Here is a 72,089-nt window from a genome sequence, read left to right as displayed (position 1 = left end):
AGAAGTTTTCTAGTATTTAAATGTCTCTTGAAAGGTTGCCTAGGTTACCTGTATTTCCCTGTGATAGTGATACAACTATTAGTAACTGGAAAAACTAAATTAAAATTTAAATCTGTCAAATACTGTCCTGATTTTTTAAATTTATATTGTTAGCTTAGCTTCAAGTCTGACAACTATTTCGACAACGTTGACGATGTAGATATGTTTTCTGTTGATAACATAATGAGGAAACTCAGAGATCCCGTAGATAAAACAATGTAAGTTAATTTAGATTTTAGGTAGACTAACATTGAACTTAAATTTTAATTTATTAAAAAAAAAACAAAAAAAACGAAAAAAAAAAAAACGACGTGATCCTTCACTTTGAATCAACTTTATTTTGTTTAATATCGGTTTCAGTTGGCCTATAGGAGCTTCCATAGTTAACGCCTTCTACGACCCAACACAAAATTCCATAAGTAAGTTATTACAATATGACTTATTGTTGTTTGATTTATAGAATAACACGCCCGTCGGGGTGGGGTTGCCAGCGTAGCGAGCAAAATTGGAGTCCCGGGAGTTTGTCTTCGGGTCATTTATAAAATAACTAGCAGGATACCCGGCTTCGCTCGGGGGTCATAACTCCGAAACCGGAAGTGGTAGACTAACGCCACCTGGCCTATGTTACTTCCCGGTCCGAGCTACCCCTATACTCCAAATTTCAGACTCGGGGCAGATGTAGCCGCCAACCCCGAACAGACAGACTTCGCTTGGGGGCCATAACTCCGAAACTGGAAGTGGTAGACTAATGCCACCTGGTCTATGTTACTCCCCGGTCCGAGCTACCTCTATACCCCAAATTTCAGACTCGGGGCAGACCTAGTGTAGCCGCCAACCCCGAACAGACCGGCTTCGCTCGGGGGTCATAACTCCGAAACCGGAAGTGGTAGACTAACGCCACCTGGCCTAAGTTACTCCCCGGTCCGAGCTACCCCTATACCCCAAATTTCAGACTCGGGGCAGACCTAGTGTAGCCGCCAACCCCGAACAGACAGACAGACAGACAGACAGACAGACAGTCACAAATATATATATAGATAGATGAACACATACATGTATTTGGATATTATGGGATAGAGAGTCTATTGTAGGCTATTTACAGAATCTCTGCGTGTAGAACTCTCTTATTTTTATAGTTTTAATTTTTAAATTTATTCAATTACTTTTAGCGTTTCCAGCTGGCATTCTCCAGCCACCATTTTATGATAAAGATTATCCAAAGTAAGTTAAATACCTGATAATTTATGTATTTTTTTATTTATAATAAAGCGGGGGTTCCTCGTGCATCCAAACATTAACTATTAAATATTCCAGATGGCGCGTAATAATAGTATATTAGTCCAAATTATATCAATAAAATCAACCAATCCTAAGACAATGTAAGTTATTGCCATCTAAAGTTCTATTTATTTTCTGTTGATATCATGGCGTCATCTTATTTTGTCTTAGAACGTCAACCACATACTGAAGAATAGAAAGTTTATATCTATTAACATCGAGGTCACCATGTTATTCAACTAGTATTTTTCTATTCAATTGCCTGGATTATTAAAAAAAAGTTACCTTTTGGAATTGTGTGGCTTAAAGGGGGAGAACTCGAACTACATATTAGGACGCAGACCACAAATCCCTTCCCATATCTCGGTAATTCTTTCTATTTATAGTTTCTCTCTCCCATTTTTGTTAACTTTTTTGATTTATAAGAGTTAATATTCGTGGCCGAGAGGTTGGTTACGGCGATATATACGGCGGATAGTTACATGTTTTAGTATGTTACTTCAAATTTGTACATCTGAAAGTTTCAACCTCATACAAGCTTTGGAACAGAACATTGTCACTAATTTCCAGATGGAACACATCCATCCCAATGAAAATGTGGGAAAATGCTGGATCCGGGCAAAAAGACAAGAATTATCATTAAATTAAAGTCAATGTGAGAATCTTTGGGGGTCTGCCCCAAGAAGCTTCATGGCCTGGCTCATCAAACCTCACCTGTGTCTTGTCATCAAAGCAGAATCTATGGCCTAGAAAATGTATTTGTTTTTGTATTTAAACAACACTTTATTCTCAAAGAGCATAAATATATCTGCATGGGGAAGCTAATGTATGTATACTTTTTTCAGATCACTTATCTATGGCGGTATTGGTTTGGTTATTGGTCATGAAATAACACATGGTTTTGACGACCAAGGTACGCATTTGTTCGCATGTGAAGAAGTAACCGGTTTGCCTTGTTCGAAAATTTCAGCTGGAAATACTTTGGCGTTGGATATTCATACTTAAACAAAAACAAATTATTTGGAGAACCGGTGGATTAAAAGGATAAATTAATCATGTTTTACTCCAGAATATTTGTTGCAACTCTTCAAAAAGAACGAAAGCTCACCGTATGTATACTGTCCAATAGTAGGGTTATCGGGTCATCTGATAAATGGGTCGTTCAATGAACTCTTTCTATTTTTGAAGGTCGACAGTATGATAAAGATGGAAATTTATATTCATGGTGGACAAATACATCATCCATTAAATTTGATGAATTGGCACAGTGTATAATAGATCAGTATTCCAGCTATAAATTTGGCCCCGATTACGTAAGGTTTATTATTACCATTGATATTCAAATAATTGAAATGTTATGCCATATCTACAATTAGATTGGATTTATGACAGAGTACATTAATGTAAAATGCCTCTTACTAACCTTGTGATATATTGTCAAATAATTGTGTCATCTCTGTGGAATGGCATGTTGGTCCGTTTGTCGGATTATATTTTGTATCTTCATCTAGTTTCAATACTTATCCATTTCAACGAGATGCAAACGTCTAATATTTCCCCCTCCTTAAACAATAACAACTGGCATTTTTAAAAATATTTTATAGATAAAAGGTACAAATACACAAGGCGAGAATATAGCTGATAATGGTGGAATAAAGGCAGCATTTAAAGTAAGTATCAAATATACTGTAGACTAATATATAAATGAGGGTGCGGCAATAGTAGTCCTCCTTATGGTTGCTGATACGTCATTATCTTACACATTGGGTAAGCAAGCATTGTCATTGAATGTGCGGTTTTAACATTGTGTGAAGTGGTGTCTCCCTTATTGCATTTTGTTATTATTAATAAAAGAGGATTGTGGTTTCGTTTAGCACTATGTCAATAACTTGTTAATGCTATATGTACAGTTTTTTCTACAGTGTTAACACCCATGAGCCAATTCCAAATAACTATTATTTTCAAGTCACTTTTATTCTTTGTGTTTGTATTTGTAACATGAGAAATGTTGCAACGGTCTTGCCTTCTTCGGTGTAGATCCGGCTTCTAAAATTCAATTCTAGATTATAGCATCAATTATCTACAAATTGTGGTGAACACTTTCTTCATTTATCCACAAAATGTGGAAGCAAGACACATTCTTATTAAAATATACGTTTATTCACAAACCATAAACATTCCTTTCTAATGAATAGTTTATTTTTATTTCAGGCTTATAATACATGGTTAAAAAGTAATAATGAAGAATATGATAAATTGCCAGGTTTAAATTTGACACACAATCAACTCTTCTTTATCAATTTTGCGCAGGTAACCATGTGAATGACAGACACGCAAAATAAAAAACTATTTATGGATAAAAAATTACAAGATTTCCCAAGTCGTTATCTGGTATACTTAATAACGATTTGTGAAATCTTGCTGAAACGTCGCATTTTAATAAACCGTATTAATTGTTATCCATAAGTAGTGTTTTATTTGATTACTAAATGCCATTAAAAATATACAGATAAGCCATATAGAAGTGCCATTAAAGGGCCCGTAAACTGGTGATAAATGTCATTAAGGAAAGTTACCTTACGGTGATAGATGTCACTATAAAGAAAGTAAACTTTACCGTACGGTGATAGATGTCACCATACAGAAAGTAAACTTTACCTTACCGTGATAGATGTCACTGAAAAGAAAGTAAACCTTACCTTACGGTGATAGATGTCTCCATACAGAAAGTAAACTTTACCTTACCGTGATAGACGTCATTAAAAAGAAAGTAAACCTCACCTTACGGTGATAGATGCCACTATAAAGAAAGTAAATATTACCTTACGGTGATAGACATCATTTATAAAGAAGAGAAAGTAAAGCTATATTACGGTGATAAATGTCTTTAAAGAGAAAATGAGCTTGACCACACTGTGATGGATATGTTAACGAACATCAGATAAAGTAAACTTTACCCTACAGTTATATACACCGGGCATTAAAGTTACGGTGATCAGATAAAGTAAACTTTACCTTAAGGTTATAAAATTAATTTTTTCCTTTAAATTAAATTCTTGTATTGTCCAGGGTTGGTGTGGTAAGAGAACCCCAGAAGCTTTACATAATCAGATATTGACAGATCCACACAGTCCAGGCAGATACAGGTAGCACTATATATTTCTACTAAGTGATAAATGATTAAGAACATTTCTTGCGTATTTGGTTCTAATGTTTCATGTTTTAATTTAATATCTTATAGAATAAAGATATATCTGCAGAGCTCGATTTCAATTGATGTAATTTATCTCTACTTGAAATTTAGTTAGTGAATCATAAATCCATATAATATTATTAAACAGTTGCCCGACAAAAGAATTATCTTGAAATTTATCAAGGATGAACTGCAAATATAATGGCAAATGGTCACTGAATCCATATAGAAGCACACGTGGCATGACCAACTCGTCACCTCTAAAATTACCCCCCCCCCCTCCGGCCTACCCACCCCTCCTAGATTATTATTTCATCACTGGACGAGGTAACTGGCTGAACAAATTTTACCAAAAATGAGCAGGAATTGAGATAACTTATCTTAGTATGGTGAATATTTATAAATTTATATATTTTCAGAATAATCGGAACTCTATCGAACAGTGAAGATTTTTCAAAGGTGTTTCAGTGTAAACCAAATTCCACAATGAATCCAAATAAAAAATGTTCTGTTTGGTAATTTATGAACTGCTGTATATAATGTTAATTTCTTAAATATTATTTTAGATATTTACTTATATAACTTTTAATCAACTTTGATTTTATTTCGAAGCTTGAAATCCTTTCGGTTTTAAAACTTCCATATAACATCATTGGTATACTGCGCGGTCGCAAATAAACTTATAACAAAAATAAAATGAAATGGGGTTTAACGTTCTACTGGTCTGAACTTAGAACAGTTTCATTTATACAAGACTCGCCTTTTTATACGCCCACATTTTCATGTGGACGTATATTGTCGTCGCCCCTGTCCGTCCGGATGTCCACAATTTGTTTGTGGACACTCTTCAGGTCACAATTATTATCCGATATATATTGTCGTCGCTCCTGTCCGTCCGGACGTCCACAATTTGTTTGTGGACACTCTACAGGTCACAATTGACGAAACTTTAAATATAGGTATATCTCCAAAAGATCTCGATTCTTTTCGATATTGGCATGTATCGGATCGAAACTTCATAGATTATGGCCCCTGATTGTCCGAAAAATCACGTTGTTAGCTTGTGGACACTCCAGAGGTCACAATATTCATCTGATTTTGATGAAACTTGCAATGCATGTTTATGACCCAAAAATCTTGGCTCCTGTCGATATTCACGCATATCGGAGAGTAAGTTCCTGGTTTATGACCCCTGATTATACGAAAAATCACGTTTTTAGTCCGTGGTCCCTCTAGAGGTCACAATTATTATCCGATTTAAAAAAGCATTCTAGTATATCACCGTTACAACCCTAATTTTGGTTGAGTACGAATTTCGTGAAAATCGGACCCAAACAGTGTAAAAATATGGTATATCAAGGTTGTTGACCCTCTAGAGGTCACACTTTTGATCCGATTTTAATGGGACTTGAATACATTTTTATAACCCAAAGATCTGGGTTCCTTTTTATATTCGCGCATATCGGATCACAACTTCTTGAATTATGGCCCTTGATTGTACGAAAATTATCGCGTTATTAGCTTGTGATCCATCTAGAGGTCACAATTATTTTCCGATTAAAAAAAAAAACCGCTTTAATATTTCACCGTTACACCGTAATGTCGGTTGAGTTCGAATTTTGTTATAATCGGACCAAAACTGCGGGACAAAATGGCCGCCCCTTGTACGCAAATAGTGTAAAAAAAATATGGTATATCAAGGTTGTGGGCCCTCTAGAGGGTTTATAACCCAAAGATCTCGGTTTCTTTCCATATTTGCGCATATTGGTCTGTAAGTTCCTGGATTATGGCTCCTGATTGTACAAAAAGTCATATTATTTTTTTTAGCCCTATCTCTGTCCATCTCTTGCAAAATGTGGGCGTATCTTGCATGGCAACCGCTTGTTAAAGTAAGGTGCTTAGATACGTCAAAGTATTTCATTGCTCGCAAAATATTTCTTTTTCAACCAAGATGATTTTTAGTGAACAGTATAAGAAGTATAAATTATATTTATCTTGTTTAAGTACCCAATATTTATCTGTTTAATTGTGTACAAGGAAAAATTGTTGATGTTTATATATATATATATATATATATATACATGTATATATATATTGATCATGCTTATTGTAATATTATCTGGGTATTTTATGTAAATAATTATTTCTATTAATTAATCCAGAGAGATAGAACCATTGATTTCAATAAAACGTTTCTATGCCGTCCGTAGTTTTTATTATTATGTTAGCGTATAATATCAGGAGTCTTTGCAGAATGAAGAATCAAATATGGTTGAAAATTTACCAAGTTGAGGGTCATATGGAAGAATGCCGAAGTTATCGATTAAAGTATTATTGCGGATTAAAATGTGATATGTAAAGAGATACTCATTGTTAATTCTCTCTTATGTCTCACGGTAATTTTTCTTACATTTTTTTCTGGTTTTTTTTCGTCTCTGGTTACGTCTTCCTAATAAATGATTAAAAAGACAATTACTAAATAAGGCACAGAAACCTCGCCTTGAATTATATCCTGCACTGTTAATTTTGATGATAAAGTGGACTTTGGTATATTTATTATTTCCTTACGTAATACGTATGCTATGTCACGAATCTTTGCTTTTATCGATGATTTTCTGAGAACACCCCTTTAATGGTCTCTTCAGCATTCATTCTATTGTTATAAATGTTATTTTCTTTAGTATTTGGTGATAATAATAATGTCAATTTCTCTGTTCTAAAGTAATTCACTATCTTCCTTTCAAAATGGAAAATATTAAAATCACCAAATATATTATTATCTTGGCTGCCATCCTCCGAAAAACTGGTATATACTCCCAACAGAATGGCAAAGTACTGATTATACAGTTTTTTTGTTGTGTAGACATTGTCTTCTTCAATAATAGATTCTTGTATAAAAGATAATGCCATGAAATAGTGTAATACTATATTTAAAGGAGATAAATAGCTAATATTTGGCACACAAATGGGTTGTAACGCTTATAGTAATGTAATATGAATGTCTTTAAACTGTAAACTGATTTACATTCAATCATCTCTGTTCTTACTGTGAAGAATTTCTAATCAGTTATGTTTGGCGAAATGCGCGAAGAGTCCGAATTAAATGGCAGTCATTGGCATCTGGTTATTCCAGTCTACACTGGTAGTATTCTCCTACATGGGATATGTTTAGCCTCGTTTGTTGAGTCGCTACATACAAATGGCACTCGAAGGCATTCTGGCAATTTTAACATTTTCATTTTGTCTTAAATATTGGATAACAGAAGCCCAACTTTTCAGGGTAAGATAACAACATCAATGTTGATTTAAATATGTTTAGCCTCGTTCGTCGAGTCGCTTCATACAGATGGCATCTGAAAGCATTCTGGCACACGATTCGCGTGCCGATTTTAACATTTTCATTTTGTCTTAAATATTGGATATCAGAAGCCCAACTTTTCACGGTAAGATAACAATGTTGATTTAAATTGACCATTAAGTCGTGTTTGCAATGTCGGAAACTGGATGATATTGAGTTCAAGACTTGGCTACTTTAATAGAGAAATGAAATGAAATGTTGTTTAACGTCCTACGCTTCTGCACCTAACCTGGGCTAATTGAAGACGGGACTTTAATAGAGAATCATATCACTTGGAGGTCAGTCGTGCTGTATTGAATCTCTACTATGAAAACTGCCAATTAATAGTGGGGTGTCAAACTAGTCAGTTTGTAGATTTAACTTTGAAGTGATATCAAGCATGAGTATTCAACCTTTGGGGTGGGGGGGGGGGACAATTAAGTGGTCAGATTCGGAGTTTGCCCCACGGAAACACATCAGATTTTATATTTTTATAACCGACTAATACATAGTTAACATTTGGCACCAGTTTCAATCATTTTACTTATGAGGCAAATTTTGACCCTATTTGTGGGCGTGGCAGATTAGGCACATCTAAGTGGTCAGATTAGGGGTTTGCCCCAATGAAACCAGTCAGATTTGATATTTGTAGAACCGTCTCGTAATTAGCTAACATTTGGCACCAATTTCAATCTTATTACTTATGAGGCATTTTCGGACACCCGTCCACACTTTTTAGGGCAGTCAGAAAGGGGTGTGGCCCCATTTTTTCCGGTCAGATTTTTCATTTTAAGATTCAGATATAGCACCACAACATTTCAAAATTATTTCTGACCATATTACTCATGATGTAAATTTTGACCTTTTTTGTGGGCATGGCAGATCGGGCAGATTTTAAGTGGTCAGATTAGCGTGCCCCACTGAAACCAGTCAGATTTGATGTTTGTAGAATCGGCTCATACATAGCTAACATTTGGCACCAATTTCAACTATATTACTTATGATGCGAATTTTGGCCCCGCCCACACTTTTTAAGTCAGTCAGAAAAGGACATGGCCCCATTTTATCCGGTCAGATTTATATTTTTTATATTAATACATTGTATGGCAATATTTTAGAAATAATTCTGATCCTATTACATATGAGGCAAATTTGAGCTCCACTGAAACCTCGTAAGACTGGGGTTTTTGAATTTGTCCTATCAAACCTTCTATTACTTATGCAGTTTTTTCGTCAATGGCTCTTGGACTACCACTGTTAGCTGGTCTAAATTATGTTCTGAAGTTTGGACGGCAACAAAATATCAATTTAATGAGACTACAACTCAATCACTAACCTTAGACTATTAACGCAACACATGGGTTCTAAAGTGGCGAGATTTTTTAATTATAGGAGCTCTATATGCTATCAAGTAATTATCTGACATTTGTCTAAACTCAACTGTAAATATACAAGCACTATATAGAAAACAGAAGCTTGGGATCTGTAAACTTAATACCCAGCAGCCATCGCCAGTATATAACCCCACAGCTTCTATTGCTACTGAATCGGCAAAGAACGCGAGGAGTTAGAAATGTGGGCCACTGTTGTTGAAAGGCCGGTATCAAATTTAAACCTAAAACCTGGCAGAATGATTTTGTAAAGCCGACGTTGATATGTGCAAGCAGCAGGCATGGCGTTTATCAGAAGAGAATCCCGGTGCCATGAACAAAGTTAAAGAATTCCTTGATGTCTGTGTGAAGTTTCTTCATTAGGAATTATATCAGGAATAACATTTGGTGCATGTATTTTTGAACTCGGTGAACCGCGTGTATAGAATTATGTGATACTACACTGAATGTACATACATACACCAATGCATTTTACATTTAATATATTAACTATAGTGTGCTCTCATAAGGTCGTGTAGTGATATATAAGTAAAGAAAATATTTCTTAACACTGGATAAAGACGGGAATTAGTGCCGTTTTTATGGTTAATATCAGAAATAGATTACCGCGTGGTTGAAACATCCCCAGTCCAAAAGCAAGGAATTTGGTTAATATAGGATTGGTTTATCTTCTACAATGACTGGTATGTTTAATCAGAATTTTCTATAATAATTCATTAATTGTTTGTTATCAAATACTAATGGCTTTAACGGTCATATACCTAGGATGGTACGGAGCATTTTATTATTTTAATTAACTAATGCACGTACAAGTAATATAATTTGATTTGGTTTGAGTAAGGACTTAGTGCTATGGACTTGTAAGTCGACATGACACGTTTTTTAAAGTGATGTACATGAATCTAAATGAAAATAAAATGCAATTCCTTTAATTCTCCCCCTTTGAAAAAAAGAAAAACAAAAGAAGATAAACAGGGCTATATAATACCTCTTGTACGAGCTTTAATAGTATCTATTTCCTTGTTAAAATAAGTAGAACTAAATCATTTTTCTAAAACAATTAAAATGTACCGAACCAAGTAAGTATATGACAGCCTTTCACTTTAAAGCATTAAGACGAACTTAATAGGTTGGACAGATGTGAGGAATGCTCTCTCTATATTTTGATAAAAATAAGTCATATTTAGGCTAGCTATGTGTGGAACTGTAAAAATACATTTTAGGAATGTATGTTAGGTGTATTGTATTATCAGCTGTTATCGTGGCTGTTGGAAAATATAGTAAATGCCCTGAATAGAAAATAGTAAATGCTCTGAATAGAAAATAGTAAATGCCCTGAATAGAAGATCGGACATGCTCTGAATAGAAAATATTATTGTTCCACTATAGCCAACGTAACACAGGAAATATAAATAATATTTCTCTATTTTGTTATTGATTTTAGAAAATTTGTTCTTCTGTTTGTGATGTTGGCTAAATTCCACGAAGATGACCATACTAAACGAACGACTATTAATTACTGACACTAAATTAATGCTCCTAGAATACTGGTACTGAAAACAGTTTATCTTGTAAGTGGTGGGCCGGATAGATACTTGTGTACTTGACCTCTGAGTATCGTACATGATCTATCTTGTGTCTAATTGACCGGATAGTATCTAGATACGTCTTGTAGGGGATATTGATATCCTTCGTGCATACTAATTGGCCGGACAGATACTAATATTATTATCTGGTCGGTAATTGACCAAATGGGTACAGTGACCCATGGGTAATAGGTGAATACGTACCGTGATCTATCTTGTGTCGAAAACGTGATGTAATCTACCTTGTGTTCAATTGGTATAAGACCTGAGATCTATCATGTTGATAATTGAACAGTTGGGTATGGGGAGCCATCTTGCTTCTTACGGTCAAATATTAATTGAGATTGACCTCTTAGGTTCCGTGTTGTACATGTATATAGTTTGGTACTATGATAGCTGCCTTGTGTCTAACTGACCGTCTAGGTTCTGAGATCCATATTGTGGCTAATTAATGGGTTGGGTACTAAGATCATCTTGTGTCAGATTGACCGGTTGGGTACCGTGATCTATATTGTGTGTAGTTTGTGTGGTACTGTGATATGTCTTGTGTCTAATTGACCGGCGAGGTACGGAGATCATCTTGTGTCTAGTCGTTCGGTTAGGTTCTGATATCGGTTATACCTAGCTCTGATATTTTGTACCCAAAGATTGCATGTCTAATGTCCAACTTAGATAATATAACTTATGAATATAATTAAGCTTTTCAAAATGTCTGTCAAACTGGCTATGTTATTACGTCTTTATTTGCACGATTAGAAACTGCACCCCTATGAAATCAAAATCCATTCACATCATTGCACACTGCATTTATGTAGTAATGAAGGCGATATGAAGTCATAGCTCTCATCATTAATTAGACAATTGCTGCATGCAAAATGTCACCCATGATAAATGACATGACCTTTTAGTATAATATATACGGTAATTATCGTGGTGAATAATAGGTTTATTAACCAGGATAATTGTCAGCTTGATCTTTTATCAAAACAACAGTTTCTATATTTTAAAAAATACTTTATAAAGTTTATCATGTTCGCTTCCTGTAGCTAAATCCTTTCTGTTTCGAGTATTTGCTAACTCAATGACTCCATTATAAATGGTGCAAGGTTCACTACTAGTGACTATCAGAATAAATATAACGATAATATTGCTCCTAGAATCTTTGTGTTATATCAAAATGATTTATTTGGAACGATTATGAAACTTGCATACTTGAATAATATACAGAGCTGTTATGGCTTTTTTTTTATAGCTGTATGAATTTTTTTCTATTATGGTTTATCTGTAAATATTTATTCCTATGCCACCTTCATTTGGGGGGAAAGTGTGGGCTGATTGTGTTATACACTCCATCTTCTCATTAGGATAATAGCGTGCTAAAGTTCATAAACCTTATACGGATTAAACATATCTCCCTGGTCAGTTTGTTTCCTTACCTATCAGTTTCAATTAAACTAATTATCTTTAACAGCTTATAAATATAACATGGTTGCCCGTCCCTGTCATTCAGGTAACCACTTCTTCGGGTAATCACCTCTTTGATCTAAAGTTTTCTTTTAAGAGCAAATGCCATATGATTGAAAACGTATGTTCTATCTACAGCTTTAATATTTTGAGTGTTACGTTCTGCTGACTTTGCGTATGATAACTGGTCTAATTTCCGTTACATCATCAGAAACTGCGACCGCAAACATATTGCGAAATTTGATGATTAATGTAGATAGACAAACACACAAATATCTACCATATGTTTATACTTTAGATAATGAAAATACTATGAGGCACCATACCCCTATATCAAGTAGTAATATAATATAGCACCTGTTTACATATACCAACATTAGATCATAGTATATTGTATATAGATGTTCTATATAGATGAAGACCGTTGAAATCATTTTCCGTTGCTTCTTCGGGTTTGTTTTGGCATGGATGGGGTGGGAGACGTAACATTTTATGGAGCCCCTAAATACAAATTGCCACTGAACTAATTATCGAGTTTGACATTTTGGATCTTGGTGTTTACACTTTGTGTCTGTTTCTCGTTGTGTTAAAGATGCATTATGTAAGAGCTAAATCTGAATATTGCTTCTTTAAGCACCATGACCACATTGCATACAAGACACACAGTGGAACCAGGATTTGTCAGGGCAATTCATTTACACGAATTAAATCTGACCTGCGATATCTTGAAAGACCATATTTAGGATGTAAATGAATGAGTCTGCTGATTTTTCCGGGTACAACAAATACCACTTTGAAATTCACCTCTGAAAGATATGGGTAATAATACTTTTTATTTTAAACATCATTCAATTACTAATAAAGGTCTGTGTACGCCACGCGAAAATTACTCATAAAACCCTCTTTATACTTATCAATATACACATGGTCTAATCACCTTGGCTTAATATATTAAGAGTAAATGTAAGTAATGAAGTATGTTGATGTCTGGTATATGTCAGTTTTATATACGATGATAAGTATATATATATAACTTTATCTATATAATCTAGTAAACTGTTGATGGTTTATATAATATACATCATGTTTGTAGAGATAGTGTTAAATCTGCTGACTATACTATATCAATGAATAAAGGCCAATCTGAGAAATAGTCCACAACTTTTCTTTTTATAATCTTTTACCCCGGATTCTGAAAGCCACTGAAACCTATTTCTTTCGGGATGTTTGCTTGTACACACATATATATATATATATTTATTTAATCGCACTGGGACATTCCACAGTTTTCGATATTGCAAACACGACTTATTGGTCAGTTTAAATCAACATTGGTGATGTTATATTACTGTGATAAGATAGGCTATTGATATCGAATATTTAAGACAAAATGTAAATTTTAAAATTGGCACACGAATCACGTGCCAGAATGTTGTCGTGTGCCATTTGTAATGAAGTACCCGACGAACGAGGCTAAACATGTCCCACAGGTGATTACTATCTGTGTACACTGGAATAACCAGAAGTCAAGCCCAAAGACTGCCATTCAATTTAATAACTCCTTTAATTCTAATGCTTTATCAGCTATCATGCCACTGTTGTTGATCAGAATGTCTTACAACAAAGTCTGGTTTTAGAAATTGCAGAGTGTGCAAAATTATAATGAAATATCACTATTTAGTAGATCAATTAATTTTCCTGTTATTATAGTTTTAGGTCAAATTAATTGTTATCTGACATTTTGTGAAATTGTTTGATTCTCCTACATACCTATCTCTCCGCAGATCATTCGTTAAATGGGCCTATGATGCTTTTAAGAATGGTATAAAATAATTTTGATATCACGTGATTTAACTTTTCATTTATATTCGGAATATTCACATTAGGTTTTTTTGTGAACATAAATCTACCTCGTCACCAATGAGTTGTTTTGAAGGAGCTAAGTCTTTAACTCAATATTTTCCATAATATTCGAAATTAAAAACACGAATTAGAATTCAATAGTGATCAATTTCAATGAATATTAATGTTGTTATCTTGTCGTGAAACTATAGGATCCTAATATCTTCTTCGATTGGCATTTAAGCGACGTTTCGACGAGGATATTCTCGTTTTTATCAAGCAAATGATATCAAACTCAGTAATTGTGTATCCATTAATTTGTATCTTGTGTTAATATTACTACATGCCAATCACCAATATGGAAATGTGGCCACCAGACTAATCATCATTTGCTTGATAAAGACGAGAGTATCCTCGTCGAAACGTCGCTTAGTATCAAACTCAGTGATTGAGTATCCATAAAATTGTATCTTGTGATCCTAATATCCAATATTTAAGACACATTAACATTTTATAATCAGTACACGAGTCGTGTACCCTATGGTTTCGGATGCCATTTTGTAATAAACAAATAACAACATATCTTACAACACAATGTGGAAGTAATTATAGTAAAGGTTGATTCACAAACTACAAAATAATAATTTTAAAAACGTATAGAATGTACTAAGCAGGCGTAAATGACTGCTGTTCAATTTGAACTGTTCACGTATTTCACCGAACATAATTGATTAGAAATTACAATATCATACGCCCTTTAACTTTCAATTTACGAGTTATTTTAAATATATTTAATAAAATGCATTAATTTCTTTTGAAAGTTGTCAGGGCACTTTATTTATGCCACCAAGTACTAAGTCAGCTATGATAACGAGTGGAAAATACACATCGGTGAACCATGTAACAATATTAAACAAATATTATATTTATAAGACACAACTGGCATCTAATCAACCAACTAAAGAAGGGTACGTCGCTTTTCTACATTCAAACACAAATATAGACTCACAAGTAAATAAAGACATTTTGAAAAGTGGAAATTCCTTTGAGTGACTGACCCCCCACCCCCAACCCCTTGAATTGTTAAGACTGTTAAATTTATGAACATTGTGAACAGATTGTAATGTTGACTGTGTCTATAATCGCTTTCATTTGTATGTTAATTACAAAGTTCAGTCAATAAACTAGCTTTTAAATAAAACAAAAATACACACCATTTGTCAATGTGTGTTGAATTAAGATTGTCAATCGTGTTTGCATTATCTTTTTTTATATACTTTTCAAAGAAATGGGGTGTCTTTACCGTAGATATCGTGTTAATGAAGGCCTATTAACTTTGAAGAATGTTATGGCATTGTGTCATTTCCTATTTATATGTGCAATGAGTGCGGATGAAATTGTTTTTTTTTTTTTTAATTCATGCTATTTAAATTGACATTTTGTTTTTTTAAATCTTGCTATTTAAATTGACATTTTTTACTCGAAGTAATATTTTGATGTGCCTTTAGTGGGTATGTTATCTTTGTTTATAAGATTGCACGCCATTCGTAGATACCATAGTGGGTTCAAAAAACAAACATACCACAACTACTGCTGAAATATAGGATCTATAAGACAAACAATATATCATAATATAGTATTTTGTGGCACCATCAGATATTACCAATATTCCACCTTCAAATTGTAATCCCAATTCTTGTAACTGTTGAAGATGACCGATATAAATGCATGTGGTATTAATGTGTTGACGGTGTCCTGTCATTGCTATAGTTATTATACACTATTACATAATATTATATACATGCTCAGCTGTTAGTCAAGATTCGTTCTATGTGTTCCAAGATAATGTAATAGGCCATGTCGGTGTTTATTTACATTGGCCAAACCTCTGGTCTCCAGAAGAATCTTTTATTTACGTAAGGGGTCGAATTTTGCTGATTTAGGTTCCATGTTGCGGAGAGAACCGCAATTTCCCGAAACAGTGGCCCGACAAAATCCTCTTGCTAGCCATGACTGCACTTGGAACCAAAATCTGGGTTTTTGATTGAGTGAAACACAACACAGCGAGGAGTATGGAAAAACCGATGTCATTTCTTGAATAGAACTTCACAATAAATCCAAACCCCATTGTTGTAAAAATCAAACGGATTTTGAAATATTATACAGTAATACACAAAAATACCAAGGACTGAAAATTAGGCATATCATGATGAACTGCTTTAAATTATAGCCCAATCAGGGAATTCATTTGAGCGAGAAATATTTTGTCAATGTTATCCAATCAACTGCTGTAAAAGATATCCCGGACGTGTGAAAAAAACTTCAAAGTGATATTATTAAGTTTTCAAAAGCCCTAAATAGTAATTGAAGAGGCATTCCACTAAAGAGCGTTCTTTTTAATTTTGATCTTGTTTTGTGTTTTTCAGAAGTAAAACCAAATAATATTCCCCTAGACGACTCCTTTGTAGAGGTCAAACTTAAACTAGACGCCGACCATTCTCCAGCTGACCAGAGTACAGTGGTGTTAACTCAACCAAGTAGACCAAAGAAAATTACCCGTGTTACGCTCAATATGCCATTTGATGACGCTCATTGTGAAAAAGAATGGTCGTCTGGTTTATTTGATTGTCGAAAAGATGAAAGACGAAGTTGTAAGTCATAAATTTTCCGATTTTTTTCAGGGAACAATAAAACGATAGTAGGAACACATATAGGTAACAGGACAATTTACTTATCAGTGGATAACCCGGGTACCAGAGTATGCAAATGGTACCATGTCCTTTTCTGGGGTATACATGTATACCCATGCCCTAATGATGCAAGTTTTCAACCTTTTGCTCATGATACGAAAATTGTGAATAATCAGGCTTTTGTCACTTTCATTATCATGTATTTTAAAGGTTTTTTGGTTGGAATTTGGAATGCTAGAGGCGCTCTAAACAGCGTTCTCGGAATTGACAAATTTCAAAATTTTCTAGAAGCCGGGGGGAGAGAACACCCTGCCCCCCCCCCTATCTTTTGGTACCCTGGCCCTCGTTCCGTTCCGGCGCCCCTGACTGTATAGAGTACCCTAAAGTACAATTAAACGTCATTGTTACCGTAGAGTACACTAAAACAACATTGTCCTGAAAATAATACTAAAATGGCATAGTGGTAAGAATATACAAACAACCGTGTCCTGAAAGAATACTAAAATGACATTGTCCTGATAGAGAATAATAAAACAACCGTGTCCCGGCAGAGAATATTAAAATGACATTGTCCAGGTAGCGAAAGCTAGAAGAAACATAAGTATGCAATGGAAAAATCCACAACCTAAACTAGAACGACATTCTCCCTTCTGTGTAAAATGGAAAGTCGTAGTCCATCGTCTAAATTAGAGTGTACCGTGTAGGTTTCCAGAATATAATGCATTAATTAAATACATGTTTGTATTGAATTCTTTTCAGGTTGTTTTCAGTGTTGTTGCTGGTCTTATCTTCGATATACTCTAGCAACCAGATTAGGGGAAACGCCGTTTATGGCAATGATACCATGTACAGCATTTGGTCTACGGGTTAAAGTTCGATCTTTGTTTAGTTTAAAGGTATTTCGCTTATAATCATTATTCAGAGTTTGATAATTAGGCTCAGATGCAGAACACAAAGGGACAAGACAATTGGACACTTCACACTGGGTAGGATCAAGTTCAAGTCGGACCTGGTCTATTTTGAAAACAACACCTTAAAAGTCCACGTCTGTGTTCGCAGTTTTAAAAACGAATATCTATGGGTAAAATTGATTGCATATATACTACTATGTGTTTAATGGGATAACTGGAGATATTTCGGTATTTATTTCCTTATCGTGTAAATGTGATTCTAAAATAATTCCTCTTTCAAAAGTTATCTGAAAATAAATTAATATAGACTGTATGCTAATCACACCAACAACGCATGGAAAGAAACATTGCCCGGATAATCGGGGCCATATTTGTATCCGTTATATAGCCAGAAAAGTGAATATAGCTAATTGTGAGTCGTCGCAAAGATTTACCATGAACCTGAAATGGGGTTGGGCGGTCTTTTTTAGCCACTGAAGGAACATATATTTATGATATTTTGTTTTATGATATTTTTCAGGGCACATTAGTGAAAGATTTTTTCTCGACCTTATGTTGTGAACCATGTGCTATTTGTCAAATGAGTCGAGAGTTAGATGATATTGGACTTTGAATATGAAATTTGCATCAAACAATTTTTTATATCATAACGAAAGAACAAAGTGGAAATATTCTAATGTACCAACAGCATGAAGTAGAAGAATAAAGACTTAATGTTTCCGTTTAATGAGATAAATTTCCCACATAAAACCAATCCTATAGACAAGACATGAATATTAACAAATCGGGAAGTATCTAAATATCAAGTAATTCATTATACTCATAGACAATATGAACAACGTGTTTTATATATAATGTATATAGCTTTTTGTAAATAAATCACCTACTTTCATGATGCTGTTATTGCTCATTGTTTTTCTTTATTTATACGGATTCAGGCCACAAATAAATTTTACAATTTTATTTTTACGATTTGTAGTTCGTATATTTATAGCTATGCTCTCTCCCTCCCTTTTCTCCCCTTCTGGATGGCCGTTTTTTGTATCCAGAATTGAAGAAGAGGTTTTGAATTAATATTTTCTGTCAGGTTTAAATGCGGAAATAAAACAGAGTGAAGAGGCTGGTTACGGTAATATGTACGGCGGAGCAAAGACTTGACCAGATGTTGCTCTGTCTGTAATAAAAAGCATTCAGCCCAGCGAAATTTGGGGAATAGTTGGAGAAGGGCAAAGAGACCAAAATTAACATTAAGGTCAGCAGAGCCATAGCGGAAAATGTGATTAAAACACAGATCATATTTCGTTTCGTTTTTTTTATAGTACAACACTTCGTTTTACTTGTCTATACTACACTAGGATCTGAAAGAGTTATTATAGAACCCGCGTGACAGATTGGCCATTACAACGGTCTGTTGCGGTGAGTTATTGGCGTACGGTGCACGGAACTGTGGGTATCCCGCTAAAAATATCAGCGCTGATTGGTAAATCAAATGTCGGACGTCATAGGGTCAAAGGTCAGCTCTTCATGTAGCGGAGGCCACCCAAAGTATATAATAAAAACGGAACGAAATATAGATCTGTATTTTAATCAGATTGCATAGGGGACAATGTTAAGAGGACTAAAGATTAACTATCTTAAATTTTTAAGATAAAATCGATATTCATTGCTTAGTGATTGGCCAGTAAGCAGAAGTCTTGAATCTTAATGAGAAATAACCCCTCCTACTTTCTGATCAATGTCATGATTTAAACTCAATTGCCGATTGACCCTTTATCCGAACATAATCTAGAAATAATATTTATAATCCGGCAAGCACCATCAACCCCAAACATAAACTCACCCCCCCCCCCCCACACACACACACATACACAAACAGACACAGACACAGGCACAAAACAAAATTTCATCAACACAATAATAAACTCTGCAAATAGTTTGAAATAAAAAACGTACGAAAAAGTAAGAAAAATGGACTCTTATTTATAATATCACGAAGTTCTCTCGACAACGATGTTTGTGTTATTTCTGGATACAGCATCGTGAACGAATGGCCGGTTAATAGATGATATGGCAGCTTGGAATTTCTCAGCTAGTTTGGTATTATTCTCAAAATAGTTCTTCATTTTGTCCAAAATCCAGCTTGTTGGTAAAAATATGACATCACGATTAAACTTCCCGAGTTGTTGGCAGAGAAAGCACCCGGTCTAAAGTTACTCCTCAAAAATGGACTCATATTTATACTGCCACGAAGTTTCTCTACAACGATGTTTGTGTTATTTCTGGATACAGCATCTTGAACGAATGACCGGTTAATAGATGATATGGCAACTTGGAGTTTCTCAGCTAATTAGGTATTAATTTTCAAAATCGTTCTCCATTTTGTTCAGATCTAATCCAGCTTGTTGGTAAATGTAAAACATCGACGTGAAGATGGCCTGTATCCTTAAGACATTTACTGCGCCTATAGTTCTTTTTGTGCCATCAGATCGATCAGCCGCTGCCAGGCAGATACAAATTTTGCAAGAAACGGATAGAGAACAAGCTAAACAAAAAGCGATTTTTCGTACAATCAAGGGCCATAATTCAGGAAGTTACGAATATCGAAAGGAACCAATAACTTTGGCTTATAAACATGTACTTCAAGTTTCATCAAAATCGGATCAAAATTGTGAGCTCTAGAGGGTCCACAACCTTATTATACCATATATATACACAATTTGAGTACGAGGGGCGGCCATTTTGTCCGGCAGTTTTGGTCCGATTTTCACGAAATTCGAACTCAGCTATAATTAGGGTGTAACGGTGATATATTTGAACGTTTTTTTTTAATCGGATAATAATTGTAACCTCTAGACGGACCACAAGCTAAAAGCGCGATTTGTCGTACAATCAGGGGCCATAATATCGAAAGGAACCAAGATCTTTTGGTTATATAAACATGCATTTCAAGTTTCATAAAAATCAGATAAAAATTTTGACCTGTAGAGTGCCCACAAGCTAAAAACGTGATATTTCGTACTATCAGGGGCCATAATCCATAAAGTTATGGTCTGATTTATACAAATACCGAATGGAAGCGATATCATTGGGAGATAGACCTATATTTTAAGTTTCGTCAAAATCTAATAAAAATTGTGACCTGTAGAGTGCCCACAAACAAATTTTGGACGGACAGACAGGGGCGTCGACAATATACGTCCACATGAAAATGTGGGCGTATAAAAATTGAATTATGAATTTTGCAAAAGGTATAGGTGTAAATCGCTTCCCTTAAAACTCTTTCAGTATCTTTCAAAAAAAAATCCTGTAAAATATAATCATCTCGTTTTTTATTAGTTTTCTCGTTGCTTTTTATAAACACCATTTTATTACATTTTAAGAGAACAGGCAAAGCCCTCTCCCCAAAAATTTACATGGACACTGTAATACAAGGTAATACAAAATTACAACAACTACATTCAATTTCTGGTGCATACACAGTGGGCTAAGATTAATATTATTAAATTCATACGCAAAGTTGATATGGATTCGCAATACGGACTAGGAATTTACGCTTGCCAAAAGTCTCTATTAAATAACAGGAATTTCCATGCCTAGTACCCAATTTTACACATAAGTGCTTTCTGGCCATCAGAATTCTACAAAATCTTCCCCCAAAGTCGAGTAAAAGACATTTCGGGGACTCTAGATTAAAAAATTTCTCAGGGGGAGAACGGCCCCGGACCCCCACCCCCTAGAAAGCTTGAATCTGTCGTGCCCGGCTCGTGGCTGCGTCACTCGTATTAGGGGCCTGTGAATCAGTAATGCAGTACAGTATACAGTGAAGAAGACTTTTATCAGCTCTAAACAAACATCTCCACTCACGCACTCTCAATCGATGACCAATATTGCACATCATGTACCCTCGCCCATCCAGTCTACACCTGTAGATTTGAATAAACGAAACGAGAAAAGTAACACCAAATGGACGAAAAGCCAAATAAAAGAACATGAGAGTTATAATGCAGACTCCTGTAGTAAGAATGAAAATTCTGCTAAAAAACACATATTATCAGCTTACTAAATTATCACACCCCGGACACCAGCTACGTAAATGACTCCTATGTACATTTAGGGTAAGTACCAGTATATCCACTGACGAAGATACATGTATGTACTCAGATTTAGATGAAACTGACCTTCCAGTTACCAGTGGTACCAGCAAGTAGTTACCACATAGACATTTAACCTGATCAAAGCGCAAACTAACCCCAGATTACCAGCCAATAAAATAAAAACAAGGAACAAGCCAACTAGGGCAGGGATCCCAAATGACTCAAACCATCGATTCAAACACACCAGTCTGGTCTAATTAATGCTTTCACTTTCAAACGAATTCTTGTTGTTTAGCTGACGGTGCCCTAATCCTATAGAGTGACTATAGACAGACATCTTGTCGAATCGGCGGCGTATACACTCATGCCCATCACCGACACACATGAGTGAAACTTGAATAGCATTGTTTCATGTGTGGACAGTACAAAGTACAAGTTACAAGGCTTAAATAGTGAAGTGGCTAGGGAATAGATTCGTCTTTTTCCCATCATAATGCCTCGCTCGCCTTGACAATTTTCGAGTCGCATGTTTAACTGGCTTTTTTTCTCGATTTTAAGGCTATGTTTCAATGATTTCCAAACGTTTACTTAGACGAATATATCAGCCAAATAGCTCTTGGAATGGCTACAGATGCAAGGAAATGACGGATAACTTTCTTGGGGGTAACCCCCCCCCCCAAGAAAAAAAAATCCCCTCTCAGCGGCGTGCCCCGTTTCCGCGGTCAGTGCCCCCATTTTGCGGCGCCCCCCCCTTTTCAAAATTCCTAGATCCGCCCCTGGTCAGTACTAGCGAGCATAGGCCTACTGTAGATGAGGCTATGGTATCACAGAGAAACTCACAGAAGAAAGGGGAAAGTGGTAAGCCTTATCAAGTGTAAACCAGGATCTCTCCAGTAAAGTTCAATGAATAGAGGAAGATAAAGTAAGTCTTCAAAACATACAAATTTAGTTGCAGCTGAGTATTAAAAAAAAATAATCAGAACTGTAACAAGGCAACCCAGACTGACAAGTGTAAACCAGGATCTCTCCAGTAAAGTTCAATGAATAGAGGAAGATAAAGTAAGTCTTCAAAACATACAAATTTAGCACCAGCTGAGTATTAAAAAAATAATCAGAACTGTAACAAGGCAACCCAGACTGACAATTTGAAGCATAAAGTTTCATCTTCCTAAACAGAAAATACAACTAAAAACTCAACCACCCAAACCAAGGCAGTATCAAAGAACATGGACACGCAGACGAAACCGGCCCTGGCAAATGCTAATCAAGCAGACAACGCAACCACTCAAACTGAGACCGACAGAATAAGAGTGGGTGCAAGCACAACTGCACCTAGTACATGTATGCCCACTCAGACGACAGCCGCGGCACCAACCAAGTTTGAATCCAAACTGTTGCCGGGCGGCCTACCAAATCTTATTGTAGGCTCATCAATTTTAAAACATTTGAATGGAAAGAGACTAGATTACAGAAATAATACAGAGATACGGACATAAACCGATGCCGGGTGTCACACGATGTCAAAAACCTATTACCGAAAAGTACCCAAATGCCTACATCAGATTCATAGAACTGCTGCCAAGAAAACGTTCAACTGAAAACACTGGCATAAAAATGATTAATAAGATACTACAAAAAGTGTGCAAAGATAACAATATCAGTGTAATTAACTCTCAGACATTCTTTGGTGATTCAAAAGGGGAAATTAAAAGTTATCTTTTTTCTAAGAAAGATGGAACACACCTTAATTTTAAAGGAACATCAAACCTTGCAATTCTGCTAAAAAAAAGGGCCTTAAACTTACCAAGACCCAGTCCCTCAAGACTAAGACACGTAAGATCGGATGACAATTGGCTTTCACATACTGTGTGTCCTCTAGCCCCAATTGTTGGGTATTATTCACCACCGCCATATAGACACTTATTTCGTCAGAATCCAAGTAGAAATGGCCCTTCTTCTAGCAAGAATTTTAGCAAGTGGAAGATCTGTAATACCGAACTGGCACGAAAGAAAGGTGATATGTGTCAAACCAATTGATTCAAAAAAGCAAAAATGTGAATACACTTCAAACAGTGTCTAGTTTATTGTGCTTTGTTTCTGTGATCCAATCAGCAGTGCTTGTGTAAATTCATGTTTTGTAGTGCTAATAATTTTTGCTCGCATCTCAGGAGCCATGTAGACATTACAGGAAGAAGAAACAAAAAGTTCTGGGAAATACAACACTCAATTACATCCTTTTCTTAATCATTGCATTATTTCTTGAAAGTACATGTAGTAAGCTTATACAGCAAACTACAGTCCCAGTACATCCTACTAGTCATTGCATTATTTCAAAGATTTTTATTTAGCCTTGAAGCAGCATGAATTATACAGCATTAAAAAATACTAGATAACTCCCAGTGTGGGTCTAAATTAATTTCCATTGTATCTGGACACAGATCACCAAATATTCATGGGCCAAAGTTATTTTTAGTCTCTCTCTCCGTTTCCCTTTTCCCCCTTTTGCATGGCGATTTTTTGTTGACTTTTTGGTGTAGAATCGAAAAAAAGGGTTTGAAAATGCATTTACTGCCAGGTTTTTGTGAATATTCATGATTTTGAGACGGAAGGATACAAGAGTTGTGGGGTTGGTTACGTTGAAATGTAGGGCCGGAAATTGCATGTTTTTTTGTCTCTACTTTCAGCTTGTGTATCTCAAGTTTTTTATGGTGAACCTCATAGATGCTTTTGGGCAAGAGTTTGCCACATGTTGCCATCTGTGGCAGAAAGCGTTCTACCCAACGAAAATTTGGGAAAAGGTTAGAGCCGGTCTAAGAGACGAAAATTAACATTAAAGTCAATGGGGAAATAATTAGTCTGTGGTCATCTACATGTGGAGGCAGACCACCATTAAATTTCACCATCTCGGTAGTTCGTCTATTTATAGCTATTCTCTCTCTGTGTCTCTTTTCTTCTTCCTGTTTGCATGCCCATTTTGTTGATTTTTTGGTCTAGAATGGACGAAGAGGGTTTGAATTAACCTTTTCTGCCAGGTTTTGGTAAATTTTCATGATTTTGAGGCGGAAGGATAACGGAGTTATCAGGTTGGCTACGGTGATATGTACGGCAACTATATACATGTTTTAGTATGCTTCTTCAAGTTTGTGTATCTCAAAATTTTGGTGGTCAACCTCATACAAATTTTAGTGCAAAGACATGACCATTTGTTCCTCTGTCTGTAGTGAAAAGCATTCAGCCAAACGAAAATTTTGGGAAAAGTTGGAGGTGGGCAAAGAGGCCAGAATTAACATTGAAGTCAATGGGGAATTAATGGTGGTCTGCCTCCATGTATTATGAATTTGAATCGCTTAGGAATGGAGTTATCTCACATGTATTGTACAAACACAGAATTGGGCGCTTAAATTTAACGCAATAGTTTTATCTAATTATATGTATTTAGAAGCTTACTGTCTGCTCAACAATTGCTGCATGGCCCACAACCATGGTTACAGTGTACAATATTTTTAATTAGGTTTTACGATGAACATGTATTTATTTACTGTGATATTATCACCCTAACATTTATGCTACAGCCTGTAAATGATCTGGGCATTTCTATGCACATAATATAAACTTGTAATTTTTTTTTCTCTGCGGCTTTGAAACACTTCCCTTCCCTCACTCCTTTGCTTGGCCCATTCACTCCCCCATATAGTTAGTTATCTATAGGCATTATTGTTCCCATTGTTTGTTTATTATAACAATTATATTACCACATAAGCTTATAGATACCTCTAACATGAGCCAAATGCCAATAGATTTAGATTTATTGAACACATTTCTTCCCTTACTCATATACTTAGCCTTTTATTCCCCATTCCTCTCCCATTGTGTGTCCGGGTAGATTTAGATTTGTTTCCGCACCATATCACTCACTATAAGATATATACACGTCCTTGTTTATATGTGAATTGGGTTTTTTTTATCTTTATTTTAAAGTGTTGTGTGTGTAAGTTAGTTGTATTTTACGCCCGCTTCCACCGAGGTGATATCGCAAGTTATTGGTCTTATAGTTATAGGCACTCTAATCTATACTGAGCATTGCTTGTATAAATTATTATAGCCCATTTTGTTAATTGTCTCGTCACATGGCATAGCCTCTGCTGTATTAGATATAGAAGTTTTGAGATTTACATTCTGTTACTAAGTGCATGCCAGTTTATCATTAGTATTAAAAATTTGTCTTTATCCTTATTGTTGAATGAACTAGTCATGGTGTTAAGTGTAGGGTTCTGGAACATCAATGGCCTCGTGTCGAAGATAAATAATGGCAAAACGCACAATGATCTATTTCAAATGATAAAATTTTAGACATAGTATGTTTTGTAGAAACATGGACCAACTTTGAACAAACTGATGTTGGAGTTTTCGATAGTGCTTTTAAAGGATATTCAGGTCTAACCTTTAGTAGGAAAACGGCAGGTATAGGGTCAACAGTTTCAAAGGGGTGGGGGGGGCTGTTCTATTTTTGTTAAAACCTATCTTAAAAACAAAATCCAATTACTAGACCAAAAAGATGGGGACATTATCTGAATTAATACCAAAAGATATTGCAAATTTACCAAAGGATCTTTACATAGCAACTGTGTACATTTCTCCCCCAAATTCCAAAATATGGCTGAGTGAAAATTATAGCCCATTTGACATTCTTGAGCAAGATATCTCAAAAGTTCTTGGTGATACCCTTCTTGGGGAGGATTTCAATGCCTGTAGATATAATCTTGAAGACACTGTGTTTTCTGACAGTAATTAATCTAACCTGAATCTACCATACCCAAACATAATCAACAAAAACTCCAACGTCAATTTTCTCAAAATTAGAAATAACAATGACAAAAAACTAATCTATGGGTAGACATATAATTTATGCAGTAGTACTAACACGTGTATTTTAAATGGTAGGTGCGTAGGAGATTTACTTGGAACATATACTTGCATAATCTACAACAGGTGTAGTGCGGTTGATTACATTCTAACTGGCGTATCGAACTTCGACCAAATTTCACGTATGCAGGTATCACCACTGACATATTTGTCTGACCACTGTTTTGTATCGTGCAAAATTAAAACTAGTAAATCTTTCTTAATATATTGTCAGTTGGGTTATCATTTAGTTTAATTTGTGCCGTCGCCATATCATGTCTTAATCGTTCGCAATCACGGTCAAACCATTTATTTTTCTTTCGTCATTTCTTTATGGTTACTAATTTAACACAGGCCCCATTAATGAGAATATTATTGATATTGGAGGTTGCCAGCTGTATGTCATCTTGATTTGGTTTTAGATCGGTCACTATGAATTGGTTAATAGATGTATAGGAGTTTGGTTAATGTAGCTCAATCAAAAAATCTTGATCCGAGTTTTTCTGCCAAACAAACTTTTTAACCAACTTCTTTTTCCCTATTATATAATCTTGCTTTTTGGGAGAAATAGGTTTATTCACTTTCGGGTTAACCTCGGTTGGACGAATATTATTATAGTAGGAAAAAACTGTACAAGAGGATTACCAAATTTAAAAGTCGCCAAGCCAAAAATAGTATTTTTAAAAAAAATTGATAAAATTCCGAGTCAAAACCAGAAAGAATACTGGAAACTATAATAAACTCGTTAATTAAAGAAAACCCGGGGATGACAAGAATGAGGGCATATCCATTGATGGTTGGGAAAGACACTTTAAAACTCTATCTAACAAACAATGTGACGAAACAGATGATTCTATCAATTTACTCCTAGAATCAAACAAAACTAATAAGGAACTAAACTCAAAGATGACTGCAATTAAAGTCCGAAAAGCTTTTGCGGGACTAAGGAGGAATAAGTCTTGTGGGCCCGATCTAATACTAAATGGGATGCTTCTTGCATCATGTGAGTACATGACTGATGTACAATTTTTCAATTTTTTTCTTGAATCTTGGAGCTTTCCCGAACAGAGGCACGAATCGTTCATAGTCCCAATACATAATAAGGGGAGAATAGAGGACGCTTGTGACTATCAGGGAATTGTGCTAGCAAGCGGCTTGAGCAAATGCTTTTTATCTATTATAAATAACGTATATCAAGATTGCATCTAATAACCTGTTTGACCAAGCACAGAGCGGATTCCGAGCGCGCCGTAGGACGGTGGATAATATTTTCATCCTTAAGACTCTAATCAACAAATACAAGAAACTCAAGAAACCCCAATTTTTATGCTTTGTCAATTTCTCAAAAGTATTTGATTCAGTTTGGCGCAAAGGTCTATTACTGAAACATGACATTGATGGAAGAATATTTGAATTGATTAAATCTATATATATATATATATATGTATAAAATACATCTTATGTGGTGAAACACAACAACTCCATTTCGAATAACATCGATTCTACCATTGGAGCTAAGCAGGGCTGTGTTTTAAGTCCTACATTTTTTAATATTTATATCAATGATCTAAACTAATTCTACAGACAGCGATAATTATCCTATATTAAATACTATTGGTCTATCCCATCTGCTCTTTGCTGACGATCTTGTTCTGATGTCAGCTACCGAAATAGGATTACAGAACAATCTTGATAATTTAAAACGTTTCTGTGATGACTGGAAACTGGACCTCAATAAAGATAAAAGCAAAATTATGATCTTTAAAAACAATAAGAAGAAAACAACAAAAACTGGACCTCAATAAAGATAAAAGCAAAGTTATGATCTTTAAAAACAATAAGAAGAAAACAACAAAAATATTTGTCTTTGGCCACGTCAATTTAGATATTGTCAAATCTTATCTTTACCTAGGCATTTTCATAATTAATGATAACGGATCTTTTAAATCAGATATTGTGAACTTGGAAAAGAAGGCTAGGAGAGTCTGGTTTATATATAGCTTTAAGCATAAAGTCTGTACATCTAATCGCCTTCCAACACATGTTCTGATAAAACTTTATGAATTAGTCGTGAAACAAATAGCTTTATATGGTTCAGAGGTTTGGGGAGATAATCTAGTGTTCAGTAAGAACTTTGAGATAGAAAATTGGGATAAAATAAATACGAATAAAATGACCATTAAAATATGTAAATCTATCCTAACACAGCCATTAAAAGCATCAAATATAGGCTGCTTGGCCGAATTAGTAATTTTCCCTGTTAATATCGATATATTTCAAAGAATGGCTATGTACTATCAAAGACTAAACGAAAATAGCAATACCTTAAGTAACTCATTACTGAATTCTGCATACCAGGAAGACATACAAATTTCCCAATCGAATCCAAAACTCTTCTGGTATGCGGCTATCCAAAATATCTTTTAAAAATATGACATTTCTCCAACAACAATTTCAATAGAAAGTAAGTTTAACGATTTCCTTGCGGACCGAACCATAAACTCAGAACCTTCGGATTATTCAAAAAGAAATTAAAAAACACTCCAAAATATCTAGAGGTTGTTAATAAGAAGAAGTTCAAAATTGCGATGTCTACCCAACGATTAAGTACTCGCCAGCTTGTCATTGAAAGAGGTAGATATCTTAAGATACCACCCCAGGATCGCCTCTGTAAAAAATGCAATGCAAACAAAACTGAATCTGAACAACATTTTCTTATTCTTATGGAATGCCAAAAATATGAAGATTTAAGAAAACAATATATATATATCCAACCCTTGACAATACTGGTCCAACCTTTTCATTTGAAAATCTATTCGACCCACCGAGTACTATAGCCACAGTGTCGCAGCCTTTGTCTACTTCTCTTTTTTTGCGGAGAGACATCTGAACTGTTAAATATGCATGATATTTTATTATCTTTTATATATTATGCGCATGCTTTGTTTTGTATTTTGATATATTATGTACCCTGTATGTGGGTTTTATACTGTCGGGTTATGTGATTTTATACTTTGTACGTTTTGTTTCGTATTTTCATATAATAATATATGCATCATGTATGCAGGTTTTATACTGTCTATTTATATGAGTGCTCTGAATTTATGTCCGTCCATATTTTTGTACCCGTCCAAATTTTTGCACTTTTATTCAATATTTTGTATATTGTATGCTGTCCTCGAGGGAGTTTCCGATGCAATACTGTTTGTCTTGTTATAATTATCATACTGTTATATACAGTGTAACATTTATATAGCCGTTAATGGGCTAATGTTTTGGCTCGCTATACGCTGGACATTACTTCTTATTTTCTCCATAGGTTTTGTCGATATATTTCCCAATCAGATATAGGGCCTGTTAATCATTCTGGCCCATTGCTAAACAATTTTTCTTTTCTACTTTAAGGTTTGCATGAAGTTATTGAAGTAGGTTAGATACCGTAGGCATATCGAATTTCTGTTGACTCCATATGCCCCTTTCCCTATTGCATGTCAATAAATAATACCGTAGCATTTCAGTTCTCTTTATTGTTTTAAAGAAGGGCCTCGGAAGGAACAGCGTCTAGTCGTTTGAGGACGAAAAGGCGAAGCCCCGCGACGTGTACACATTCGACGCTGGCGTGTTCGAAATCCAAATTAGAATTGCCTCTAGCCCCGCTGTCCGGGCCAAATTTCCCTCACAGCACATTGTGCTGTTGTATGCCCGTCTTCATTATCCGTGTATAAAAATAGATCGCTAAACACTATTTCATTTAATTATTTCATGTTTTAACATTTTCGTTTTTCGTTTTAATGCCGTACAGTGCATTCTTGAAAATTAAGATAAACCGCCCTAGACTTTTGATCAATCAACGATATTATAGACGCGGTAGTCGATGACCTTTCTCGCAAAGAGAGGTCAACAGGTTGTAAAGGGGATGGCTATTGAAGAAAAATCTCAATAAAGTTTTGATATCAACTGTCAGATTTGAACTTGGGGGAAAATAAACAAAATAGACAAATACGATGTAATGATATTTGAGTTAGTGCGTTTTCTTTTATCTAAAATCTAAGTCAAACAAACTATTCCCAAATTTTAACCAACCATCGACTGAGTTTATTGACTAGAAATCCTAGTGGTACTTAGGGGTAGTTGCAGTACATTACAGTCTAGCCAACTAAGCCAAACTTGAAGTTGTTTTTGATGTGTAAATTCTTTGCATATACTGAAGCATAAGTCTGTACAAACTGTGGGAGATTTCATCTGTAATTTTGACGACTTTATACTCACGTTTCCGAATAAATATATGTAGACTTTCAGTTTTCAGGAACAATTGACGACAAATTGAAAGTAGAAACAGTAGGCTGCACACGAGGTGTCTTGTATGATTTTTTAGTAATGCCTTTGGCTTTAATATTAGTTCTTTGTGTTCAGATAATATACGGTATATAATCAGATGTTCCATTTAGATAATTTATACGATTCTGGAAAATTGAATTATAAAAAAAACCCATAAGGATCATTTATTTTCCTTGCACTGACACTTCCTGCTGTTTCCATCGCATTGATGACTCCATCACATTGATGACATTGATTTTGTTACTGATCTCATTTTAAAAAAATTCATTTTTTTAATTTATCGATTTTAATGTTCTTTGTTTGCAGGTAATGTAAAGCAATGGCCTCCCGTGGACAACAAGAAACCAGTAAATTAAAACAAAATTTAGAAGAACAACTGGACAGATTAGTACAACAGTTAACTGATTTAGAAGAATGCAAGTAGGTTCATTTTTAGTTTAGGCTTGATGCTAACTAGTTAGAACTTATCGGTTAGCACTTATCATTTGGATCGGTAGCCCTATAGTTTCATACAAGTTCGAAAACATTCTATGCGTTCCTATGTAGCGTGTAGACTCCTAAGAAATCGATTGTCAGGCCGGGACTGAAATAGTTTAGGGCCAAACTATAGATTTGGTGCAAAATGCCATTCGAAATACATTCAACAATTAAAGTAATTGGCAGTGCCATGGGCCATAGAACTAGAATACAACCATCTAACTAAACATAGAAAAAACAGAAATAATATAATGCACCAAGTACTAAAATGATTGAACTGGATGTTCAGTATAAAACTGTTTGCTATATGTCCACCTCAATCAAGAGGACAATGTTCATCTCTCATAGATGAGCACAGTAACAAACAATTATTTTCCCCAGGGGGGATGCGCCATAAAAAAAATCGGCCCACTCAGCAATAGAAAATCAATTATTAGCCCCAGTTAGGTTGAAAAGTAGTTAGTAAGTATAGCATTATGTAATTTTTAAACAACTCAGTTGAATATTGAATTGTAGGCCTTATTTTGGTTTGATTGAATGTGTTAAAGATTCCGGAAAATCAGCCCATTTTCCCCCCAAAAAAACCCAACCTATCCGGCAAACAAATTGGCCCATTTACCTATCTAGACTAAGCACGGGTGGGGGGAAGGGGGGTGTACTGCATCCCCCATCTCCCCCTGTTGTGCGCCCTGGACAAGTGGCATTGTGTGTTCTGGAAGGAGTAAGCATAGCCTGCTACTTGAACAACACCCGGCACAGACTAGTAGAGTTTACTTAGGCAACAGTGACCCAATTAAATTTGGAATGCATATAAAAATGCAGTATCCAAATAATCAGCATTCTCACACAAGCTTAAGATTTTTGTTACGGTTGACCACCATTGTGGGTGTATAAAAATGAATATTTTTGTATCTTTAAGAGATGATTTAGATGAAGAAGAATATGAAGAAACTAGAAATGAAACAATTGAACAGCTGAAAGAGTTTAAGGAATCACTAGATAAAATGCTAGAAGGAAATTTAAGTTTAGTCAGTTCTTTAAATGGAATGCAATTAGTAAGTCTTATAAAGTTATGCATAAGATCTACTCTGAATAGCGGAATAAATGTTAATAGGACTATTACAAATAATATTTTTGGACTAAAAACTATGAATAGATTATATCAATAAATCATGACACATTTACCGATACTTGTTGATACAGCTTGAATTTGATTGTCCTTTATGATTAATGGTATTCCATTTTATTAGAAGATTATAGCTTCAACTTGTTCATTGTTAATTGAACCATCTTCTTATATTAGAAACTCTTCTGTGGTAGTTAGTATATTTAAACTCGAAACAACACAGGATAAAATAATGTAGGCATCCACAGATATACAAACTTTAATACTTATTACAGGCAATACAAGCAGCAATAAGTCAGGCATTCAAAACACCAGAAGTCATCAAATTATTTGCCAAAAAACAACCAGGACAGTTAAGACAGCGTTTGGCAGATGTAAGTTTATTTTATTCTTGGAAAGAAAAAAGTAACTGGCTTACTTTTATGCCAAAAATGTGATTATCTCCCTTTTATAATATTGGAAAATCAGCAAGAACTCCAAATAAAGTTTGATTTTAATATGATTTTAGATCCAACACCTATAAACTATGCTATATGTAATTTAAACTTTGGGTAATGCTTTTATTCTACAGATAAATCGTGATTCCAAGATTGGTAAAATGTCAAAAGACTTGGCCACAGAACAAACAGTAGAAATTTTGACAGCTTTAAAGAAATTGGGCGAAACATTAACACCTGAAGAAGAAGCCTTCCTACAGACCAATTCATCGGCTAGTTTAAAACAATTTGAAAAAGTTTCATCAACTTTAGGTTAGTAATGTTATATATATTTATATATAAATACTAAGTAGCACTCAATGAAGCAGGTTTTCTGATAGATAAGGATGCATACGTTCACTGAAGAAAGACCATCTTATTAGAACAGTGTGATATGAAAATACATTTCTGTGATACTTACACTAGTAATCGATCAATACCGTTTTTCAAATTATGGTACATGTACATTGTTTACATTTCTTGTTAGCACAATAAAAGCTGCAATAATCCATATGTTTTTGGTCCCCTGCCCTGGGTTCGTCTGTCTGTCACACTTTTTGGGACATAATAACTCGGCTTCTTATTGAAGTAGAATATTCAAACTTGTGGTATGCTTGACCCTTAACTGAGTTCGATGGTGAGCATTTTCTGCCTTGGCTAAGCAGAGATAAGCAATTTCATTGGCCACGACTTCGGCACACAATAACTCTGCTTGCTTTTAAATGAGGAAGTATGTTTTAACTTGGTGTAGATGTTTATTAGGTGAGTGTCTTAACTGAGTTCGGCGATGGACATATTCTGATTAAGCTACCGTAAGCAGCTGTCCTTCTATCCATCACACCTTTTAGAAGACAATAACTCGAATTGTGCTAGAATGTTCAAACTTAGTGTTGATGAGTAATTTCTGCAAAGCAGTTAAGAGGTGTCATCTATTTATTTTGGGATTGAAGATGGGACACCAGCCTCAGTGTTGGCTTTTCATATGCCTACATCGAAATGTGGTTGTATATTGCTGTCGCCTTCGCCCGTCTGTCTGCCCATCCATCCGTTCGTCGGTCTCTCATCCACAATTATCAGATCATTTTGAGATTTATTACTTCTAGAGTTATGGTCCTTGTTTCACTTTGTAGGACCTTGTGAACACTCTAACGAATAAAGTTATCATCCGATTTGTATTAAATTTATATGCATTATTTAAATTGGTCAAACAAAGAAGCCTAATGAATTTCAACAATTTCTGTCAATAATTTCTAGAGTTATGGCCCTTGTTTCACTTTGTTGCACCCTGTGAACTCTCTAATGACAAAAACTATCGTCCGATCTATATTAATTTTACATGCATTATTTAATAAGCCAATTAAATGTCAGTAATTTCCATTGATAACTTCTAGAGTTATGGCCCTTGTTTCACTTATTGAACGGCAAGAATGCACTATCGACTAAAGTTATCATTCTATCTGTATGAAATTTATATGCATTATTTAGATCATTAGAACGATGAAGCCTATTGAATTTCAACAATTTCTGTCAATATGTTCTAGAGTTATGGCCCGTGTTTCATTTTGTTCGATCTGTATTAGATTTATTATATGCATTATTTAGATTAGTAATACAGGAATCCTCTTGAATTTGAGCAATTTGTGTTAATAACATCTACAGTTAATGTTTCACCTGGTTGAACCTGGTTGAACCTTGTGAACACTCAACTAACAAAAGTTATCATTCGATTTGTATGAAATTTATATCATTGTCTTGTAAATGCTCCCATTACGTACAAAATTATAAATTATTATGTGACAACCCTTGTCAACTGCTCAGACTATTTAATTAGCTGTTGTTGGCATATGTTTCATTGCCTGGCAACCTATCTTTGAAATTGACATGGGTTATCTATCTCATTGAAACCTATTGATTTGCAACAATTTTTGATAATAACTTCCAGAGTTATTCTCCTTTGTTACTTAATCTTGTTAGCACCTTAGAAGCTGCAATTATTATCCAATCTTTCTGAAATTTGTATACCTTGTTAAGCTCATAACTTCTGGGAAAACTCAGTTGCTGGTTGGTGTATGTTTCATTGCCTGGCAACCTTGTGTTCTGAAATTTGTATAGTTGTTTAACTCATTCAAAGGGAAATGTCTATCAATTTTCAATGATGACTTCCACAGTTATGGCCTTCTTTTTACAAAGTGGATGTTTTTCTTTTTACTTGTGAATTTTTTTTTTATATGTGATCTGGCTTTCAGATTTAATATTCTTTTTAAAATAAATATTTTTTGTGTATTTATATTCAGCATCTGGTGATAAAGTTTTAGCTGTAGCAGGTTCACAAGTGGAAGAGGCAGCCAAATAATAAACTACCAGTAATAAAAAAAACAGCTTCCACCAAATAAAACATTTTCTTTATATCCAGCTAAAAATACTCATATTTTCATGGGATTCTTTAATATCCATTCCAAGTATAAATTTTTTTAATGGACATCAATTTGTTTAATTTTATATATTACTCTTTACATGTAATAAATATTTGTTAATACCTATATTTATTGGTATACCATGAATTAGGGTGTAGTTAGTGTCACTGTACATATATATAATTAAATGGATGTAACTGGCCTGTTATTATTAAGGATGGTTGTTTTTGTATAAAATGTAATTTATTGATTTTGCATGACCCATTTTATCTTCTATTTGTTTTTAAGTGTTGTGAAATAACAGAAACTAGAGATGTTAAAACAAAATTCAATAATTTTACTATTTGTAGATATCTTTTATTTATGTAATGTATGATGTGATGAACTACCATTGTAATCTGATTCATTTGTATTTTATTTATATTTACAGTAAGATCTAACAACATCTTTGAGACTTCGAAGAGAAGGGTGGTATACTTAGGTCTACTATTGTTATACATTAAAAAAAACCCACAAAACAACCCATTATTATAATAAAGTTATACTATATTTTGTAAATCATATAGTAACATGCTTTGTAATTTGTACTGAGTATTAAAATTAGAAAATTATGATGTAACAGTTAAGTTTTTAAAATGGCATTTTAATGGAACATATTCTGATTAAATTTTAAAAAATATAATAATGTGTTGTTATTTTTGAGGAGGTGGTCAGTGTATGTGAGTATGTTATATACTGGCAGCTCCATTAATAATTGACTTGTGAACTAGATATAGGAGGGTACAATTTGTTTTATGTGAATCATTGGGTTCATAAGATGATAAAAACTATCGATATTCAGCTCCGAAACCTTTTCCTACCAGAGTTATAACCTCTTTTCCTGAAACCCTGTGAACCCTGTAGAGGCTACAGTTTTTAAGATATATTTTTATAAAGATTATTTTTGAACTCTTTTTAGGAAAGAGTATATATTCTACAGAATTAAACTTTACACCATCTGAAAGGTATTTAATTCAAAAGCCTAATTAATATCTAAAATACTATTTGAATGGTATTTAATAATTGAACACATTAAAATAAACACAACAGTTTTATGGATAACAATTACTCTATTTCAATTAAAACTACGTTTCAACAATGGTCCTCTTGTCGTTATCAAGCAAAAGGGAACGAAATATATTTACTCTGTACAATCCAAACATTCAATGAAACCATTTAATTAGGATTGTAATAATGAAACAATAATAAAAACCTCTAATGGTAAATCTAACGTAAATTTTATGACTGTTTTCTTACCATTTTTTTCGCTTTGAAAAACTAAGTCATTTCGGAACTAAGGTATGGTTCAATTTTATTTCAATAATTCGCTTGCGCGTAGGGGTCTCCAGTTGTTGGAGGAAACCAGATGACCCAGAGAAAACTCACGAGGTTTTACAAGCGGTCATACTCCTTGTCACGTACAAGAGGATCTGCAAAAAAGATTTTACATGCGGCAATAAGTAAAAGGTTATATTTAATTCATGGACAATTCGATAAATTTAAAATAAAGATCCTTATTGTAAATAATTGGCAATGTTCTTGTGTTACTGTAATGCACTAAATTCGATTTTTATACAGATTTCATTAAGATAATTACTCAAGACACCACGAAACAAACAGAAATAGGAGATAGTGTGTAAATATAGAAAAAGAAAACAGTCCAGTCCATTATGTACAGCATGAACGTTATTTAGAAAAGAAACCGGATAAAAAAAAAACGTGATTTGTACAACCGGTGTATGTGTCGAATGCAATCTGATTAAAACACAGATCCTATTTCGTTTCGTTTTTTATACTGTAGTTCAAAATTACTTGTCTTAATTACACTATGATCTGGAAGAGTTGTTATATAACCCGCGTTCTGGATGATGTGAGGAATTAGCCAATGAAACGGCCTGTTGCGGCGAGTTTTTGGCGCGAGGTACGGAACTGTGGTTAACCCACTAGAAACATCAACGCTGACGTCTAATGTCTAACGTCATAGGCCAAAAGCAACTCGTATGACCACTGATGCGACCTTGCACTACAACCGGTCAGATCTTCATGTAGTAGAGGCCATCGAAAGTATAAAAAACGAAACGAAATATAGATCTGTATTTTAATCAGATTGTGTTGAATCGGATGTCGTTCGCGTTCCATACATGTATATATGTATTACGTCCAGCTATTTTAGTGTATCTACATTGTCTACGTCATGTCTAAATTATATAATCATAATTACTATATCACAGGCAGTGGCGGATCCAGGTACGGACCCCCCCCCACCCCCGACCCCTCAACTAACAGCTGTATACAACCCCCGAACTAACAGCATAAAAACTTCACGTAACATTCTGTTCCTATGCAACGTGTAAATTGGAACCTATTGTTGGTTGTAGTTTAGTAAGGTTGTGATTGTAGAATTGAATGTTATATTCGGATCCAGATATGCGCCGCCAATCACCACTGACACCCATATAACCACTGAGCCCGACCCCCATTTTCACAATTCTCTCGAGCATCATTAAACCATCCAAATAGCCTGCATCCGCTACTGACAGCAAGCTGTTTGATTAAGATTTAACTTGTTTGGTACACCTAGCATAACCTTTTCCAGTTATAGCCAAGTAGGAACCTATGCGGCCACATCAAGATGACCATTATCTCCCACCGAATCAAAAAGTCCATTTTTATGTTGTAAAGCCTCATTCAATACCACAGTAATATTTTTCTGTTGTTGTCAAACTGGAAGTTCAGCTTTAATTTAATTGACGATGACGCCATTTTGATTCCTAAATCACACTAATGGGCGTAATGAAGAATTGAGATAAACACATGGAGTATGGTTAATTGTATTGTTGTTTTAAAATGAACAGCGAGATTATTCAGTATTGTTCGTACAATCATTCGTGCTGTCCAGTATTCAAAAAAAGGGTCATTAGCCGATAATGTAATGCTCACCAATTTCTGTAATACAGAAATTCCAATAAAACTGAAAGCTAAGATAATGTTAAAAGCTTGGTCAATATATAGATCGACTAATTATCAATCATAAAACAACGTATAGTTGTACTGTATTGATTATTATCAGACTAATCAAAGTAAAGACGTACCAACAAGATAGAATCTTAACACCAGCTATCTAGACTTGTATTTTTTACTCGGCTGTACGCTTTTTGAAGGATATTACTTTAACGTTTCCAGATATGTGACATTATTTTTATTATTTTAAAACACCTTTGTATACGCGGTATAACTATTTATCTTGTGTCACATATTTTGTGTGATATGTGAAATTCTTATAACCACTCTGTAGTTTGGTAAAGTACTTTATAGACCTCAATGGCATATCTTGGTTTAAAGGTTTCTGAATTAAGCGCTGAATAAATGTTGGCTCCAGCCTAACAGTGCTAAAGTCCCCAGTTCTCGACAAGTTCACCTTTTATTTCTACTGCTACACATACATCTTTGGAATGACCTGCTAACTTAATGGTGAATTCTTATTGATAACTGACTTGCTTATTTTCAGTGAAAAGTGATTTCGGGGATCAAAGAGGTGAGATGGAAGTATACGTAACTTTAAATTGTGCTTACTAATTATTTAATGACCAAATTCTAACGTTTTAGGCCTATATGGTTCAATACCATTGTACAGGGATAGACAAAATATGTGTCTTGCATTTTACGTCTAGAACAGAATTATAATTTTTACCATATTTACTTTTCTAATGTTATCCCCACTTTAAGTTACCTAGACAACATCCTATTGTGTAGTGACATTATGAATTGATGTCTTTAAACATGAATTGATGTCTTTAAATAGAACTGCAATGAGTTAAATTTTGAAATCGTTTTGTTCAAATAAATCGTCATTCCAACGACAACCGGAAGGAAACTAAACATATTTAAATCATAATAATCTGGAGTGATTTATATTCTTACAATGAATTTAGGATTTCATTAGTTGTCTGGGATTCATTTTCAAAAATTCGAACTTATTTAAGCAATTAGCCATGGAGTCCATACGGCGACTAGGCCGACGAATTGGATTATGGAACAATAAAGTGGACAATTTAAATCAAAATGGCATCGTGGGGGCATACGACAAACACGATTCGAAACAGATGCCGAGTAGTTTGACGAATTCGTTTCTTGATTTAAGGAATCGTAGATTGCTATATGATGTCTCAGATTCTGATGTCGAACTGGCATCTTGGCATGCAAACAGATATAGTATTCATAAAATTATGACGATATGTATAGTGTCGTCTGCCATCATGATCATCATTTTGATTGTGGATATTGCCACAGATGGTATATCTGTTGGCAAAACATCTGGTGATTGTAAATGTTTAAAGAACATGATGTATGGATTGGGTTATCTGGATGAGCTGCTCACGGTCAGAGACAACAGGTTGGCAAGGACTTACAATATGTGCACTTTTATCAACGATACCGGAAACTGTGATACCAGAACCGACACCGTCATTTCGAATTCGAACAACCAGTGCGTTATTATCTTCAATGAAACCAGCAATATCCAAAACTGTCAAGTAATTTACGAACTTATTTTTCAAAATGCTACGTCTACTCTTTTGGATGTTGAAAAAATATCAGAAAAAGTTTTGAAAATAGTAAGTAGGTTGATAACATGTGGAGCTAATGGTGAACGAAACCACCTAGCATCTTGGATAGCAACATTCTATCTCTTTATCAAAATAGAAGAAAAGTTGTCCAATTTGTTAGTGTGTACAATCTTTGAAATTGTAAACATCGAAAACAACAGTAGTTCTACTCTGTGGCTACATGAAAGAATTGCAACTTGTGAAGAACTCCGTTTGATGTTTACATTATTAGAAGAGTATTTGGGTTTTTCTTTCAATTTATCTACCTTTGGTGTTTTACGGGCCAAACGTATCAGATATGAGTTCATCAATATTTCCTTTGGTGATTGGACAAAAAATGACCTAAATAATTACTACAAAGCACATATTAAATGGAGGGATGATCTTTTAGCAAGCAGAATTCTCTTAGGGGAAACAGTCGTTTCTCAATTAAATGACCAAATTGGAAATTATTCCAGAAGAATTATCGTACATTGTGTAGTGTGTCTTATTATGTGTGGGGTAGCCGTCGTGGTTTCTCGACGTGTAAAGAGAATGGGGGATTGGATATATCGATATGCTTCATTCTTGGAAACCAAAACATCAGAACTAAATGATGAAAAGAAATTAACAGATAATCTTTTATACCAAATGCTACCCAGAACAGTTGCCGAACAACTTAAGGGTAACAAAACTGTTAGTGCAGAAACATTCGAAGAAGTGACTATATATTTTTCAGATATCGTAGGATTTACGTCTATTTCGGCGGCCAGTACACCCATGCAAATAGTGGAATTGTTAAATACGCTATATTCAACGTTTGATGGTAGAATTGATACTTATGATGTATATAAAGTAGAAACAATTGGAGATGCTTATATGGTAGCTAGTGGTCTTCCTGAAAGAAACGGTGACAAGGTAAATTTCATATTCGCAGATCTTTTGCTCTGGTCAATTTACTGGTGTTTATAACTATCTTCCATTTATATTTTTACTGGTTTATGTTTCCATTTCAAAGGGGTACCATTTTACATTGCATTCCTCCCACGTAAAATTACACATCCCAGTATTTTCTAGATTAGAAAAGTAGTCGGTTATATACACAAAATATTCTGGGCACTTTTATTGTATCACGGACGTCTCAGTGAGGACGGTTTCGATTATCTGAATTGATAGGTGTTTTAGATCTATGGGTACAGGGGCGGATTTGGACATCGGGCGATCGGGCGATCACCCGAAGGGCCGGTCGGACAAAAAATGAAAAAAATAATTTTGTCCAATTCGTCTAAAAAAAACCTTTTTTTACGCTGAACATTATATGGGGGGGGGGGGGCAGGGGTATTGGACCGGCCATGGAGCGATGATGACCATGTTGTATGTGGCCGGTGGCTTTAACGGGCCGCCACACCATCACTAGAGTCTGGAATGGGCTGGTATAAAACACTTTCTGGGAAGGTGTTGCTGGGTATGGGCCTGAATTCGGAATCTTGAAATGGGGATTCCGAATTTCATCCGAAAATTTCATTGGATTCACCCGACACTGTCGCCCGCAAATTTACTAATTATTAAGTCACCAATCCTGCACCTTGTTTGTGGGGATACGCCAGAAACGTCTGCCAATGGTTCGTACATCAAAAGGTCTCAGCAAAATTTGGTGATAGCTGGTCTGCTGGCTGAATTTGACAGAGATTATAATCAGATATGCCACCAAATCGCATATTTGGGGTTCATTTTTCAAAATTTTCCCGGGGGAGAGCACCCGGACCCAAGTAAAAGGGGCCGCTCCGACACGGGAGCCCGGGCCGGTTCCCGGCCCCAATCCGCCCCTGTATGGGTACATACTTTGTGATTATATTATATAAACGTCTTAATCATCCTCTAAAACCCACTCCCTCTCTTACATTGTGCCCTTTTCTGGCCCTAGTTCTTTAAAGTACCGAACTTTATGTTAATAGTATTTTATTTTGTAGCATGTTGAAGAAATAGCCACCATGTCAATAGATTTATTAACAGCTGTAAAACAGGTTAATGTACCAATACCAATAGAAAACGATTGTCTTCAGATGCGTATAGGTATACACACAGGTAAACGTCTTTGTTCAAGCAATACACCTTAATTCTCTGCCTTCATTAAACTGACTAAGTGTCGATTTAATTATTGGCCCACGACTTCAACAAATTTTAAGATAAAACTGATTTTGTGCTTAACAATCGACAGTCCTAGTTTAACACGAAACTAAAATTACTAAACAAACTGACTTCTGGTTAATTTAATCCCACACTAATATCAGCACGATGAACCACCAGAAAAACCGAATACTTTATTTGACTGAAATCAAAGAGATTTAGTCCCTTTAAATAGAAAGGGCTATTATTTGTCGTTTTACCACATAATGGAGACAAAATATAATGTAAACTTTTCTTTACCACGGCGGCCGGTGCCCTATAGGAAATCTCTTGTGGTACTGTTTATAACCATCGCCTGTAGTACGTAAAATATTGGACCAGTCAGACAATTAAAACTCTACCCTTACCAAAGACTAATATGTACAAGATTTTTAATTCGGGATAAAATTCGAAATTTTCGGCACGTGAATCAAAAATCTTAGCAAAATTCCTCGAAGAAATATTGAAAAGGATCTATTGATTTTGCAATTTTATTTTCCATTTAACAAATAATTCTATAAATATTTTGATCTATTTGTGCGTTTATTAGGACCATGTGTAGCTGGTGTTGTAGGTATAAAGATGCCTAGATATTGTTTATTTGGTGATACTGTAAATACAGCTTCTAGAATGGAATCTACAAGTCAAGGTAGGACAACTTCTATCCAAACGGTAACATGTTTAGATTGCTGAGCATGTCAGTGCCACGGTTACATTAAATCATTGCAATGCATCGCAAATGGGGAATAATAAAACATCCTAACAGTTCCCAACCTTTTGTTGGTTACGACCCCATTCCAGAAACCATCATCTGATCGCAACCCCTTGAAGAACAAAGTCACCGTGAGCGTGAGAGGGGAAACCGAACGACAATGTGGCAAGAAGTGTATAGATCAGAGATTTATTTGCTTTACATGAAAACATAGCATTTTTTTAAAATAAAAGTATCAGAATTGTTCGCCACGACCCCATGTAATAGTTTGTACATTCCAATTAAACAATAATTTCGTTTCCTTTGAACCGGTCAACGTGATCTTATGTATATTGCCCCAAGCGTTCCTTGGTGCCACTAGATCACTGAAAGGGATGAAATAGAGCTGAGAATTATTGAGCCACCTATATTAACCCTTTATTCACTGCAAATAATGTTCGGAAAGTACCGATTGAACCAGAAACGGCCTTGAATGGTGACGTCAAACCGAAAATCGTGGCCAATCGATACGTAATTATTGTCCACAGAGCCAACATGGCAAATTTTGTGTAGATCTTGATTTGGAAGACCCTTGGGCTTTTTTTTTAAAGAAGAAGATTACCAAGTGCAGGTATCCAGCTTCTGGTTCAAAAACAAGTTGAATCATATTCAAGTCTAAAAATAACGTTTAAATAGGTGCGACGGTAAATGAGGTCATCTTCTTGTAGCCTTCAACTGTGTGGACAGAAAAAACACATCGTCGGGAAAGCATAATTTTACATTGTACTAAATTGGTTCATTATCATTATGTCTGCGTGAGATACGCCCACAAATCAATTTAATATCAGATATTTGAAAAATCAGGATACAAGATACGGTGACACTTGACTTTTCCCCACCAATCTCTCCTTACAGCACCGACTTTGGTGCCAAGAAAGGATGAAGACCGATTTCGAAAAACATGACCCATAATTATTGTATTCAGTAAGATTTTATACCATACAGCGGGGATACCAATCCCATTTTCTTGTTTTTTTTTCACATATTTTAGCATTAAAGATCCATATTAGTAAAGCTACCAGAGATAAACTGGTATTAACTGGTCGTTATTTTATATCAACCAGAGGAGAACTCGATATAAAGGTGTGTTTAATTTCCTGTCATATTCATTAATGCATTTCTTTCTTTGTGTTCTCTTTTTTAAACTCCTAATTAATGTCTAACCTTTTGTTGTTTAGCGTTACTTTGTGCTAATTGAATGTCCTTCATTAAACAGCTACAATATCTAATGAACTATAATTCTGCACTCAATCACAAGTGGGATTTGACGTACTGTCAGTACAAAATTTTCCTCAAAGCATTAGCCCTGTTGACGCAGAACCGTGGGACGTTAAACCCCATCTCGTTTCATTTACATATGACATAGGAATTCATTATTTCCTAGATTTCCTAGATTTTCTTTTTATTTACTGTAGGCTTATTAATATTAAGCTTGGGTGACTGCCTTCTTTCAGACTGTCGTCGCACAAGTTGAGACAATCACCCACGGGTTATTCCATGTCAAGTGGAACAAATTCGCAGAAATTTGTACGGTGACCCCCTCAGAAAATGATGAAAAAAATATGTTATAGTACATACAGACTCATGTAAAACTGCAAAGTTATATGAATCTAGCAATAATTTTTACTGACCATTTGTGTCGGGGTGAGAGAGAGAGAGAGAAATGGGGTTTAACGTCCACTCGACACAAACTAGGTCATTTCGGGACTAACATATGTTTTAATTTTATTTCAATAATTCGCTTGCGCGTAGGGGTCTTTAGCAGTGGGAGGAAACCGGAGGACCCGGAGAAAACCCACGAGGGTGGACAGGCGACCCTACTCCTTGCCACGTACAACCGGGGATTCGAAACCACGCCAGTCGACTCAATGACAGACTTTATGATACAGCGCGCGCACGCTAACCATTCAGCCATCCAACCCCCCTTGTGTCGGGGTACCCTTTCACAAGTTTTGAAACTACTATTCTATGACTCGATTTTTGTGTTCTGATTTTATTCCTTCTAGTCAGTCTATATTCCTAAAATTTTGGGGTTTGTAAGATAATGTTATATAGATTAAGACTTTACCATCAAATTTTACAGAACAAGTACTGTCAACTGTGTATGGAGTGTCTTATAAGTGCCAGATTAAGAATTTAGCACCAAATTTTACAGTACCATCAAGTACCGTCAACTGTGTATGGGGTGTCTTAAATGCCAAAAATTGATTCTTGTGCAAAGCAACTCCCAATATTTCGATACAGTGTAGAAATTTTACTACACTATATCAGAAGTTGTTACATATCACATGTATAATGTATCAATGGGTATTGTTTGAACAAAAATTATTAAAAGCCATATTTTTGTCGGCTTCTTTTAAAATTAGCTTTGACAAAATCGACTCGCACAGAAAAATAGCAAAATCACTCTTTTTGAACGCTAACCATGTATATGATATTGGATCAAAAATTAATGGTTACGTCCCTGTCTAATACTGATGCATAATTGTTAAGTACTCACAAAATGTTCTTAGATGATTTTGTTTCATTCTGATCAGGCAATTAGAAGTATTATAATCAACCTATTCAAATCGGCAAAAAATGAAAAAAAAAATCATTTATTTTTCAAATTTAATGAAAATGAGGGGGTAAATTAACAAACATGGCCCTTTCATCATTGATAGACACGTTTACATGTACATGCATCAATTTCCCAAAGTTTCATATTTTTTTCGTGGAACGCTTCTATAATTAGTTAGCTATTTTCCTGTGAGTTGATTTTTAAAGCTGATTTTGCAAGAAAAGGGCAAAGCTTTGACTTTTAATAAACTTTGCTAAAATAATACCTTATACATGAGATAAGTAACAACTTCTGACATAGTGTAGTAAAATCTCTACACTGTATCGAAATATTGATTTTTTTTATTTATTTTTGCACAAGTATCAATTTTTGGGACTTAAGGCACTCCATAGACAGTTCACGGTACTTTTTCTTCAAATTCAATAATGAATTCTTAATCTATATAATATTTTCTTACAACTCCCATAATTTCAGTAATTTTGTCAAACTGGAAGATATAAAATCAGTACACCAAAATCGAATCATAGAATAGTAGTTTCAAAACTTGCAAAAGGTTACCTCTATTCAAAAGGCCATTTTCTCAGTCAATAATAATACTCGAACCATATAACTTTGGAGGTTACATAAATTTGTATGTATTAGAACATATATCTTTTTAATAATATTCTGAGGGGGGCACTTTACAAGCACCGGGTCACTTGACATGGAATGACCCCTACACGAACCTCGCGACTAAAAAAATTCTTAAATTAGTATCCAAAATTGTAAATCTTAATTTTCATAGGAAGTTAACCTTATTTATACTGGAGGCTCAGTGCGCGGAGGTATCCATCAAATGGGAACAAAACGAGACCCAACTTTTTATAGTATTTTTTTTACATAGAATGCGATGCCGTAGGAGTGTTTTTGTCATATTCTAGGTAAAATGTCAAATGTCAAATTCAGCTCTATAACTATCATAAGGTGCATTTTTAAATGGCGAAAGCATAATCAAAACGTATCAAAACTAATCACCCTCTCAAAAACAAAAAATAAAAAAATGTAAACTTGTTAAAATCACCATTGTCCTTTATCTAAAATTTGGAGATACCCCCATGTTTGTTTTTCTTCAGGGTAAAGGTATTATGGAAACATTTTGGTTGAATGGTCGATTAGACATGGCGGAAGCGAACGATAGTATGGTATGCAAATGGCAACCAAGAAAAAAGAAAAAGAAAAGGGTGGATACAAATGATACAAACCAATTGAATGCACTTCAAGTACTAGATACGGTATCAACAGTGGCCTCAGAGGATTTGATAAGCATTATAAGTGATACAAACCAATCCAACATTGTGGCCTCAGAGGATTTTATAAGTATTATAAGTGATACAACCCATCCGAACGCACTTCAAATACCAGTTACTGTATCAAAAGCGACCTCAGAGGATTTGATAAGCATTAGAAGTGTGTCTTGTTTGACAGACGTCGACGTTTAAGATATCCACATTAATTTAATTTTCTTATATCTTTGATGTTTCTCGGTCATAAAAAAATATGCTACCAAGATATCTTACTAATATTCGTTTTTGAATCTGTTTTGTTGATATATGTATCCTGCACGCGATTTCTGCACATGTATGCTTTCTAAACGTTCATAGAATTGGTTGTATTTTTAGCAATGATGGAATAGAGTTTTGAATGAACGACCATTACGAATCCTCGACCCCCACCCCACCCTTTTGCTGAATGCAGAATTTGATTTTATTCAAGATGGAAATTTATTATTTTATTTTGGTAGTAGTGATTTTATAATATAAGCGATAAAATAAAATAAGAGCTTGTGTTAAGTATTTATGATAAACATCCGCCTACACAATTACGTTAAGCCACGCTGATTCAGTAACAAGTAGGTCCTGATTTTAATAACAGTGCTAGTCGCAAAAATTCTCTGTATTTTCTAGTCATGTTTCCCCTATTCAGTGGTGTAGCGTGGAAGGTCTGGCAAGGACAAGTGTCTGTCATCGTGTATTTCATTAGATAAACGTTAAAGATCCACTTTTATTTGGAAATCGAAATTAGAGTAGAGCTTAGCTCCGCTGCTGGTACTAAATTCTGCTCATAACACAATCCAAGACGTGTGCTAGTCTTCAGTACCCCCCTTGGTGCCGAACAGTAGGGTAATATAAAACCCATTCATAGTATCACAACTAAACACATTGCGATGAAGACTATATCGGTGGCTCAGAAAAACAACGAACCCAACATTAATGTACCTATAACATTAAAATTTGACATGTCATATAATATGGGCGTTTGACAAGTTCAAACCAAATTCTAAGTTCATCTCACAGATAGTGTTACCATAATTCAGGTTTTAAAAAAAAAATGTCAAATCGAGTTTTACCGAACTGAGAAGTCAATCGAACTCCGTTACATCACACGCACGCCAGTTTACATAAACGAATGATGAAAATGCCATCCGTCCTGCTCGTAGCACCTTTTCCACAAAAAAATCGAGTTTCTTATTTCGTCCTAGCTTTGTTCCGTCCATTTGACCCGCATTGTATCCTTCAAATCATTTTGTGTAAATGGTTTCGTGCGTCCGTCTTTCATAAACCTTTTTCGGGAGACTGTTCTATCGGTTCCAGATCCTGGGACTGCAGCGGTCACTGATCCTTTTTTTATAATGTGTGTGGTAGAATTTTTATATGGAGATTATTATTAATAACATAAGAGGATATCAGTCATTAGCTGCCACTTTTCCTATCGATTCTAGTACGAATTTAGCATCAACGTTAATTTTTATCGTATATTGTTGTCGCCCCCTTCCGTCCACTCTAGAGGCTAAAGTTAACATCTGATTGACTTTAAATTTATACACAGTGTTTAAGGTCGTGAGACGAAGAAGCCTATTGATTTGCAGCGATTTCCGATAATTACTGCCAGAGTTATGACGCTTGATCTCTTTAAAAAACCTTGTGGATGCTCTAGAGGCTACAGTTCATATCCGATTGACTTTATATTTATACACAGTGTTTAAGGTCATGAGACGAAGAAGTCTATTGATTTTCAAAGATATCCGATAATTACTGCCAGAGTTATGGCAATTGATCACTTTGAAATATCTTGTGGACGTTTTAGAGACTAAAGTTAATATCCGATTGACTTTAGATTTATACACAGTATTTAAGGTCATGAGACGAAGAAGCCTATTGATTTTCAACAATTCCCGATAATTACTGCCAGAGTTATGGCCCTTGATCACTTTGAAAAAAATCTTGTGGACGCTCTAGAGGCTAAAGTTAATATCCGATTGACTTTATATTTATACACGGTGTTTAAGGTCATGAGACGAAGAAGATGTTAATTACTTCCAGAGTTATAGCCCTTGATCACTTGTGGATGCTCTAGAGACCAAAGTTATCATCCGATTGACTTTAGATTGATAAACATAGTTTAAGGTCATGAGACGAACAAGTATATTGAACAGCTAAATCCATGATATTAAATGTTTCGTATACTAAACGTTAGCATGGGGCGGAACTAAAAGCCAAACAATTTCTAATGATTTTCGGATAATTACTTAATGAGTTGTTACTTTTAATCAGATTTTAGTGTATTATAAATGTTTCATTACCGACAATAGAAAAAATATGCGCTAACTCTTGGTGACTGCTCGGACGACTTAGCTGCTGTGGGCGTATGTTTCGTTGCCTGGCAACCTATCTTTATCTTCTATATTGGCCAGAGATACGTGGTAGTTTTGATGTGTGTATTTATAATTTCCATAGAAGTTTTAGTATTAGCTAAATCAAAGATAAATGTTTCCCCCGTATTTTAAATTGTTGACTTGTCTGTTTACTACATGCTAAATATGAGTGTTCCAATGTTCATATAATAAGCAAAAACCTTTTATATAAATACCAAAGGAATTATTATGTGGTTAATATACAGTAGTTGTGGTATCCTGTGGCTAAATGTTTCTTCCGGGTTTTCCTCATCGTTTAAGTTCATGCCACCACGTGCCCCAATGTCCTTGTTCAAAAGCAAAAAAGTCTTCGTAAAAGCAACAAGCTATTCATTAGTGTAATGGAAAGTGGGCTAAAATTTCGTACAGCTGATCAAATACAGTAAATTGTCATTAACTGCATTAGCGATTTCAAACTAAGACAATGTTGAAACCATGTTGATGGCCTGATAGTAATGCTCGCAGTGTTGATATTGGCTTTATTTCTGAATCTGTGTGAATCAAATTGCTGTAGGTTATAATTCTTGATGTTGGAGATTTTCATTTGGCATCGTTATGAGTAAGAGAAGTTGGTACACACTTTTCGGTATACACTATTAATAAAGATTCGGATCTATTACGAACATTCGGAGAATTATTAAGTATTGTTTCCAATCCGTCCTGTAAGTCCAACTTTTCGCCGTTTTTTTCCCTTAGATCCTAGAAGAACCTTGTTATCTCCGCATACAAATTGCTGTAGATATCGCCATTGTTTTGGCATCAACTTCACGCACCACGATATAGTTTATGCTATGAAGAGACTCTGTTAGTTATCGAAAAGCTAGAGACGGGCCTACTTAGAAGAACGTTAGCCGATAAAAACTGCCTTCTTTGACTTTAGCGGGGTGTTATTGTGAATTAGACATTCTCCATATTCCTGAAGCAATGGCCCGAAAAATCCCTCTCTGGCCATTGCTGGATTAGCTTCTGATACTTGCGCTTTTGAGGGAGTGTGTCTGTTCTTCCCGTTCAATCAAATCTATCCAAAAGCACAGCAACATGACAGCCCTTCGTTTAATCAGAGGTCTTCCTTAAAACTTTGGACAGTGATTTAAGGTATTAAAAACGGTGAAAGTGTTGTTCGTCTCAAAACAATAGTGTTTACATTATATCTACAGAGTAAAATTCGTGTTGACAGTTGATAGCCTTGTTTGTCACACAATTAGTTTTTCTGCAATATTCTGATATACACTGGTTAATTGGGCATAATAAAATCTTGAGTCATGACGCAACGTTATGTAAACATATTTGGTCCAATTTGGAGCTCTGTTCGGTATTGTTACACAGTAAGCTATTGGTTGTTAATCGGACTATTGACCAGTCATAATTTAGAACAAGAATTTGCTTTGTTTACAGCAGTGAGTGGTGGGATTAGCTCTAATCAAACGAAACACTTCGAGGAGTATGGATATTCTCTGGAATCAGTAAAACCTGATATGTGTTAGATTTTTAAAGTTTTAATTCCTAGATTTTCAAAGCCTTAATTCGTAGGATAGACAGCAAGGACGTCAAAGGATGTTATTCAGCCGAATAGACAATAACTCCATTTTAAAAACTCTGAGATTTGGAAAGTTTTGGTGGCAGGAGCAATGACTGAATGTATGGTTCCTCCTTTTTACCAGACGACAATCCCAGCAAATCAGAAGAAAATCTCTGTTGATCATTTACAAACCTTCAGGAAAAAGGACAATAACCACCATTGATTCGAATTTCAAAAATAGTTATTCTTTACCATCAGGCGGACAATTACATCAAGAGTTGGAAACCACTTCTGTCAAATACTTTGACCTGTAGATCGTTTACAGGGCTCCGATGACAGCGTGTGTTTAGTAGGTTTGAAACTTATAGCGCGCTATGACAATTAATTATTCGTACATAGAATGTGCACAAATTTTAATGGTCTCATTCATGGACATTAACCGCCTTTTTAATTGTATTCAGATTTTATTATCCAAACATAATTCGAATAATATATTTCTGTAAATTTAATAATGATCCATGATTGTCCCATCTAACGAACTTTGACTCTCCCATGGTGATTTGACTAATGGACTTGGTTCATCTTATGAATTATTGGCAGTTATATTAAAGATGTCATTTTATGTCGTTAATCTAAAATCTTGTTTTAATATGTCTAGATGGATCTGATGAAAAACATTTATCTAAAGCTAAAGAAATTCTATTCTGTTTTGATGTTTTCATTAAACGGAAAATACACACGTACCAGAAGATTATTAGATAAATCAAGATTATTGTTTTCAACACGGTTTCGCGGTTTTACTTCAAAACAGGTGACCTTAGTCTTCACATTTTTGAAAGGAAACGACTTACTACTGTCGGGTGAGGTGAACAACGGGGCACAGTGGGGCCCAGGCCACAGGGCGCACTACATCAGCCCCCCCCCAACACACACACACACACCCAAAAAATCTCAGCGGACCGAGGACCTCTGATCCCTCCATCGTAATTTCAAGGCCCTGGACATTGGCAGACCCGGTGGCGGAGTTAGGGGCGGAGACTAGCATGTGTGTGTATGTGGGGGGGGGGGGCTTTCCCAATAATTTGGCCGCATGTACCCTTTTTTCCAGGTTTTTTCCAGGTATTCAGTTAGATACAGTGACGTAACTGGAAGAGACCTGATTTTAACGTAGTCTTACAAACGTAGACTTTCAGAAGAAAAATCCTACTATGCTCTATACTGTTCCCTGGGTTAAGAGCCCCTATATGCGAGGGTCGCGATTAGTTAACTTTTCTGAGCAGTGGAATATTTTATTCCATCTCATTTCCGTTGTATCTATGACGGAATGACTAATTAAAACACGACGGGATAGAGTTTTTCTAGCATTTTATTGCAGGGGCTAAAGCTCTACAATGGAAGGTCTCATGCATACCAAAGTGAAACTCATCCAAGAACTTTTGATCCTCAACACATAGTTTCATTTTTATCTCATGAATCGGACAAAAATTGTCGCCTCTGGGAGGTCCACAAACTTCATCCATATTTCACATTTTGCGTAAAAGGCATTTGACATAACTCAAAATTGTAAAATTGTTACAACCTTGGTATTACATACTTTTACATTATTTGCGTAAAGGGGAGCGGCCATTTGAACTTTAAATTTGTACACAGTTGTAATGGTGTAGCTGTGATATATTTGGACGTTTTTTACAATCAATAAAAAATATGACCTCTAGGGTGCCCACAAGCTAAAAATGTGAATTTTCGCACAATCGGGTGTCAGAATCCAAGAAGTTTCATCAAAATCGGATAGGAACTGTGACATCTAGAGTGTCCACAACCTTGGTAATATTATGTATATATTTGTCCAGTTCAACATCACAGGAAATCATCATCGACTGTAGTGCTTTCATGGGAAAAGGGTTACAAAAAAACATAAAACTTCATTGCTGAGTAATTTTACAAGTCAGAAATCGCTTAGAAAGCGCCTAGGCGGCCCCTGGACCCTCGCCTGAAGTCTTAGGACGGTAGCCCCCCCCCACCATAATATTGAATTGATTCCGCCGGCCCTGATTGGGGCCCCTTGGGTCCGTGTTGCGTCACTGTATCGGTTATGTGGGCTTCTTTCCACTGATTCTATGCCTATTGTGTGTTGCCACCACGACTATGAAGCTCGCAATACCTGTAAGGCATTGTTTGAGTTTATAGTAGGTTCACATTCTTAATGCGATCCACCCCACCCTTAGTCAACACTTATCCTCCCGCCACATAAACACACACATTTTGGTATATATAAATACAGCATCATCGTCTATACAGGTCAGAACACAACCCATCCGTTCTTTATTGAAATTAGGGGCCCCATGAATTCGCGCAACTGAACTGAAAAAATGGACTTTAATGTCAAAAGACGAAACGGCGCCTTTAATCTTGAAGATTGAGGCGATGTGTTTCCTACCTAGCATACCCGTACCCATCTTAAGCTGAACTATTCTCTCAAATATGACTGAAAGCCATGGTGACACTGTGGGTAAGACGCTGACTCTCTAACCAGGAGGTTCACTGTTCAAGAGAATTTCATCGTGGTTTCTCCTTTTCAGCGTATGACAAAAGACAGAGGGTATGACAAAGGAACAGCGTCTAGTCGTTCGAATGAGACGACAAACCGAGTTCCAGTGTACCCGTTGGCATATCCCCGTCTTCATTAGTCCAGTTGGTGAAGAAAAGTAGGACGTATTTTATTCATTTATTCATTTAAGCAGAATTATCACGAACATTTACAAAAGGAGCAAAATCTAATGATTTATTTAATTTATTAAATAAAAAAGACATTATTACAATTAAAACAACAGATAAGAACACGTAAAGCAATCTAAATAAACATATAGCTCGCACGTGTGTATACGTATACCAATTAATTGATATATTATAATATGTCATTTATAATAAAATAATACAATATTCACAACATGAAGAACACCGTCAGTCAGATTCGTGACTATTATATCAATAAATGAGAAATAAATTTTGTCTGATCATAATTATAAAATTGCATTATGGTAATTATATTAAGTAATACATTATTCATTTTATTTTAGTGATGTGCGAGCAGGGTTGGAGTTTGCTTCACTATATTTTGGACAAATTAGAGCGATATAAGCAATCCAAAGCAGTGTATTTTATTCTTTTCATGTATTTTATCAATGTACGTCAATAAATAGAAGGTAATAACACCAAGGACAATCTGAATTGAGTAAAAAGTAGTTTTTGCACGTACGACGTCGTGACCTGTTTGATTTGGGTGAAAAATAAAATGTCGATTTGATTAAACTTAGTGTATGATTTTGTTTTGCGGGATGAAAATCTTGATTTATTAAAAACAATTTACCCCATTATTGAGACAATATATTCTGTCTTCACCGGTCGACACTGACCCACCATACGCGCGCGTCAGCAACAAAATCGTATGCTGATTTCATAAGGTCATCGATTTTTATGTTTTAATAGTATTGTTCATTAAACATCTTGTATAAACAACCCTACCACATTTCACAAGATTCAATACAGAATTATATCCTGTATACACCTTTTAAAAGCCATGACATAAACGGGAAGATAACTCAACGATTCGCGTTCGAATTTTACGATCAGAAAATTTTGATTTTCCGTCAATTTTTCTGGACTGCTTATAACCTTTTTTCGTATTTATATGGTTCGTTTTTGTTTCTCATTTAGCCATATAACCGTAAGAACTTTATCTTTTGTGCATTTTCCTTTATGGTATTTACCTTGGTCGAAAGTTTGCCGTTCAAAAAGGTCCATCTGAACTGCTATTACAACCAGTTAATAAAGAAAAATAGGGCTTGTTTTCATTATGCAATCTTACATGACTGAAAAGCAACAAACGGCGGGTGCATTCAAAACGAAACCAAAATCTGTAAGCAGAAACGAAATGAAAATTTAATTGTACAGAGCTGGTCTCAGTACTAACCGGAATGAAAATTAGATTAACACAATTCAACCCTTTATTCTGACGGAAACCAAAGAGGGACGGTCCGTTACTTAATCTTATCAACTAATATTATAAACATGTAAGTGCAATAAAGTTGTGTAGTATACTAGGAATATGACTGATTTTAATGTACCCAAGTCTTACGTATGCTTTGTAAAATGGGACATAGTTCGGCATGACTGGATTTCTAAACAGGCAGACTGAAAAGCCCGACTTGATCACATCTACATAACCATCCTTGCTTGATACGAAAAGAATCTCTAGAATTGTCAGGTCTTGCAAATAGACAAAAATATAAAAAAATAAAAGCACAGTTACTATAGAACTTCGGCTTCAAGACTTTTAATATGGAAATCGTCTAAACAGACACCCAGGGTTCGTTCTCGAAGCAGGCTTAATCCAGATGATTCTGGGTTAAAACATGAATAACCACGGCAACACTCGTCATCCAACCAGCATGGTTTGTCATCACACTTCTGTCGTGCGAAGATCATATTATACGATCCACCCCATATCTGTCGGCGGATTCTGAAAAACACGAAGAAGTAAAAAGACATTTTAAAAACAGCCATAATTGATGAAAATCAATATACAGATTATATTAGAAAATGTGTGACAATTTTTAATTTTTCTTTGCTATAATTTTCAATGGAAAAATCAATTATTTCCTTTCTAGCAACAGCGGTTTAGTTTTTTTCAAACTGTAAAGTGAATTGTCAAGTATCTTCTTGTATAAGGCTATCTTTGACATAATGCATTAATAACACGAAAATGGTCGGAATTAAATTAATTCCTGACAGATATCAAAAAGCCTGGCTCATTCATTCCATTAAGGTTTAAACCCAGCTGACCGGAAGTGTCTATAGATAAGCGTATGTAATTTGATATATAGTTTCAATGATGATTCCAGAATTGATCACTGATCGAATTGTTTTTAAATCTAATTTGACAAGCAATGTAACTAAAAAAAAAAGAGCTGGAGTATTTAATATTCACGACCAAAGTATCCTTTTCACCCGATCTAATATTATTACCACCTAAAAGGGGATAATACAAAAGAAATAAATCGGCCTATAAGCACGTAAACGGCAACCCGTTTTTACCTTTCGGTAAATTTATGACCTTCTTCATGGGGACATTAAATTCAACACGGGGCTTTTGTTACAGGGTAAGTTATAGGTCAACCTCACACACCGAAGCTTTAAATCCACGGACAGTCGAGATAACCCCACAATAAATTGGAAAGTCGGCCTTTATGTCCATATGATGGTAAAAACGAATTGCCGTTTACTTCCATATAGGCCTATTTATTTTGATTTTATTATCCCCTTTTAGGCGGTTATGGTATTGGAACAGGTGTCACTTTCAGGTGAGCCATGGTGGCCGTCTGAATACGGTGCTGGCGCACTAACCAGGAGATCCAGTTTTTAATGCCTCTGTGGCAGAGAAAGTTTCTAGTCATTGGTGAATAATGACTGCACGAGGCCTTGTCAGGAAAAGCGTCCAGTCGTTCAGGTGGAACTAAATTCCAGGGTTCATCTGTCTATTCGTTGGGGCGCACGCAAAAGAACCGCTGACAGCTGGAATTCGATGAAGAGAAGGCGGAAGATTATATACCTTTCTTCATTACCCCGGTTGATGTTAAATTCAGTTTCATTTCATTTCATTCAAAATTTCCCTGAAGATACACCTACTTTCGCCCACTTTTCATAATTCAAATGAGAATCCGGATTATTTCCTATGGGTCGTTATTTTAAACACGTGAGTTTCAAATTACATTTGGTATCTAAATTAACTATTTGTCTGTTTTATCCAATCATTCAAGGATTTAAAAACTCTAATAAAATCATGACGCAGACCTACGTTAATATACTTTAATCTTTAACAAATTATAATTAACCCTTGATTTTTTTTTGTTTTTTTTCTTAAAGTAGATCTCATCCTTAAAGCACGTAATTCCAGATGAAATAGTTTTCTTTGGGTGTGTGTAATCCGATCAATGGTAATTATACGTGGGAAGCGGATTCACAATAACATCCCTTTCTTGAAGAAGATTTCTTTTAGATTATTATACACACCATGGGCTAAATTACTACCCTTCAAGAGGAATGATTTGATTAAAGAGACTAGCACCGTCTCGGTTATCGAGAATGCATTCATGGAGCTAAAAAACATTTGGGTAGAACAAAAACACTTTGCTTTTATAATCGGTCGTTTCCGAAGAAGCTTTTAAAAGTTATTAAATGTCACGGAAGAAAATATTATAAATAAGTACCCTTTCTTCATATCGCACGCCCTTCTGCTATACATTCAGATATAGCATTCAATCTTTGATCTTGCTCAAAAATAAAATTCTCTATCTGGTTGCATTTTATGTGTGTTAATAAAGATAACCATATTGTGTGTTCAGTTTTAAAGAGTTTAAGCTTAAAATGAATTCAAAATTAGTAAACAAACCAACTTCTGTTCAGAATTGAGAACACAAACCAGCTGTTATAGAATTGTATTAATTTCAACAAGAAACAATCTGATTAAAACACAGATTCTATTTCGTTTCGTTTTTTATAGTTCAAAATTTGTCTTTACCACACTGGGATCTGAAAGAGTTGTTATATAAACCCGCGTTTTGAAGAATTAACCAATGAAACGGTCTGTTACGACGGGTTTTTGACATGCGGTGCACGAAACTGTGGCTAAACCACTAGAAACGTCAAAGTCGATTGATTAATCAATGTCAGACGTCATAGGGCCAAAAGCCGCTCGTATGACCCTTGACGCGACCTTCCAGTACAACCTGTCAGATCTTCATGTAGTGTAGGCCATTGAAAGTATATAAAAAAAACCGAAACGAAATATAGATCTGTAGTTTAATCAGAATGAAAAAGACAGGACAGTTTTTAAACAAAAGAATTAACCTACAGATACATCGCGTCAATTTAAAATCAAATCAAAGTCAATTTTGTTGAACAACTTACTGAAGACGGAAACACTAAGTGGCATGTCTTCATCAAGTATCATTCCCAGAATGTGATAACAGACGCGTGTTGTGTTTTTTTATATTTTTTTTTAATGTAATAATTATCTTTATGTGTAGCTTTCGCGCCCACCACTTTTAACGGATATTTTTGACATTGGTTATGATGATGTTACAATTAATTCTTCAAAAAATATAGTTCGCTTTCAAATCGTGAATAATATATACGCCCACGAATCAGCCCGTATCCTAGTACAAATCAGAATTTTAATAGGGCTCATTGACTTACCGATGTCGGTTTAAAAAGAAAAACGTAAAAACCTTGAAACGATTACAATAATAACTTAGTTGAATATCCACAACAATAGTTATGGAACAAATTTCTAAAACTCGTACCTGTAAAGTGACTGCAAGGGCAATTACTCCTTTGCTAAATGATATAGGATTCTAAATTTCGAAACAATGTGAACAAGTTTGGACAAATATACCAAATATTCTGGCATGTAGGTCAATTCCAATATTCCGATATTTGGGGCAAAAGTTTTGCAATTTTTTTTTAGCGTTTCTGGACTTCGATAGGATTCGCGTGAAGAAGCCCAGTGAAGCTGCAATAAAACATATTAAAATCAGGTGGAACTTTACCTGCCATACAAAATTATTATTATTATTACAGCATATTTATAGGGCGCCCTTTCATATAACATATTCAGGGGCACTTTACAAAGTGACAATATAATCATAAATAAACAACAAGATGGACATGTTAATGATTGTATACAGAGTCAGTTAAAAGCCTGATTAAATAAATGTGTTTTAATTTGTTTTTTAAAAGAATATAGAGATGTACAACATCTTAAACTAAATGGTAGATTATTCCATAAAACAGGTGCTTGATAACTAAAAGAGCACTGACCATAAGATACTAGTTGGACAGTTTTGGGCTTTAAAAGTAGTTTATCTGATGTACGTAATGTTCGGCCAGGTGTATAAAGTTCTAAGAGAGAGAGAGAGAGAGAGAGAGAGAGAGAGAAATGTGTTTAACGTCCACTCGATACAAACTAGGTCATTTCGGGACTAACATATGGTTTAATTTTATTTCAATAATTCGCGTGCGCATAGGGGTCTTTAGCAGTGAGAGGAAACCGGAGGACCCGGAGAAAACCCACAAGGATTGACAGGCGACCCTACTCCTTGTCACATACAACCGGGGATTCGAAACCACGCCAGCTGACTCAATGACAGGCCGTATGGTACAGCGCGCACGTGCTAACCATTCGGCCATCCAATCCCCCAAGTTTTAAAAGATCTGAGAGGTAAACAGGAGCTAAACTATTTAAACTTAAACATTTAAAAGTATGTAATAAAATCTTAAAATCAATTCGATATTTAACAGGTAACCAGTGTAAATTATATAAAACTGGAGTTATGTGGTCGCATTTCTTAGTTAAAGTAACAAGTCTAGCTGCAGTATTCTGTACTTTTTGTAATTTATCTATAAGCTTTAAAGGTAAACCAACTAAAAGTGAATTAAAGTTATCTAATCGAGAAGTGACTAGAGAATTAATAACTGACTTAGTGGCCTTTACAGTTATAAATGTACGTATTTTACCTATATTTCTGATATTAAAATAGCACAATTTACATATATTATTTACTTGAGCTCTCATAAGCATAAAACTATCAAAGATTGCGCCAATATTACGAGCAGAATAAGATGAAAATATATCTCAATTACCAATTACAACAACCATTGTAAATTTTAAACGGATTTCTTCGATTATGAACAAACTACATGTACATAACTTTGGTTATTATAAACTTACCCGTGTGTTTGAAATCAACTGCCGTTAAATAAAATCCATTGCACATCTAATTATCCCAATGAGTAAAAAAGTTTTCTCTTCAAAAATTGAAATCGCACAAACTTTTGACACAGAAAAATACAAATATGGAAGCTGATTATGTCGCTCTTCGGGAGATATCATTTCGTATAAGAGGTCACAGCATAACAAATCGAAACGGTTTTCGGTACTTTTTACGAAAATTCAAGTTTGGTTATAGCTATAATTTAAACAGTCTCGGCTCGGCATTGAGTTTGAGCGTTCACACACATAACTGTCTGTATCTTTTATTTTGTTGTCTTCCACTCAGTCGAAATTACAAGTAAATAGTCAAATTTGTCAAGAGATAACTTTTTTATTCTCGTTGGGATACTTAGTTGTGCAATGGATTTTATTGAACGGGAGTTGATTTCAAACACACGGGTAAGTTTAAAATAACCAAAGTTAAGTAGCTTGTTCATAATCGAAGAATTCCGCTTACATTTTACGATGGTTCAGACAGTAACTTATGCCTTGGGCCTAATAACAAATGTTCGGTTTTATCATCATTCAATTTTAGAAAGTTCTTCGAGATCCATTTTCTAATTTCACTAATACAGTTCTCAAGTTGCAATTTTGATAAATTGAAAGAAGATGGACAATAAGGTGTAAATGAAATATATAAATGAAATGAAAGCTGAGACCATATTTGCTGACAATATCACCCAATGGTGACGTATAAAGGGTATATAAAATCGGACCAAGAACAGAACCTTGAGGAACCCCAGATGACAAAACAGATTCAGACGACGATTTACAATTAACTAAAATACATTGTTTTCTACCCACAAGATAGCTTTCTAAAAGATTTTCCCTCCATTATGATATGATATAAAATGCAGGATATGGGAAAGCTGTAAAACAGTTTGGTACCCACTAATGCCCAACCAATAGTTTCGGTTGTTTAAATTTATACTTAATATCAGCGAGGTTTTTCGTATTCGATGAAAGTAGGTTTTATTCTATAGCTTATTTTTTTCGAGAATAGCACGGTTCTAGTAAAATTCATGCTTTTTTCTTTAGCCAATCGGTCATAATAATATAATATGTGATTTTTATTACGCCGCTTTTAAAACACAAAACCTCACTTGATTTTCTCTTCCAATTAATAGTCTGTTACTTTCTTACCTACTTAACAACTTGGACCCTGTATCTTGATCTGAAATAAAGGACAATAATCTGATTAGACGGACGTTTTATAGTCATTTTCAAATATGGCCAAGAATCAATGAGTCATTGAAGAACCTTTTACATGTAGCAGATGCTGTTCATAACAACACCCCTTGAGGCAATCTTCCATAAGCAAAAAAAAAAGTATAACATGTTTACTCTAATGTTATTATGGAAAGATAAAATTATAAACTAAAACAGCTTGCATAACTGATTTACATTAAGAAATCCAGGTCTTGTTCACAACGGGAAGTTCTGTCGACAGGTAGCCGACAAATCTTTATTGGGAACGGCGTTTGCATTAAAAAAAAGTGTGTTTAGCATAACTGCAGCGGTGTAGCTAAAAGTAACTACTTTATTTCGTTCAGGGGGGATACTGTATTCCACTCGATGATACTTGATAATTTGTGGCCCGAAGTGGTGGTCCGATCATAAAAATTGAGTGTAAATAAGTGTAAATTATTTATTGCTGTGTCCCGTCTTGATATAAGATCTGATATTTTTATTCAAAAGACGTCATTCAGAAGATGATCACAGTCCAGACCGGTCTTATTGTGGCGTCTTTGTTGTAAATCACCATTTTGCTTTTCATTTTGAGTGAAGTCTGTTTCATTGCAGAACCGATGCGGACGCCTACGGCTAAGCCGCGAATTCATGTACTTCATTTGATATTTATTGTTTATTGCTTGGGTCTTGTCCACAAGTTTTTCTTTTCGGTTTTGTTTGTAGTACTGTCCTCATGCATTTACTATTAATAGTAATGAGGTGGGCGGGGTCACACGACTCTTTCAATGTATTTAATTATTCTGTTAGAGCAAAGACAACACGGACTGATATTAATTTTATCGACTCTAAAACCTTGTTTTTTTAAAGGGAATATTAAAGGAGCTAAATCTAATTCCTTTGGCACCTAGATATGAACACAAATGGGTCGCAACGCATATACTAATGTAATATGAATTTGTATCAACTGATTAAAATTCAGTCGTTTCTGTCTTGACTGTAATTTCTAATCAGTTATGTTCGGCGAAATACGCGAAGAGTCTAAATTTAATAGCAGTCTTTGGCGTCTGGTTATTCCAATCTACATTGGTAGTATTCTCATGTGAGATATGTTTAGCCACGTTCACCGAGTCGCTTCATTACAAATGGCACTGAAAAGCATTCTGACACGCGATTCGTGTGCCAATATCAGAAGCCCATATTTTTAACGGTATGATAACCACATCAATATTGATTTAAATTGACCAATAATTCGTGTTTGCAATGTCGAGGACTGTGGATGATATTGAATTGGAGACTTGTCTCCGTTAATATCTATTATGTTACTGGCATGTTTTATGTTTTTATGTTTTATGTAGATATACATCAAAGTCTTGTAATCCAATTGTCTCATATTGATTCTTTCTAAAACCATATATCATTCCGTTGTCTGCCTTTAAATCTTATCAATAACATTTTTTTACGTGACATACGTAAAATAGGTAGATTATTTAATGAACTCAGATATGGAATATCCAAGTACAACTGTAGAATTACATGGGGCAAACATACACAGTACCCATATTTTGGCCTCTGCTTAGATTATGATACAATTTGTGTTGCTTTGTGCGGTCTTGATGTAAGATCGGATGATTCTATTCTAGAGTCTGACCAATACGTTAACACAACGTACTTCACTGGTGACTTTTCGTTCATTAGAAGGTCATGATGGGACTTGGCGTTCTGCTGAAAAAATTACATTCAAACCCTACATTTGTCTATATGTCTTGCCGGCAGTTTGAACTTGTGATTTAGCGGGTGCACATAACATCGATGTTTAATAGGACTACGATGACCGCGAGGGTCTATTCTCTTGCTGTCGTTCTGAGTTTTAAAGATATTTGCGTATCTGACCTGTGGTTGCAATATGTAATCTTTTTGCTTGCTGACGCCCATCTCCCATAAGCGAATGAGACGCACTGCAGATAGATTAGGGCTGTCATCAATACAAGCGCGTATTCCATCCAAAGATTATACACGGAATGGACAGCTTATGTTAGCGGTTTGTCCAGTTATGTTTGACAAATACAGTACCCAGCAATACAGACAACTCCAAAACAATAACAATTTACTGATAAAATGTATAATGTATACCTAACATTATAGTTGTTCTTTTTGGAAGTATTCGTGTGACAAATGAAGTGCATGAGCCATTCGGCATAAAGTTCCAGTAGCTCAGTGACAATAGAGGCTTCAACATGAGCTTAATTTTGGTTAAAATAAATCTTTATGATAAAATAGTAAAATTAACGATAGTTCATTAATGGGTTAAGTCACTTTACCGTTTGTCACGACATCATGAAGGATATTCAAAGTCTCAACCTGAGCATAATTCCGACTAAAATTGACCCCCTTAATAAAATGGCAAAGTTAACTCTCAGTTCATTACTGGATTAACTTCCTTTAGTTCTTAGGGTTTTTTTGATTCATGAATAGACAAAAAACTCTTATCGATAATTCATTATCGCAAGAGATGAAACAGACATGGAAATCTCTTTGTAAATTGTACCGTAAAATGGCAGGTTACAGTTACCGTATTAGTGAAGTTTAAATGTGTACTTTTTTCATGTATCAAACCATGCTAATAAATTGAACTTTGACAAAAAATAGGAAATGAATTCTATTCATTTGTCCAATTAAGCCTTGAAAAGTGGATCTAGTAGCGTGGTGTTGATGAAATAAAATGGGTTGTGAGTATCATTTAATAACACATACGGATTAGAATTCAAGGACGAACAAATGCTTATGATATATGTGTTCAATGCGAGGGAGTGTTGGCTAGATAGCTCATTTCCACTTTCTTTTCTTCTGTTTTTAACAGACAAAGTTTCTTTTACACACTTTAACATTGTGTGAAGTGAAATGAAATGACGTTCAACTTCTAGACAAACACCGTGGCCTAGAAGAAAAATTTGAGGGTTTTAAAAAGTCAGTTTTTTTGACCCCCCTTGTTTTAGTAAAAATCATTATTTTTACAGTATTTGTAACATACTATTAGTGAGCTATACTTCAAATTACAATAACTGTCCAATTACACAATTCGTGTGCACGCATAATATATTTTCCTTTTGACTCCTTATCGGTTCGTGACAAAACGCGTTAGCACATATTGACCTATTAATCAGTAACAAGAATAATTGTTTCATTTTCAATTTCCAGAAACATTAAATTTTGTTAGGTTCTCTTCATCGTATAGGCCTATTCCATCTGTGAATTTTTCCAGGAAGCATAGTCTTAGTTGGTTTAATCAAGGAATATTTTCTTGTAAGATGTAGAAATGGAAATGAAATGAATGGGGTTTAACGCCTTACTGTTCTGCTCCGAACTGGGCCAATGAAGACGGGCATACGCCATACAGTGTGCTATGTGGAAATTTTGCCCGACCAGCGGCACTACGGCATACTCTTATATACTCAACTGTCAAGGGATCTTTTACGTGCACGCCAATGTGTACACGGGACCTCGGTTTTTCGTCCCATCCGAACGACTAGACAGCTGTCCCTGTCAGGCCCTCCGTCCTGCTTCACTGACAAGGGGGAACCACGCCGGAAAATCTGGATGAACTTTCTCGCCCAATGCAGGGATCGAACACACGACCCCCAGGCTAGCGAACCAGCGTCTTACCCACTTAGCAACCGTGGTTCCCCATATGTAAATGGAATCTTGGGTTTTGGCATAATCCGACAAAATACAAATCCTTTACAACTGTGGCTATTCAAACTGCTACATTACAGTTTCTGTATGGTTATGAGATGATGGCAGATTCAGAACTGACGCAAGTGATCGCTATGGCTGTGCCTATAGAGACCGCCTATAAACAATGTACGCAATCACCATAAGGCTAACATACCGAGAGTAAAACGTTTGGGTGATGGGGGTGGGTGGAAATGCTCGCACCGCGACATTTATCATTGTCATGCGTCTTTTACATTACACGTATATCAATATACGCCTCTCTGATGTTCTTATCGACCGACCCCGTGATTCCAGTTCCCTAACCTATCATCTATCGTGGCCCACTGATGTCACACAGATCAGTGATATTTATGTAGAGTCTACAATGTAAACCTAGAATAACATAATCCGGCATACTGTCTTAGCTTCCATTATAACGCAGGGGCGGATCCAGGAATTTTTGCAGGAGGGGGTTTGCCAGGTTCCTGAGACAATGTATCCCCCCCCCCCCTCCCGCATGGTCTCTATCGTCATTTTGGCGTATATACATACACATTGAGCTTTTTAAACAGAGAAATTCAACACCTCGTATGACGTCAATTTTTATTATGAATTAATACAATGACATTGTGATTCAATTTCATGGATGCAAAGCATTAATTGTGATATCACATAATGTCTATATCATTATCTCGTTCTTTGAGTGCCCATCCTGTCCCACATCTGACGATAAAGGATAAAGCACACGGCCAAGAAACTTTTCACATAAACAATGTTGATTTACAAAAAAAATTATGTATAGTTGAGCAGGGGGGGGGGGGAACCCCCCAAACCCCCACTCTGGATCCGCCCCTGTAATGACTATTAGTCTGGGCAAAAAACATCGCTTGTGTATTATAGTAATTTTCAGTCCATAAACGTCATCTAGTTTAAAGTTTGTAAAATGCATTTCGCATTATTTCTGTTACCTCTTTCTTGTAAATCATTTGTTTTTATTTTTTCATTTAAGTGAAGCCTGTACCATTATAGGCCCAGAACAGTACAGCGCAGTGGACGCTTACGGCTGGTGCCCGAATCCATTCACTTGATTTTATATTTGTTTATTATATTCTGTCTTGTCAGCAGGTTTATCGAGAAGATTCTTATTGCATGTAGAGCGTCCTACTAGATCACAAGGTCGTGCATCATTTTATTTCATAAATAATTATTAAAATCCATCATATTCACCCGGTTTGTATTAGCCTTTAATATGGTAAGTGAAATCTGACTATGTTCAGGAATCTTACATTTCAGTGAGTTCAATTAATTTAGACACTGTAACATATCTAAAGTGGTAGTTCCTTAATGCTGGTGTCACACTGTCTCGAAATTGACTACATGCAAGTTGTGACATGTAGAGTGTCTACAAACAAATTGTGGACGCACGGACGTCCAGACAGATGGACAGGGGTGACGATATGTCTACATGCAAATGTGGGCGTATAATAAGAATGCCCAATGCCACCGATGATCAGACGCAGTAAAGACAAAGATGACGCAATTTGACAAGATGCCCCCAAGATGGACTTATGGAGGGCAAAATGGACACACGAATTCAAAACGAAAATGAAGTTGCTGTCGGAGCCTGAGAAACTCCACGGGAGGTCGTACGATGGATTAAGATGCCTTCACGAATGGCCCAATGTTTTTACGATCAGCGCCGAATTTTAACATTTACTCTATCGTGTGTCCATCTTGTGTCAATTGCGGGACAGTGTGACTCCCGCTTTAGGAACGGTGTCAAGGAACTACTAGCGTGGTAACCTTTAACATGACGTGCTGCTCAACGGGAACTTGAAGGAATTAAAATAAAACTGCTTAGATCATCTTGACCTGAATACTACAACAAGGACTGTGAATAGACAAGATAATATAAGTACATGCGTGCTGCTGCAGCGACTCACATCGATTTACGTCTCAAAATTTAACAAAATAAAAACCGTCCTGTTTGCTGTTTCTGCAACTCCCGGGTTTTATAAGCAGTGAGTATAATCTTTTTTATTAATCCGTGTGAATCTACGCTGTCAGATTATCTACCATTCATATTTTAGTTTTGTTTTCTTCATTAAATAATCAATTTGAGTAGTCCAGGATTATCACGTAAAAAATTAGATATTGTCAGAAAAAGGGCAAGTGACGATAAACGACTTTAATACCAAGTGTTCAACTCATATGATAATATGTACGTTTTTATAACAGATTTGTCACGATACTAAAATCAGTCTTGATTAGAATAATCAACCGGAGTGTGACCATTGTGATTAATTTCACCATTTCTTGTTCATTCTGTACACTGCATCATAAATAAAGTGGCGTTGATACTTAAATTATTCATAAGGCACTGACCGAAATGATATTCCATTTCTCTTAAAGATGGTTTTATTTTACGTTCATATTAGCAGAAAAATATTTGTTGCTCAAAACAATGAACTTTCACAGGAATTTTAGAATTGTTGGGAAATACATCTGATTGTCTTAACTCATGCCTCCCCCCCGCCTCCCTGTATTCTATCCGTAATACCAAAGCTAGGGCTGACGGGCTGAGAGTTCTTTGAAATACTGTCCTTCTAAGTTTACTATTGACTTCAGTCTTTTTCTCCAGAATATGAGAGATAAATGGATGGATGAAACGTTCTGTTGTTATATGGGAAATTTTGACCGTACAGCAACCGAATTCAAACTGTTGTGGGTTCTTCCCATAAAATCAAATACGATAGTATTGTATGTACGATGACTCATAGTATGAGCCAAACACGATGTCATAACCGCCATTTTGGCGCCATATTGTCCAAGTTTGACGTCGATCTTACTTGAATTGACGGATTGCTGCCGACTAGTATTAGAAGAATAACCAACAAGATGAGTAGACCTTTGGGGAAATAATAGAACTTATATGCAATGTACAAAATAAGAACCACGAGGAATAAACGAAATAGATTATAATTTGATGTGATTGTTGTTTTAAAAACTTCCAAACAATTGAAGTTTTGCTAAATAACCCAACCATTTAAAAATAAACAACGCACTTACTTTTTAAAGGTGACGCTGAAGATGAAACATACACCATGCACAGGCACGACACAAAAACTAAACTTGTTACAGGTTTCATATTCTGAAATTAAAAAAAATTGACACAATAATGATTAATTTGAACAATGTTAAACGGTCTCATGATCTCTTAGGTGAAATAGCTTCATTTAACGTTGAAATAATTCAATCACACAGATTCGATTTCGTTGAGTTTTAAGTCAACAACAATATTGCAACTTTATTATCTACTTTAGAAGTAATATTAATTACTGTTAATGGTATTGGTAATTAAATATATGTAATGATGATGATATATCTGAAACCAATATGTGATATGTCTCATGAGAATAAGAACAGGTTGGATAGAACGGAACTTTCTAGTGTTTCTGTTTTAATTGTAATCAGATCTACTATGTAACGATGCAAAGTCATTTATTGTTTTTCTCGTTTCTATTATTAAATTTAGGCGAGCGAAAAAAAAACAATTATTCATTCAAAATTCAATGTCTTTGTATACTCTGCAAAAACAGTATACCCTCGCTTTACCACCGCCTGATTGCAACAGGAACCGCGACTCATCGCTAAACCTAACTGTTCTCCAGCGTTGCTGTAGCCATAGCCTGTGTGTCTGAACCCATTGAATTCGGATTTGACAATGTTAGCGTATTTCAAAACAGCAGCCCTGTTTCTCGAAATCTTAACTAAAGTTAAAATCCAAATTTTAGTAGATACTTCAATTTTGATTGGCTAAGCACTAAAATCAGTCTAATATTATCCAATCAAATTACTAATTAGGATTTTATCTTAGTTAAAATTTCGTGAAACAGGCCCCTGGCTCGTAATCCGGTTTCACATAGACGTTTGCGGACTGTCTGGTCTGAGATCCTACGTCGCCCAGGAATTGCTGCTGCAGTAGAGGTCACCGTTGTGAACCGTTTCCGTAAATAACGTAACCGGATGTGGCGATCCAGGGCAGGCGAGGACAGTCTTGTTTGGCCTGAGTTTGGGCGGTCAGGTTTTGAATTTCGCTTTCGGTACCTTAATATCCCAAAGGCGAGAGATGATACTCTGGGAAACATTCAGCAGCCTGGCTACATCTGTCTGGGGCCCACCTACTTGTTAGCGACAGATTCGTTCGGATGTGGCTCGTTGAGTGTTTACATATGTGCAATTGATTTTGAAACCGTTGTTGTTGTTTATTACAGATTTAACGTCCAATACAATAAATATGATATTATGGACAGGTTGATTTAATTAAATTATTTACACTTGAAAATTGTTACAAACACAAAATAAAAAAGTCCTCGGATATCAAAAGTTTCTTAAAACACACTTATAAATTCGCTGTCGTGAGAAGAGAGGGCGGGTCATCTTCTCCCTTTGTCACAATAAAGTTAGAATAGGAGGTCCAGCAATCTGTTTCACAGAGGATTACGAAAGTCTTCTAATATCACTGTAAAAGATGACTACCTTGAACGCGTGATGTCTCATCACGCGGTGTCAATCATTGGCTCAATGGCGCGTGCATTGTTTACTGGTTCGGGCGGAATGGAGCCTTTTACTCATTTTAATACCCATTTACACTAAATAGGAAATAATTTTTACCTACAAATACGTCAAACGTCTTTATTTATTTTTCTAATACATCAAAAAATTTTTTAGAATTTAATTTGTCGGAGGAAAAAAGTTAATATTTGTGGCTCATTAAGTCGCATCGATGTCATCCTTATCAGTGACTGTCGCGGCCTAGCGAATATTCACTGCTGATCAGTGTGGAGGTCCAGCTGACTGATGTTTGGCGTCATCAGAACGGGTAGAAAAAAAACCGTGGGGAAAAAGAATCCGCTGGCTTTATGTGGAAAAGCGAAGCGATCGCAGTAAAAACCCTGGGATTATAAAGGCCTTTGTTTTGGGTTTCACGTGAAAAGCTTGCGAAGTGTTGTTAAACTCAAGTGTCTTGGTGCAATCAAGCGAAAATAAATTTCGGCAAAAAGTATGACCAGTATCCTTACATAATGACATTAAAAACAAGTAAAATGATAATAAATGGGCTATGCGTTTCTTTTTTAGAAGAGTATATTTATCAATATGTTACAACTTAGAATTATTCCTGAAACTAAAAACATTTTCAAAGCCGTTAAAGTACTTGAAGTGGACTATATCACCCACCAAACCGTTATTGAAACTATACATTTTGTGTATGTTGTTATATTTTTCTCAAAATATTTCGATTTTTATATTGCTGAAACAATTTTGTCAAAGGCATCTTAAATTTGTTTTGTTAAAACAGTTAAAACAAGAGAAAATAAAACAGTATTTCCTATTTGGAAAACATTTTTGCCGTGGTGTGGCCATCGCTTAGCTTTATGCATTTTATTTCATCTTTTAATTTACTAGCTGTACACGTAAGTGCATGGATTTTCGCTTATTACATACGATATTGCATAAAATTAATAAAAAAAAATTATTTTGTTAGTCAGAGTGATAGTGCCTCTTCAAACAAGATACATTTACTCTCAATACCTTTTTTAAAATGCGAAAAAGAATATATACATGAGCAAGTAAATACTTAGGTATACAAATATGAAAGCTTTAAAGACTTACTTTTGGTGACTAGTATCTGTCGAGTTTATCAACTATCCTAATACCTGTTGCCTCCTTATATTCTATTTATATAGCGAATCAGATAGAGCGAGTGTGTAGGAATAAAGCTGATTTAGTTTATGACAATACTGCCAAGACAGCCACGCATCCCGCTTATTTAGTTGATGTCAATAATTACTTGATGGGTCTTTGGAGACCGTCGCTCCGCATCCTAATCATTTCTGCCTCCATCCCACTTAGACATTAGTTAGATTATACAACGAGCGTAACAAATGTATCACGACCTCCCCACTGACACCAAAACGCTCCCACGAGGTTGTAATTTATTATATGTTCTAATTATAATTAACGACTAATTTTTCTACGTGTAATCGGTGAATTTTTCAATACCTTTTCTTTGTTTCCAGAAAGTCAAATAGCTTTGGTGAAGCGAAAACTTGAATCGGTCGTCTTGTCTCTCTAACATAAATAATTATATGATCTTTTGTTGCCTGATTTGTATTACAGAATGAAATGAAATGGGGTTTTGCGCTCAACGTGTTTGTACCAACAAGTGCTAATGAAGACAGACATACGTCATGAATGAACTTTTGTCCGGACAGAGGAGGCCGTTTCGCCTACTCTTTATCGAACACTAATTGTCAATAGTGTTCTTTTACGTGCATGTCAATGTGTATACGGGACCTGTCACCTGTACCATCCAAATGACTAGACTCCGTTCTTAATCTGGCAAATCCTGACTGAACCTTAGATCGCCAGGTTAGTAAAGTCATCCTGGGTCAGCATAGCATTTGGTAATACACATGCATTGGACAATACCATGTTTTTTATGTTTTAATCACAATATATAAGTGTAACTCATCCCCAATTAAAGCAGTTTCTTTCCGTCATCGACGTCTTTTAAGATTAAATTTTGAGATATCTTCTTTAGGAAAAATAAGTCGTCTGAGTATGGAGTCATGTGGTTTGGAAAGCCCAGATAAAAACTTCTGGATGGCCACTTTTTGTATATTGAAGGGCAATTAGGTTTCGAATTCGTTTAGAGCTGGAAGCAGACATCTTTTTTGTTTCTAATTCCGGTATCTTGCAATCAGCTTGGTTTGAAATGGCACGTAAGTCTATGTGCAATAAATGAAATTGACGATGGAGAGAATCCATGCTGTCTGATTCGTGATAGTTGTTAAGATCTACAGAAGAATTTGTTGGATTGAGCGTAATGCATTCAGTACAAGTTTTGTCGCTAACTATTGAGTGTCTTTTCTCTGTTGCACTGTTTCAGAGGATATGTGTTTTAACACAGTTTTTGAGATACGCAGTGCACCATATACTAGTATTGAAAATTGTTTTGTTTCTTTCGCTCTGCAGAAATTTAGATAAATAAATTTATATATGAAAATATCGTCTGTAATGCGTCCACGTGGAATTATTAAGGTTTTTTGTCATAGGCAAAAGATCTACCAATGCCGAGATTTATATAATGTAGAACCCGTTTGCACTTACGTGTACAACTCTGGGTCAGTTAACAGGCGTACACGGATAGCGACAATATAAGGAACCACGTTAACTCTGGGCAAAGAATCAGAGACATTGGTCATTCAACAGATCCCAACCCCCTCTCTATGAATATCCTGTCTAGGACACTGGGTTATGCCAGACTTTTAGTCTTGTACAAGTTGAATAATTTAACAGCCATCAAACGTTTTTTCATCTTTAATAAAACCATATGCTTCAACAATTTAAAGAATTCTACAATCAATCATGATGAATTACGATGAATG

General features: G+C 35.4%; 3 protein-coding genes and 2 long non-coding RNA genes across 6 annotated transcripts; 4 read left to right on the top strand and 1 right to left on the bottom strand.

Annotated features, from left to right (window-relative positions):
* The first annotated feature begins 153 nt into the window (after positions 1 to 153).
* LOC126828743 (uncharacterized) lies at positions 154 to 6,513 on the top strand. The gene is made up of 9 exons (XR_007683220.2): positions 154 to 257; positions 400 to 458; positions 1,209 to 1,260; positions 2,163 to 2,230; positions 2,506 to 2,630; positions 2,922 to 2,987; positions 3,529 to 3,627; positions 4,387 to 4,463; positions 4,930 to 6,513. It is a non-coding gene; the product is annotated as an uncharacterized LOC126828743 (long non-coding RNA).
* A 2,802-nt stretch (positions 6,514 to 9,315) lies between these two features.
* LOC126828738 (PLAC8-like protein 1) lies at positions 9,316 to 18,623 on the top strand. The gene is made up of 4 exons (XM_050558717.2): positions 9,316 to 9,921; positions 16,557 to 16,781; positions 17,580 to 17,716; positions 18,252 to 18,623. Exons 1-4 carry the CDS (start codon positions 9,915 to 9,917, stop codon positions 18,342 to 18,344), a joined length of 462 nt encoding a protein of 153 aa, XP_050414674.1. The 5' UTR covers positions 9,316 to 9,914; the 3' UTR covers positions 18,345 to 18,623.
* A 12,208-nt stretch (positions 18,624 to 30,831) lies between these two features.
* Positions 30,832 to 36,076, top strand: LOC126828735 (protein LZIC). 2 transcript variants are annotated; one of them, XM_050558712.2, is made up of 6 exons: positions 30,832 to 31,081; positions 31,372 to 31,485; positions 32,462 to 32,597; positions 32,944 to 33,042; positions 33,240 to 33,417; positions 35,439 to 36,076. In XM_050558712.2, the coding sequence occupies exons 2-6, from the start codon at positions 31,385 to 31,387 to the stop codon at positions 35,495 to 35,497; spliced, it is 573 nt and encodes a 190-aa protein (XP_050414669.1). In that variant the 5' UTR covers positions 30,832 to 31,081; positions 31,372 to 31,384; the 3' UTR covers positions 35,498 to 36,076. The 2 variants fall into 2 exon arrangements, with proteins under 2 accessions (XP_050414669.1, XP_050414670.1); XM_050558713.2 differs by having other exon boundaries at positions 30,837 to 30,971.
* Positions 36,077 to 40,735: 4,659 nt separating this feature from the next.
* Positions 40,736 to 44,210, top strand: LOC126827976 (atrial natriuretic peptide receptor 2-like). The gene is made up of 4 exons (XM_050557558.1): positions 40,736 to 41,098; positions 42,151 to 42,265; positions 42,897 to 42,995; positions 44,089 to 44,210. Exons 1-4 carry the CDS (start codon positions 40,736 to 40,738, stop codon positions 44,208 to 44,210), a joined length of 699 nt encoding a protein of 232 aa, XP_050413515.1.
* A 9,511-nt stretch (positions 44,211 to 53,721) lies between these two features.
* LOC130013511 (uncharacterized) lies at positions 53,722 to 70,507 on the bottom strand. The gene is made up of 4 exons (XR_008788676.1): positions 70,312 to 70,507; positions 67,708 to 67,789; positions 60,880 to 60,910; positions 53,722 to 55,425 (listed from the first exon to the last, which is right to left on the bottom strand). It is a non-coding gene; the product is annotated as an uncharacterized LOC130013511 (long non-coding RNA).
* Positions 70,508 to 72,089: the final 1,582 nt, after the last annotated feature.

This window comes from Patella vulgata, chromosome 7 (genome assembly GCF_932274485.2).
Source record: "Patella vulgata chromosome 7, xgPatVulg1.2, whole genome shotgun sequence".
NCBI lineage: Eukaryota > Metazoa > Mollusca > Gastropoda > Patellidae > Patella > Patella vulgata.
The sequence above is the reverse complement of the archived record's forward strand: the minus strand, read 5'-3'. Positions and strand labels throughout refer to the sequence as shown.

Bases quoted from the DNA above. Each gene is read 5' to 3' on its own strand.
- LOC126828738 (XM_050558717.2), top strand. The intron at 16,782-17,579 runs GTAAGTCATAAA...AATTCTTTTCAG, and splicing joins AAAAGATGAAAGACGAAGTT to GTTGTTTTCAGTGTTGTTGC. The intron at 17,717-18,251 runs GTATTTCGCTTA...GATATTTTTCAG, and splicing joins GATCTTTGTTTAGTTTAAAG to GGCACATTAGTGAAAGATTT.
- LOC126828735 (XM_050558712.2), top strand. From the start codon at position 31,385: ATGGCCTCCCGTGGACAACAAGAAACCAGTAAATTAAAACAAAATTTA. The intron at 31,486-32,461 runs GTAGGTTCATTT...TGTATCTTTAAG, and splicing joins ACTGATTTAGAAGAATGCAA to AGATGATTTAGATGAAGAAG. The intron at 32,598-32,943 runs GTAAGTCTTATA...TACTTATTACAG, and splicing joins CTTTAAATGGAATGCAATTA to GCAATACAAGCAGCAATAAG.
- LOC126827976 (XM_050557558.1), top strand. From the start codon at position 40,736: ATGGGGGATTGGATATATCGATATGCTTCATTCTTGGAAACCAAAACA. The intron at 41,099-42,150 runs GTAAATTTCATA...TTTATTTTGTAG, and splicing joins CTGAAAGAAACGGTGACAAG to CATGTTGAAGAAATAGCCAC. The intron at 42,266-42,896 runs GTAAACGTCTTT...TGCGTTTATTAG, and splicing joins GCGTATAGGTATACACACAG to GACCATGTGTAGCTGGTGTT.